Genomic DNA, 51,547 nt, shown 5'->3' with positions numbered 1-51,547 from the left:
TGAAACGGTTGATCTGAGGAACTTTGACCTTCAAACGTTTTTTGTAGAGCGTAAAATTTCCTATAAGACTTTTTTCTGGGATATTGCGTAAACAAGCCATTCCGAAGTAATTAAAATTCAAAAATAAAAAAAAAGTTTTCTCGTGTTATTTAAATAGAAAAATTACAAATGAATTGAGGCAAACCTTAATATTAATATTAAGGGCTCTAATAGGCGCTAAAATTTTAAATGTACTTTCAACTTTTCAACACCATTAAAAAAAAAAAATTTTTTTTTTTTTTTGAAACACCCTAGTGAGTATAGCTCTTTTGAGCCCAGGTATCGGCCTCTTCGGAAGTAGGCGAAAGCCTCACCATATATTCTTCTTCACAGATAAAGCAAACGTCAATGTTCTCTTCAGACACTCGCTGGCGAAGTAGGTTCTGCGCCAACGCATATCTATTCAGGTTTCCTTGAAGGATAAGCATCATTTCTGCCCTCTCGTTGCTTCGACAAGTGTGGTGTGGAATGCCTTACAAGCCCCGGAGCCTGGATTATAACATAAGCCATCTGGAGCTTTTTTGTCCGATGTACAGAGGAAGCACTTTGGCTGTTCAACACAGTCTACAGCTTTGTGGCTTTCTCCCCCGCATTTAAAACAGCACTTGCTACGGTCAGATCCCTTACAGGAGTATGTCACGTGCCCGTATCCAAGGCATCTGATACAGCGTGTTACTTTAACAACTGGGCGAACGCGGCAGTTAACCCATCTGATCATTATACGGGCCTTGTCAAGGATCTTGATCGCGCTAGCCTCGTCTATCTCGCAGAAAGCTGCCCGATTGCCTCGTGGTGAAGTTTTTGTCAGATTCACACGTTTTATTTCCAGGCTGTCAGTAAAGTCACGTTTGAGTGCTTAGCGAACGTCACTCTCGGTAGAGATTCCATCCAAGTCAAGGATCTCGATCGTTGTTTTTGGTGTGAGTGTTCTGACTGTACCGATATTAGCGGTTGCTATTTTTATCACAGCCGTAAAGGCAGCATTGTCTTCAGTCTTGCGACTCATTTCTAGAAGAACGCCCCCGCGCTTTGTTTGTTTGATAGACTTTATGTCTACTCCAGTCTCTGTCGGGTTAACTTTGGCCTTGATTTCCTTGAGAAAATCGGCGTACGTTCGCCTTTCAGCTGGTTGGACAAGGACAGCATTCGTTCTTGTCTTTTTCTCCATTGGTTTCTTGGAACCACTCTTACTGGGCTGGTTTTGGGCTTCAGTAGATTGCGCCGCTGGCTCCTGTTCTCTTTCCTTCCTTTTCTTTTGCCAAGTCACTTTGATCCAGGTATCATCCCGGGCTGTCTTTTTCTGTGTTGGCTTGTCAACTTCTGAGAAAGAGCTGGGCGTGGACAGTGGCCTCTTGTTGCCCTTTCTTTGCTGTGGTAGTTTCTTTGGAGTGACCAGAGGTGGCTGTGGTTTTGTTGTTAGTCTCGAAGTCGTCCGAGACGTTGACGCCGACGTCGTTGGTGATTTGTTGGCCAGACTGTATGCCGTACCAATAGAAGTAACCAATTTTCTGATCTCTTGATGGAGATTCTTCTTGTCTTTTATGAAGTCGGCTAACTCTTCAATCTTGCTACCGAGCCTCTCCATTGGTGACTGTTGGCCGGTGGCGGTCGGTGCAGAGGTAATCCTTCCTCAGTAGGTTTGAATAGTGACGAGAGCAAAAGGTCCTCCACTTTTTGGAGGAATTTTTATTAGCTGTCCATCTTCTTCCATTTGTGCTGTTTTCGTGATCCCTGTAGCATTTCCAGACAGCAGAGCCATGGGGTCCACCCCGATGTCGTAGCGATCGCTTGATAACGACGAGTTCACGCCCGTTTGCACGCCTTCCCTTGCCGGCTTTGAGCTCAAAAGTCTGATAGAAGTTTGATAAAACACTGGTTTTCAAATTTTTAAACTGCAATCACTATTGAATGAATGAACCGATTTTTACGCAGTTGGCAGCATTCGACATAGTTTTTTAAACCTTTTAATGAATTATTAAGTTTGATTGGATCAAACTAGGAATTCCGGAGGAATTCTGAAAAAACTTTTTTCGGTTTTCTTTCGTCAAAGATAACTCACGAACGAATCAACTGATTTTGATCAGACCGGCGACGATCGACGTAGTTTTTTTATGTTAAGAGCTGATTTGTTTTTGGAATCGATCGGTAGAGCTGTTTAAAAGTTATTCCAAAATAACCACTTTTTTGTAGTTTTTTTTAGATTTCTCAAAATCTACCAGTCCGAATCGATCAAAATTGTATTCAAAATCTAAGTTTATTCAAGCACTTTCGAATGGCACCGACCACGATAAAATCGGTCTAGCCATTTAAAAGTTATGAAAGGTTTACATACGCACACACACACACACACACACACACACACACACACACACACACACACCTTTCCGTGAACACCTCGACAGTGCATGCAAGAAAGCCAACAAGACAGTGTCTAGCCTAGCACGAATTATGACTAACACCATAGGACCAAGAACAAAAAAGAGAAGAGTTCTTCTAAAAGCAGTTCACTCGGTACTGCTGTATGGAGCGGAGATATGGGCAGACATACTAAAGCAGAAGACCTACCGGCGGAAGATAGCATTAGTACAGCGGCGAGGCGCTTTCAGGGTTGCCTGCGCCTACCGCACAGTTTCCGAAGCGGCTGTATTGGTCATTGCGGGAGCCGCGCCTATCGACCTATTAGCGTTCGAAAGAGCGAAACTCTATGACGCTCAAGATAGTGACGAAAACATGAAGGACGCAAGAACGCGGATAAAGGCGGAAACGCAGCAAGAGTGGCAGGACCGATGGACATCGGGAGAGACGGGCAGATGGGCAGCGCGCCTGATCCCAAACATCAACGTCTGGCTTTCTCGGAAGCATGGGGACACGGACTTCTTCCTGACCCAGCTATTGACGGGACATGGGCAGTTCAATGCCTATCTTTTCAAAATGGGTTTGCCCAGCACACCGACGTGCAAATACTGCCTAGACAAAATTGACAACGCTGAGCACACGTTTTTCGAGTGTGATCGGTGAAAGAACGACAGAATCAGGACCGAAGAAACAATAGGCACAACGGTCTCCCCTGAGAGCTTGGTAACCTGCATGATCAAAAAAGAAGAAATCTGGTCAGCTGTCGCAGCTTACGCGCAGCGCCTTTTAAAAGAAAAACCATCATCTTTCAATGATAGCGGTGTCTTTGGAAGATTTTTTTCGCTTCTCTATAAACACACACACACACACACACACACACACACACACACACACACACACACACACACACACACACACACACACACACACACACACATACACACATACATACATATAGACATACAGAAACCATCGTGGGAATAGTCTGGGAAGCTTCTTAGAACCTCGAAACGTCTAGATCCGATGAAAACTCGATTGTCGAAAAACGGGGTAAAACCAATAATTTCCCAATTTTTTTAAATTTTCAATTTTTTAGCGGAAAGTTAAACATTTTTTTGAAGGTGGTTCTTTTGGTATAACTTTCAAAGAGCTTCATTTATCCACTCTAAAAACTAATCTGCTCTCAACCTTTTAAAATCAATTCGATCGCCGCTAATCCGGTCAAAATTGGTTGGTTCGTTCGAGAGATATCGTGAACGAAAGAAAACCGAAAATAGTGTTTTTTTTGGAATCACTCCGAAATTCCTAGTTCAATCGATTTAAACTTAAAAATTTTTTATAAGGCATAAAAAACTGCGTCGAATGCCGCCAACTGCATGAAAATCGGTTGATTCATTCAAAAGTTATTGCGATTTGAAAATTCAAAAAATAGTGTTCTATGAAACTCCTATCAGACTTATGAGCTCGAAGAGCTCAAATGCATAGAAAATCTGTCTCTTTGAGCTTGGATAGGTTAAAATAACACATAAATTTTATTTTTGAGCTTGAAGAGCAAAACATCATAAGTGTACTGATAGAAAAAATGACTTAATTCAAGAAAAATTTTTTTTTCAAAATGTCATTCTTGTTTCGAGTAGTTCAATTCTCTTAACTTAAAAAATTGATTCTTGAATCGAGGAACTTGATTGTTTTCGAATACGACGAATTCTCACACTCTAAATATTTTTCGGCATATAGAGAAATACAAATATTTTTACTTCAAAGTTTTTTTCTGACTTAAACTTATAACATTATGAATAAAAAAAATTGTTCTTGAATCAATAATCAATAATTCTTGAAATTAAATAAAATTATTTTTTATTGAAGAAATTCGTTTTTGAATAAAGAATTCACTTGTGTCGATCGAAGATAATATAGTCTTGAACCAAGTAAAAATGTTATCGATCGGAGTGATTAGATCTCTCAATCTAAGAAACACGAATTCAAGACAATTTTTTGAAATGAGAAAACTAGTTCTCTTCAATATAATTTTCTTGGATCAAAAATATTTTTCTTTAATGAAGATGGTTTTTTTATCAGTGTGCAATTTTAAGTACCTAGGTATAGAATTAGCGGGAGTTGCAGGGATGGTCTTCAGGGACAACCGTTTTCCTAATTTTTTTTTATTTTGATTTTTACACTTTTTTTCGGAGTTTTTTAAAGGAGATCGAGGGGGATAAAGGTTTCACATCACATTCAGATTCATCCCGACTAGAAATTTTAATGTAAGAACTATTGGGTCCTCATTGGGTTGCCCAATAGGGACCGCACATAGGGATGTAACGCAAAGCCCTATGTGGCCCTCATTGGGAAATCCCTCTCGGGTCCCAATAGGGAAATCCCCATCAGAACCCCATCTAAATTTTGAAAGAAAAAATTAGGAAAACGGTTGACCCTGAAGGCCATCCCTGCAACTTCCCGCTAATTCCATACTTAGGCGCTTAAAATTGCACCAATGACGTTTTTGAGCTCTTTGAGCTCAAAAATACAATTTATGGGTTATTTTGAGCTCTCCGAGCTCAAAGAGATTGCTTTTCTATGCTTTAAAGCACTTCGAGCTCAAAAGTCTAATAGAGATTTGATAAGACACTATTTCTTGAATTTTTAAACCGCAATAACTTTTGAATGAATAAACCGATTTTTACGCGGTTAGAAGCATTCGACGCAGTTTTTCAAGCCTCACAAAGAATCTTAAATTTTGAATTGATCGCGCTAGGAATTTTGGAGTTATTCCGAAAAAACACTTTTTTCGGTTTTCTTTCGTTCACGATATCTCTCGAACGAATCAACCGATTTTGACCGAACTGGTGGCGATCGACGTGATTTTTTGAGGTTAAGAGCTGATTAGTTTTTGGAATTGAACCTTTAAGCCGTTTAAAAGTTATTCCAAAAAAACCACATTTGAAAAAAATTTTTTTTTCAGTTTTTTTAAGATTTCTCAAAATCTATTGATCTGAATCAGTCCAAATAGTTTTCAAAATCTAAGTTTGGTCAAGCCCTTTCGAATGGCACCAACCGCGATGAAATCGGTCAAGCCGTTCAAAAGTTATAAGCGGTTCACATACTTTCACACACACACACACACACACACACACACACACACACACACACACACACACACACACACACACACACACACACACACACACACACACACACACACACACACACACACACACACACACACACACACACACACACACACACACACACACACACACACACACACACACACACACACACACACACACACACACACACACATACACATACACATACACACAGACACCGTGACAACCTCGCGGAGATAGTCAGGGAAGCTTCCTGTGACCTTCAAACGTCGAGATCTGATGAAAACTCGATTTTTGCAAAACGGGGTGAAAACAATAACTTCCCGATTCTTGAAAATCTTCGATTTTCTTAGCGGGAAGTTAAAAATATTAAAATTTTCGAAAAAATTATAAATAATTCAGGATCAGATACTCATATCATATTAGAACTCATTAGTGAATTTAATTTCGGATTGAAATGGAATTATTGATTGAAAAAATCCTTGGCGTGAGTTGGGCTCGAACTTGCGTCTTTTAGGTCCTCAGTCGTTCACGTTACCGTTGGTCCAAGCAGGAGTACTATTAAAGTGGATTCTTATTTCGTATACATTAACTTAAGCGGTTTATTGAGACATTATTCATGTTATACTGAAAATTTAAGAAATTATTTTTTTTTATTTATTCACTTTACTGACTTAAAAATACAATTTTTGTAGAAATTAAATAGAAAATTGAAACATTAAAAAAAAAAATATTTACTGAAAAATGTAAAAAAATTAAAAGAATCAAAAATAAAATTCCTTAAAACTGTCCGATTAATTTGGAATCCTTCTTATATTAGCAAAAAAATTTTTTCTAGAAAATTAAAATTTTTTTGAAGTGCAATTTTTTCTTTAATTTTCGGTCATTATCTACAAGTAGGGTCAACCCCATATTGGGCCATAACTAGGTGAAAAATTACATTTTCGATTTTTTTTTTATTCTGCTTGTTTTTACGGCGCATTTATGATGAAAAAATGTCGTGAAAGAAAAAAATAAAGGTTTCGAAAGCTTTTTTGCCTTTGATATTTAGAAAAAATTTTAGCTTTCATGTTTTTGGATAAAATTTCCATTTTATTTTTTTTTAATGTTTTTGATTTTTTTTAAAGTACATAAAAAAAAACGAACAATTTAAAAAACGATTTTTCAATTTGATGAAAAAAAAAAAATTTAACACAGCTTTGCTTGGGTTGACCTCACTTGTAAGTAATTATCAAATTTTTCTATATGGATCAAAATTTAATTATCAATAGTGTATTACACTATTAGGGCAGAAATTTTGAGATTTCTGCACTGCGTGCCATGATGCCCGAGGCGTAGCCGAGGTCGAAAGTACGTAAAATATTTCATGTACTGTATCGAAAAAAAATTTATGCCTGCCCCCGACATTGGGGGAGGGGGGGGGGCAAGTATCAAATAAAAAAAAAATTAATTTAAAATCAAATAAAAAATAATTAAAAAACATTTTTTTTTTAATTTTTAGATGAAATAAAACTGAAATTTCTTGAATTCAACAAACATAATAAAGATTATTCTCGGTTAAAAATAGAAAAAACGAGCATATTATCTGAAAATTAACAATAATTAATAAAAATCACATTAAATTGTTGTTACTGCGTACATTTTTCTAAATAATTCATTAATTAAATAAAGTTGATCCATTTTTCACACGTCACTGTCAAACTGAATCTCAGTACAGTACAACCTGGTTATAAGTTACATCGGATGATTTACTCACTTTTACGACAGTTATATTTTTATCTATATCTCTATCTATATATGAAATATTTCATGTAAGTAGAAGAAAGAAAGAAATATAACCAAGTTGTATTGTACCATCAATCGTAAATGATCAGCGTAAACAAAACATAGTTAGTAACAAATGACTAATGTCAGTCGCGGTAGCGAAAGTATTTGCTCCCGCTGTTATAGAAGGCGAATGTGTAGCTTAATCAATGCACGAATCTTTAACTTTCTGCCGCGAAATAGGTGCAAAAGATGCGTACTTTCGACCGAGATATAAAGAAAAAATTTTTATTATTTTTACAACATAAATTCTTTTGCAAATGTGAATCTTCTCAAAAGTTGGATATTCTTCAAAAATTGAATTTTTACATATTGATAATAAAAATTTTTTTGAATTAAAATTTTTTTTGTAGTGAGAAGAAAAAATTTCACGTATGAATCTTCTTTTAACAACATAAAAGTGTATTTTAGTCGAACAACTTAGTATTTGGATTTAATCTGAAATTGATCCCAAATTAATGTGGGATGACTCTGCTAAAAAAAACTCCGGATTCACTCCATGCGCGAATTGCTTAATTACTTCACTCCAAAACTCCAAGTAATGGGATTAAATTTCAATTCGAATTAAAATTTTCTTCGAATTCATCCCAATTTGTTACAATTAATTTTTAATCTCGTAAAACTAAATTTTTCAAAATATAAAGTTATGTAAAATTTGAAAAAGCTCAACTAAATTTTATTGTTTTTATTTAACAATGTTGAATGAATTTTTTTCCTAATTCTTTTCTATACTTAACGGCTAATTTTAATTTGTATTTATAATTAATTTACAGCGAATATATGCTAATAATATAAGCTCACATAATGCATTTGCAAGTGATGAATTGAAAAACCGATCGTTTTCCATTTTCACCAAAGTATTCCCACTTTGGTCTCATATGAATCCCAACTAGAAAAAACTTCTAAAAATTTTGTTATTTCACATTGGGCATTCCCACTTTGGTCCCACATGAATCCCAACTAGAAAAAATGTGCAAAAAATTTTTTATTTTCATGTTGGGTATTCCCATTTAGATCCCACATAAATCCCAATTAGAAAAAAAGTTCTAAAAATTTTTTAATTTCACATTGGGCATTCCCACTTTGGTCCCACATGAATCCCAACTGGAAAAAAGTGCCAAAAATTTTTTATTTTCACGTTGGGTATTCCCATTTAGATCCCACATGAATCCCAATTAGAAAAAAAATTCTAAAAATTTTTTAATTTCACATTGGGCACTCTCACTTTGGTCCCACATGAATCCCAACTGGAAAAAAGTGCAAAAAATTTTTTATTTTCACGTTGGGTATTCCCATTTAGATCCTATATGAATCCCAACTACAGAAATTGACAATAATTTATTTCGTTTTCAATTGGGATTTCCTAATTGGGTTCTTCATTGGGTCCTCATTGAGGTTTCCCTATTGGGCATGCCCCATTGGAACCCAATGGGGCCCAGATGTATACCTTGGGTATTCCGAATATAATTTCTAGTCGGGATTCATCTTCAGTTTAAAGCTTACCTTATAAATAAGTTTAGAAAAATGCCTATCGCTTTAACCGAGATTCGAACAGTACGACCTTCGCACGCGAGACTATAACCTAACCGAAACACTATACGAACGTTGGAGAAATTTTTATGTTAAGAGTTTCATTAACCATACGTATTACTGACTATCTTGACAGTGTTAGTGTCATGCGCATTGACGAAAAAGATAGTATTCATGCTTTGCTAGAGCAATAACTTTACAAATGAAGAGAAGGGGAAGGTCCCACACTCGGAGAATTTAACAAGTGAAACAGTAAAAATTTTACTCTTAAAATATATATTTTACTAGTCCAAGCAAATCAATAATTATAGTTTCATTTTTAGCGTTGAGTTTAAAATTTACCATTTTACTTTGAAAATATTGATGCTGCTTGTATAGAAATTTAGTAACTGTATATTATATTTTTTACATATCATGCGATCATTTTTTGAGTACGAAATAATAAATATGAAAGTCAAATTTCTTAATTATTATACTTCTTGATTATACTTTAACATTTACGACATTCACATAGCGAATATTACTGTTTGAAATAGTATTTTCTCCCATGTAAAGAACAAATTGTAGCATTTAAATGATAAATAGGTATTATAAAGTGATTATTTAAATCACGATTTTATTGTTTGAAATGGTAATTTTTTTTTAGTTGATTATTACTTATTATAATTCGACTATTATTTTTTGCTGTTTACTTTTTTCCGTGCAACTGCAACATATCCTGCACGTACAAATAGGCACTTTTGACGTAGTTGAAATGTCTACAACTATAGGAAAAAGAAAGCATTTTTATCATAATCGACAAATGTAAATCGAAATCACCAGTTCGCTCGGCTTGAATGAAACTACGAAACAATGAGACCGTTTTGATTTATTGAATCTCCAATGTTGCCATTTTATCTCGATTTTTAATTAGATTTAATTGATAGTTCAGTTTTTGCTGCACCATAGAAGTTATAGAATGTGTTGCCAATTGTTCGAGAAGCATTTTTTTACATTCTTGCATCCTTAATTTTTCTCCCATTGGTTAATACGGAACGAGAGCAAAAATTTATTGTCTTTCATAAGAAGTGAAATTGTATTCATTTAGAACATGAATCTATACAGCAAATTCTGTATAGTAACACTGGTCTGCAGTGGCTTTGTTGCCCTAGATATAAGATTGATTTTGAATATATTTATGCTCACAATTCATGAAGCTACCAATGATTTTGTAAGATTTGCTTTCGTTTTATTTTTTAACCTTTGTTTCCATTTTACATGACAAAAATCGAAAAAAAAGAAACAAATTAACAGATGTATTTATAATGTCAGTTTCGTTTTGAAAAATTAGAATACTTCGAAGTAAATAGAGAGGAAAATGTCAAAAACATATGTTATGTTTCCATAAAATGTCGAGTAAGAGCTTTGCTTTTAAAATTTTTTAGAATACAGTTTCTTTCCAAATACTAGCAGTAATCTGCAATCATGACTATCCCATCGACCTTGAAACCTTCCCTTTATCACTTTTAGATCCTGGTGGAACTGCTTTTCCTGTTCTTCACTATAATTTCCTAAATAATCCGGAAAGTTATCCAGATGATTGCAGAGATAGTGTAACTTGATACCCATATTTGCTCCTAGAGTCTGAAAGTTTGTCAGCATATTTTGAACAATTTCTTCATAATTTGGTGCTCTATAGTTACCTAGGAAATTTTCGACTACCAACACAAAACTTTTCTAAGCTTTTCTTTCCGGAAAAGTCATAACTTTTATAAAATCTGTATCTTTCATCAATTGTCGTATTTGAGGACCATCAAATATTTCACCTTTCAACTTTTCCATACTAAGCTTCGGAAATTTTCTACAAATGTAATTAAAACAATTCCCTTCCTTGTCTAACGCTTTTACAAATTACTTTATCATTCCTAATTTAATATGAAACGATGGAAGTATGATTTTGTCTCTGTTCACAAATGGTTCCCTTATTACATTGGCTTTACCGACAGCTAAAAAATTTCTTACAGGCCAAACAACTTGTTCCTAATGAAGTTGCTTTGCTCTACTACTCCATGTACAAATGAAGTAAGGGTGTTTCGTGTATCCGCTTTGTTGACTAAGTAAAAAATTTAACATTTTTAAATCTACACAGATCGGCCATTGATGCTCCGAGTAATTAATTTTTTTCGAAAACTAATTTTACACTTTTATATTCTTCTTTGAGTTTTGTTGAATATGCAATTGGAATTAATGCAAATTTATTTCCATTGTGCAGTAAGAAGCATTTTAAACTTCTTTTGCAACTGTCAATAAAAAGGCGCCATTCAGTAGGTTTACATTCTTTTAAACCTATGTCCAGAAGCAGCTTCGCGATATCATTACAGAACACCAGTCTTTCATTTTCACTAAAAAATTGTAATAGCTCACTTTTTTGCGTTCTCTATGTTGTTATTGTTACTGTTGGAGCCAATAAATTTTTTTTTTTCAATCTTAAAGCTAACAGTTTTGGTCCTTGTTTTGATAAATTGAGATCATGTATTATATCACTGAGTTCATTTTGAGAAAATGACTTCGGTGTAGATGTTTCACCCTCCCATTCACTTCCACTGGTAAACTGTCCTGATTTCTATGAAGTTAGTAACATCTTTATTTCTGAGGGCATGCGAATTACTTTTGAAACGTAAATAGGCCGAGGGAGATTTTAACTATATAGAAGAGGACGTTTTGTGAATTGTAAGTCTGAATATCATCACGTTAGATACCGATTGAAATCTTTAGCATCTACTACGCAAAATTAACAATTATCGAAATGATTCTTAGACTCCATCTAGATCATAAGAATACTCAAGTCTAATCCCGAACTTTCTCCTTTTTTCCACAACCGTAAAGACGCAACATAGGACTTACAAACTTTATAAGGAACTTTCTTCGTGACGAACTTATGTGTTAAAAGACAAGACAATTATGTTAGAATGGACATTCAGTGATTGAAACAATTTATTAACACATGACAATTTATCCAGATTCATGTGTACGGACTTCAATATTGGCGAATAACTGAGATCTCAGCTGCAGTGCTGCCAGAATGCCCGATATTTTTACCACTTCCCGAGCGTCGCGTGCGCACTGCACACATAAGATACATAATCATCTTGTGTCGGTGTAGCTGGAGTAGTGAGAATTGTGTCCCTACTATGCGACGCCATGAGCCAACGCACACAGGAACAACTCTGTGTTCGTGTGATTTTCCAAGATTCCAAGAAGTCATAAATTCAAATCCCCGACTAAGTTGAAAAAAAATTTTTTTTTTGTAATAAACATTTATTTAAGTTAGTTAATGTATAAATAATGAATAATTTTTTGAAAATAACTAAAATATGAATCAATAAATGAAATTAATTATAAAAAATATAAAAACTCCAATGATTTTATTGCCAAATAATAATTTCAAGTATTGGTAAATACTCTCAAATTGACAATAATTATAATTAATAATAATTTTATTGTTAATGGCTATTGGTAACGGTTATTGTTAATGGTTACTAGTAGTCCCTAACACAATTCTTGTATTACATCTTGTTAACATACATTGAGTGCCACAATGGCCTTGTGGGTAATTCTTTTGCCTGGCGTATGCAAAGTCGCGAGTTCAAATCCAGGACTTAGATTTTTTTTTTTTTTTTTTGATTGAACAATTACTTTTTTTTTTTCTTTACTCACGTCTTAACGATAATAATTTTTTGAATGAGCTTGGATAGCTCAAAATGACACGAAAATTATATTTATGAGCTCGAAAAGCGCAAAAAGTAATAAGTGCAATTTTAAGCGCTTAAGTATGGAATTAGCGGGAAGTTGCCGGGATGGCCGTTAGGGTCAATCGTTTTCCAAATTTTTTTTTATCTTTACTCACGTCTTGATAACTTGATAATTACTAATAATAACTGTTATTAACAATATTCTCATTGATCAATGGCTAAATGTAAGGCTATTTAAAGGGAATAATTAAAATTAGTTTTATAATAATTAATTTATATCATTCAAAAAATTACACAAGTCCAGAAAAAAAAGTGATCTGCGCTGGGTGTGCGACATATACTTTCCGACGTATTTTTTACCGCTTAACACGAATCTGAAGTCAAAATTGGGGGTCAAACTGTAAAAAACGGAGAAAAATAAAAAAAAACCGATGAAATCCATTATCTAATAGTATTTTCCGTATGTTATAATCAAATTGCAGTTCCTGCTTTGTTTCTCTCAGTAGCATCCATCACTGATTCGCAAATATGTTTATTTGCCACTTATTGTGTCTTATTGAAGTCTTTTATCGAATAAATTTTGTCTTTGATACAATAGAAAACATCAGGACATTGAATAGGTACATTTACCGGCAAAAACCTGCTACCACGGAGTGTTTGGATTACGATGATAACTGCCCTTTAATGGGATGTGTAGAATGATTCGCTAGTCAACATTTCGTGGTATCGAAGCCAGCAAAGGCACGCTGTTTTGTAGGGAAGCAAAAGAATATGAGAATATAAGAATGATGCCGTAGTGTGTCCGAAGACGAGTTGACATTGTCCTCGTTAAAGTCGGAAAGCCTTCATACTTAGGCCTGGGGAGGTATAAGGGTTATCACCCCTAGGGTGACTGACTCACCTGCGATTGGACCAGGTATTCTAGTGCACGGGGTTTGTTTATTTTAATAGATTGTAATGCTTCTTCTACTCAAAATTTAGCTGAATCTTCTAGTACTCATGGCGATCATGAATGTTCTAAGAATCCTAATTTCTTTTGCTACGTTTGTGCAAAATACATTGGGATGAAAAATACAAATAAATTCACGAACAGGTTTGTGACTTTGTATGAAAAGTGTTTCAATATGGAAGTTGCTCACAATTTAAAAAATTGGATACCCAATGTTGTTTGAGGTTCATGCTATAACATGGTTAACTGATTTGAGAAGCACCAGGACAAGGGGAAACTTAAATTTAAAACTCCAGCTATATGAAAGAAGCCTCTTGGTGCAAATGAATGCTACTTTTGCACGACAAAAGTTGAGACTGCGGGCCGAATCCATGAGGACAAAATTTCGTATTCTCCTGCTTCAGGTGTCCAACAACCAGTTGCAAACTCTATAGAAGGTACAGAAGATGATAAGTCAAATGAAAACCTGACCAGTGAATTCGATACAATGGAAGTCGATGTCGATCCTGGAATGTAGCTCTAAACGACGAACAGTCTGCTACTGCAGTGAATCCGATTCCAGTGAACCTGATGAATAAGTTTCTTCGAGCAGTGAAGAAGAGTACAAGCCGATCGGTGAAGAGAAAAAGCCAGAAACACACGACCAAAAACATCTGAATGATTTAGTTAAAGAAGCTAAACTCTCAAAAGAAGCGGCTGAAATATTGGCTTCGAGTATAAAAAAGACCATTCGGCAGCCGAAATGGAAGTAGATTTCATCATAAATAGAAAAAAATATAACGAGGATTGTATACAAAACTAGGGCTTTTAACTTCTATGCAATTGACAAAAATATATATCGACAGAAAAATACTAAAACCAGTACAGTAGCAAATTTCATAATGGGCATAGTGGAAAAGGACATAATTTTGAGACTACACATATGATATAGTACTCAAATTGAAGCTTATTTAAAGAGCTTTTAGATGCAATTTACAAAGTTTCAATAAGTTATACCATTCAAAAGTTATTCGAGTAAGAATGTGAAGAAATATGAGTTTTTATGATTTTAAAAATTTTGAAATCCTGGCATTACTAAATTACTTGACCGATTAAGCTCATCTTCGAACTTGACTCCGGTATTTATCTGTAGAATAAGTATGTTGAGTTTGGTTGAGATCCTTTGTAAATTGGCGACGCTATCGTCGTGACAAGCCGCGTTATATCCGATATATATATATATATATATATATATATACTAGCTGACCCGGCAAACGTTGTTTTGCCATATAAATAATTTCCTAGTAATTTCTAGTGTAGACAAAAAATAGCTTACTTATTGTAAGTATGTATGTATGTTAGAATGTGTATATTGTATGTATGTAAGAATGTGGTATATGCGTGAAATAAGCATGGAGTGCTGTGAACGATGAGGGAATATAAAATTAACAAAAGGCAAACATTATTTTTAAGTTATTATAATTTATTCCTTAAAATTATATATCATTAATGTGATATCCCCTGTAGATGGATAACTAGGGATAAGGTTCTTATTTCTAGAAGTGATGACTAGTCGAATCTAAAATGATTGTAAGTTTATTTAGAACAATGTCTTACAAGAAAATGGCACGTCTTTGTCAAATGCTCGTATAGAACTAACTTTTACACACAGGTCAACTGACCCTCAGCACTCATCCCCTTTTCCCACTCTTCGTACTTACTCCGACATCTCTCAAAAATCATACCTACGTACCTTAGTACATACTCTCGTTCTCATTCTTTCTCTCTTGCACTCATACACTCCAGATATCGTATCTTACAGCTAGACTTAAATACTACCTGATGGCCTACGCTTTTGGCGTATATTCTTTTTATTTTTGATATTACACTCGGCCATCCTGCAAGGACATCTGCCCTCAGATGTCTTCTTCTACCTCGCTGCTGTTTGAATCTTCATCCTCGTCGTTGGCAGTCCAAAGCTTCATAAAATCGGCAGTCGTTGACGTTTGATTTGGGCCCTCATGCTCCCCAACCTTTTGAACCGTGTAGCGGTCATTCCGCAACGCCCGCACTACGCGATACGGACCCAAAAATTTACCTTTCAGTTTTAGACCCGCTCCAAACTGCGTCCTTTTTATGGCCACTAAATCGCCACTCTCATACTGCTTGGCATCCTTTCTTCCTTTGTTATAGTTTCTTCTGTTTCTTTCTTGGGCTTCGGTTATCGCCTTTACTGCCTCCTCACGTAACGCACATCGGTTTTCTTCAAATTGCGTCATCCACTCTGCTTCAATTAACTCCCTAATTTGAACATCTTCTTTGAGCCGCATATCTACTCCAACAAGCAACTGAAATGGCGTTTTCCCAGTGCTTCGGTTAACCGTAGAATTCAAAAACTTTTGCACTTTATCAACGTGCTTATACCAATCATCTGGATTTGGCGCTGTCAATTTTGTTAACAATGGTATGAGGGTTCGGTTAACTTTCTCTACCTGCCCGTTCCCCCTGGGAACTCCTGTCGTAATTAGTGAATGGTAAATGCCCTCCTTGGTACAATAGTCCTTGAACGCATTAGATGTAAACGCTGTTCCTCGGTCAGAGATGATTCGTTTTGGATTCCCAAACACAGCAGCTTGCTTCATCAATCTGTCTAATACCTCTGCTGCATCGGTAGATCTGGTAGGATAAAGCCACGTAAACTTTGTAAATGCATCTACAACTACAAAAATGTGCACGTATCTTTTCTTTGTAGCAGTCATCGGGCCCACATGGTCAATATGGTAGGTGTCCAACGGCGTGTCTCCTTTGTCCAAAGGGTTTAAATACCCTTCTTGTTTACCCAACTTCCGCTCAGCTAAAATGCAATCTAAACAATTTGCTATCACGTGCTCGACCTTTTCTCGTAGCCCCTTAAACCAGAAGTCTTGCTTGATAATTGCTTCGGTTTTTGTGACCCCAAAGTGGCCACGCTCGTGTGCCTGCCTGACTACCTGAGTCTGCATGGCCTTAGGTACTACAATTAACAAATCGTCTTTACAATTTTTGTACAAAATATTATTTCTAATAGCATACCCATCGGTCTGGCTACACGTTACGGCATCTATCAGCTTACGGACTTCGTTGTCCTTGTTTTGTGCACTTCTTAAACGTGCAATCAGCCCACCTTCACTCTCACTTACATACATAATACTCGGCAATGGATTTCGGCTTAAAGCATCGACATGCTGCATACTTTTACCTGGCCGATGCTGTACTTGATATTTAAAATCACCCAACAACAAAGCCCATCTGGCAACACGCAAACACATATCTTTCTTTTTCATCGTCATCGTAAACGCTTGACAATCAGTTACAATAGTAAATGGTATAGGCAACAAATACACTCTAAACTTAACTAATGCTTTTATAATAGCTAGTACTTCTAACTCATAACTAGTATACTTGGACTCTGCAGGAGTTGTTTTTCCACTGGCAAAATAAACCGGATGGGATTTCCTGTCATCTGGATTTAATTGCATCAATATTGCCCCGTACCCTTCCATAGACGCATCTGTGTGCAATTCAGTCTTGGCCCCTATTCTGTATAATTTTAACACAGGACCATTGGTAAGTGCTGTCTTCAAGGTCTCGTATGCTTCAGTCTCTTGGTCTCCAAAATGGAATCTTACGTCTTTCTTTAACAAATCTGTTAACGGCTTAGCAATCTTCGCGTAACCCCTAATAAACTTTCGGAAATACCCCGTAAGTCCCAAGAAACTTTGAACCTTTTTAACAGATGTTGGTTTGGGAAAATTAGCAACGGCCTTAGTTTTATGAGTAGACGGTTTTATGGTGTTTTCTGAAACAACATACCCCAAATACTCAATTTCTGTCAATAGAAAACGACATTTTTCCCAGTTTATAACCAACCCATACTGTTCGGCTATTTTTATTACCGTAAGTAAACGTTCCCATGCTTCTTTTAGATTTCTCGCAAGAATAACAATATCGTTCATATAAACTATAAGAATACCCTTATCTATAAGCTCTTTAAAAATCATAGTAATATATTTTTGAAATATAATAGGAGAAATCTTTAAACCGAATGGTAATTTTAAAAATTCATACTGCCCCGTTGGCGTGACAAAAGATGTATATTTACGACTATCCTCGTGCATTTTAACATGGAAAAACCCATTCTTTAGATCCAGCGTCGTAAAATACTTGAACCCTTGTAACGCGTCTAAAATGTCGTCAATTAATGGCAATGGAAAATGTGGACATTCAATAAGCTCATTTACTTCACGAAAATCAACACAGACTCTGATGGAGCCATCTTTCTTTCTTACTACGACTATAGGACTTGCATATTCTGAATTTGACGGTCTTATAATGCCCTCATTTGTCCATTGCTTCATTAAATCGTCGACCTCTTTTTTCTCACATGGTGCTAGCCTACGCGGTCGTCTTACTACCGGCTTATCACTCTTCAAAACGATTTTGGCGGTTATCCCAACGTCTCGCGTCTTTTCTGGTTTGTACTCCCTAATAATATCGCGGATAGCTTCACGGTAGTGTGGACCTTTTACGTGTGATAAATCTACTTCCTTAGTTTTATCTACTAGATTTATGCTAAAAATATCCGGGCTGTCCTTGTGTTCGTCAGTCAGTTCGTCAAGCCGAAAAAAGTTCACTTCCCCCCGCTTGACTCGCAATTCTACTTGATCCAAGAAATCAGTACCTAACAATAGGCTGTGTTTTGACAAAATCTTGTTTGATACTACATGCAAAGTTACAATGAAATTGGATCCATCGACATTCATTACTCTCGTAAATTCGCCCCAAGTTTCAATGCCAGTCGAACCAAACCCTTCAAATTCAAGTTTACAATTACCTAGTGGTGGTGATCCTAATCTCGCATACTCATCCGATCTTATAAAGGTGAGATCACTACCTGTATCCAGTAACGCTATAAACTTACAGTCCTCTATCGACACTTCTTTCATATATTTCTTCTTTTCCGGTCTTGAAATCACATATGATTGTTTTTTTTTCTGGGCACCGCGCCGCGATGTGCCCAAACTCATTGCAATTAAAACACTTCACACCTTTTTCCTTATCAGGACACTCCGCACTGACGTGATCTTCGCACCCACAATTATAACACCTCGTTTTGTCACTTTTCTCACCAGCTGCTCGTTTCTTCGGATAACCTTTTTTTTCGGCTTTTTCGTTTTGTCGTCCTTCTTCTCGATGAGCCTCGACTTCGGTTTCATATCTCTCTTCATCGCTTCGTACTGCTTGAAACGATCTTTTAATTCCTGCATCGTTTTGGCACCATACAATACACTTTTGTTCGTTACTTCGTCGGGGATGCCTTGAATAACATATCCAATTAATGATCTTGTATCCACTGTTCCTTGCCCTGCAATTTCACGCATAGCGTACATGAATTGCTGTAAAGTCTCATCAGCTTTCTTCTTTCTTTGCGCCAGCTCTAGGTGAATCTGCTGGTCGGTCACTTCGTCCTCAAATTCGTCCTTCAGGGCTTTTTTGAGCTTTGCCCACGTTTTCGCACACTTTTCTTGTCGCACAAAAGCCAGCGCTGAGCCCGTCAGCAACTTCTTTCCAAACGCGACCTTGTGAGCGTCAGTCCACCCACATACTTCTGACATTTCTTCAAAATCTTCAATCCAACGGCAAACATTTAATAAATCATCCCCGCTGAACTTCTCCAATGAGTTCTCAACGTCTACAAGCCTTAACAGAGTGCGGCTGGGTCTTTTCGGTCCACATCATCGAATAACAGGAGTTGCACGGTCGTTTTGATCGTCTTCTTCGTCGTTTCCCTCCGGGATGACCTCGGCGTCTTCCAGGTCCCCTTCGGCTTCTTCTTCTTCTTCATCTTCGGCGTCGTCATCGTCGTTAGCTTCTTCGTCGTCGTCTTCTCGCGCACCGTGTTCCCGTTCTAATCTCAACGCAGCCTTCAACCGCTGTAGAAGTTCACGCTTTCGACCTGTCAACCTGAGGCGTCGTCCTCTGAGCTCGTCTTTTAGCTCCGGTATGGTCATTCGTGCCACTTCTTCGTCGGTCAAACCCACTACACCATTGTCTCCCATTTCTATATCACTACACTGTCAAGAAAACTTTCAACTTTTAAAATTCACACTGTCACTACACTCTAGATCCTGGCACGAGCCCCCAAAATGTGATATCCCCTGTAGATGGATAACTGGACACTGTTATGCATTAATGTGTTAAGTGCTATAGAAATCCTATGTACTTAACACACTATTGCATAACAGAGTCCAACTAGGGATAAAATTCTTATTTCTAGAAGTGATGACTAGTCGAATCTAAGATGATTGTAAGTTTATTTAGAACAATGTCTTACAAGAAAATGGCACGTCTTTGTCAAATGCTCGTATAGAACTAACTTTTACACACAGGTCAACTGACCCTCAGCACTCATCCCCTTTTCCCACTCTTCGTACTTACTCCGACATCTCTCAAAAATCATACCTACGTACCTTAGTACATACTCTCGTTCTCATTCTTTCTCTCTTGCACTCATACACTCCAGATATCGTATCTTACAGCTAGACTTAAATACTACCTGATGGCCTACGCTTTTGGTGTATATTCTTTTTATTTTTGATATTACATTAATTAAACAATTACGACAGTAACACTATTAAACAATATCAATCTCTTAATGCTATAGCGTGAACAATATTTTTTGTTAGTCCATCTTTAGCTAACACAAACAAACTAGATGGTTTACCCACTCGAGAGCATGCCACGTATAATTGTCCGTGTGAAAAACATGGTGTTCTCAAATCTCATCCACAAACAGACATCGTTTGACCTTGGGATTTGTTGATAGTCATTGCAAATGCCAATCTAATCAGAAACTGAATACGTTTGAATTGAATTGGCACATCTGTAGGTATAAAAGGAATCCGTGGTATAAGTATATTTTCACCTCTGAACTTGCCATTAAAAATCCTGGCTTCGATCACGTTTTTCATTAATTTTTGCTCGATGTACCTGTTGTCGTTGTTGGTCATTTGTTCTTCGTCTATTGACTGTGAAACGGCGTGATTGTCGTTGTTCTAATCTTCTGACTTCATTGCGTTCAGCTCGTGTATCTTCTGGCTCTTCTTGATGCAATTGCGCCATTCTGACACGTGCATCAGTATTTTGTTGCTGGATTTGTTTTTCTGTTTTTTCGGATCTGCTATTTTGCAAGTTTCGAGCTTTACTTGTACTGCGGCTCAAATCAGCCCCTTTGCGTTTTCTTGGCATTGCTCACTGTACAAAACATACATAAATAGAATTAATGAAATTATTTAATGATGAAAAATGTTAAAAGTATAATTAGGGCCAGGATTTTTGCCGCAGTTTTGAAATGATTAGTTTTAATTTATGAAATTATAACAAAAATATAAGTTTTATGGAAAAATTTTTCAAACAAAAGTAAAAAATTAAATTTTATGAAAACATTGTCTCTTATTATTTTTTAATGCAACCAATATTTCCATTGACATTTCAAAATAAAGATTCATAATGATTGATTTTTTGGAAACTATGAAAATCTTAATTGTTCAATTACATTGTTTTAATAAAATTAAATTAAAATTACATTTTTATAAGATCAACAACATTTTCGATATAAATAAAAAAAAGTATACTTACAACACAAAATCCGTTGTTATTGGAAGCTCGTGTCACGTGTTGAGTACTTTTGAGGTTATAAAATCACTTGATTAGCTAATCGTGCAAAATACACTCAAAATTGATAATTTAATTATTATTGATAAAATAGGAATGATTAAAATTTCATATGAGAGTTACACTGAAATAGCAAAATAGTAATTGTCAACGTTACTACTACACTTGATGCATAAACAATAATGATGGCCGACAACTGTGTAGGGAGTGAGAAAGAAAGGAGACCGGCTTCGTTCTCATCCCTACTCCGTGCTGTTTACTGGATCAGAAGTGACACCTGTAGACATCTGGCGGGGATAACTAATTAAATGAAGATTGATCAGTTTTCGACCGGAGAGGAAAAATGATTAAATTACTAAAATGGCTATTAAAAAATAAGGGTTCATCGTAGAAGGGTGAAAATTGAGGATTGTATGTATTTTTGTATGTTGTATCATAAAAAAATAGAAATTAAAAATTTTGTCTAAAAAATAAAAAAAAAATTTAGGGGTGGACTACCCCTAACATTTAGGGGGATGAAAAATAGATGTTGGCCGATTCTTATAGATACCGGATAAGCACAAAAAATTTCATCAAAATCGGTCAAGCCGTTTCGGAGGAGTATGGCAACGAAAACTGTGACACGAGAATTTTATATATTAGATATATATATATATATATATATATATATATATATATATATATATATATTAGGCTGCTTTTTTTTTTTGCGACTATTTTTTTTTTCGCTTCCATCCCGAAATTTTGTTGGAAATACACCCAAAAAAATTCCCTGAAAGTTTGAGCCCTTAATATTAATATTAAGTACTCCTACACAGCGTGTGAAGATTTCCCATTTGAATTATACGAGAACTTTCATTTTTTTTTTTAAATTTCTATAGCTCAGTGGCATTTCATAGCATCGCTTTGACCATGGACGGGTTTTTTTCAGAATTAAATGCTCTACAAAAGTGTCCATTGTCGCGAAGTCGTAACACATACTGGCGGGGTAGTACGGACCGCCAAACCGAATTTTTTATAGAATTCTTGTTTTTTCACTCATTATCTCATAAACAACAAGACATACAGAAAAAATGTAAATGATAATTTTGTAGGAAATTCAATTTTCTACAAAAAAGGTCCTTAGCACCAAATCACTAAGATCGATATTTTCTGAGATATTAATCATTGAAGTTTACCTAGCATTGAATTTCCACAAAATGTTGAATCAAATCTTAAAAAATATTGATTTTTTTCTTTTTAGGAGGTACAGGGAGTTCATCCTCAAAATCAGAATATGTTCGTTTCAACCCACTAGAATTTGATGATAGACTACAAAAACTTGCTGGCATCGAATGTTGCGATAATTTCATGCCTAAAACAATTTTTTCAGAATTAAATAAATAAACCCAATCGATTCAAATATTTTTCAAATTTTATATTCAGCTTCTGTTATCCAGAAGCAAAGATATTCTTTGAATTGAGTTTCCGTCAATTTTCCCCAATAAAAATAAGACAAAATGATATATATGTGTTTTAAATTTATTGGTTACAGAGACTTTAATTTTTAATAGCGTGGGAATTTTCGACTGCAAAAAAAATCGAAAACAAATTTTTTATTCAAGTCAAAATTTTTGTCAAAATTGAATAAATTTTGATTTATCTCACTTATTCAGATTTACTTGATAGAAATTTTACCAAAAATGATAGACTAATAATTAGAAAAAGTTATGAATCTAGAAACAAATTTTAAAATATTGAAAATTATATAGAATTCAATTTTCAGAAAATGAGGTTAAGAAAATTAGAATTTTAATGCGAATTAAATTTTACAAGTAAGTAGAAAAAATATGAGTCTAAATTATAAGAAATTGTTTTCGATTATTAAAAAATGATTGATTGTTGAGCTTGATAATTTATAGTTGTATGTGAGAAGAAACTAACCAATTTCGTCTGTATTATTCTCATTATCTTCATTTGTTATCTCCTGTTCAGTGTCAGATTTATTCTGAAAAGTTTCCACCGGCAAGAAATTAGTAACGGGCGAGTGAAGATTGGTTTTCCCCTTTTGACACTCATTCAGAAATTGTTGCTGCTCTTTTGGCAAATTCTTAACCATTGTGGAATTCGAAATATCGAACAATTTATCTAGTTTTTGGTTAAACTTTTCAACATTCTGTTTTTGTGCTTTCGATTTTTTCCCTCTTGTGATGTGTCTTCACTTTTATATATTCGGCATAAAATTTTTCCAACTTCGTAAGACTGTGCTGAGGACGTATAGTTGGAATCTTGAAACTAGCCCGAATAGTATTAGTATCGTTAATAACACTAGTAGCACTATTTCGAATAGTTAATTTTAAAGACTGATGTTTATACATAAAAAATTTAGTAAGTCACGATACGAAGGTAGCTTATTATTATTTATTTGGCTTCTTTCAAATCCAATTAAATAATTCCAAGTTTTATTACCAATTTTTTCACTCATTTTAATGATGGTTAAAGTCGACCTAACCTCAAATTTAACAAAGTATACATACAACGGCGTCACACTGATCAATGCCCACTAAGCTTTGTTCTTACTCGCGGGATTAGTACGCGAAAACAAAGAAAGCGCTGCAATTAAAGGGGAAATTTGTTGAACGCATTCAAGGTCAAGTGAAAGCTCAGTAGTACTACCAGAGCAAGAAAAATAAACCGCAATTAATCAGTATCACAATACACAGCAACAAAGAAACATCCTATATTATTCGTAATGATCATACACAATATATTTTTATCTAGAATTTCATTGAAATTGAATTATTAAATGATAAATTCAAATATTATGGGTGATTTAAATGAGAAATTTATTTAAAAATAAAAACTTCAGAAAAATACAATTAAAAATTTTTACGTTAAATTTGTAACTTAATCAATGAGTAATTACTAATTATAATTATGATACGAATAAAAAAATCAATATTTTTTAAGACTTGATTCAACATTTTGTGGAAATTCAATGCTACGTAAACTTTAATGTCTAATATCTCAGAAAATATCGATCTTAGTGATTTGGTGCTAAAGACCTTTTTTGTAGAGAATTGAATTTCCTACAAAATTATCATTAATATTTTTTCTGTATGTCTTGTTGTTTATGAGATAATGAGTGAAAAAACAAGAATTCTATAAAAAATTCGGTTTGGTGGTCCGTACTACCCCGCCAGTATGAGTTACGACTTCGCGACAATGGACACTTTTGTAGAGCATTCAATTCTAAAAACCCGTCCATGGTCAAAGTGATGCTATGAAATGCCACTGAGCTATAGAAATTAAAAAAAAAAAATGAAAGTTCTCGTATATTTCAAATGGGAAATCTTCACACGCTGTGTAGGAGTACTTAATATTAATATTAAGGGCTCAAACTTTCAGGGAATTTTTTTGGGTGTATTTCCAACAAAATTTCGGGATGGAAACGAAAAAAAAAAAATAGTCGCAAAAAAAAAAGCACCCTAATATATATATATATATATATATATATATATATATATATATATATATATATATATATATATATATATATATATATATATATATAGTACTAGAAACGTCAAGTTCAATAGCTTGAAGCATGTTGATGAATGCATTAAAAGTATTAAAAAAAACAAAGTAAAAGTTAGTACTTTGATGCCTGGCGTTCAGGTCCAGGATGCGGATGCTACTATATATCTTCATCGTAGGCATCCGTCATCTCTGTATCAGCTCCAGCTCGAGGTCCGTAACAAGTACCCGACAATTCATCCTAAAAACATTTGGATTTCGAATACTTCAGTAAATGTCAGGTATGCAGATGCTGAATTACCTGTTAAGTTGAGACCTACAGTGGGAATAGGCCCACTACAGGATTTAATTCAATAACAAATGCTCCCTCACCATCTTCAATGTCCATCGTCTCATCGCAGAGTCCTTCAACTCGATTAAGTAATTTAAAAGTTTGTCATGTAAACGCTCAATCGCTCAGAAATGAGTGTCATTTTGAAATTTTTAAAGAATATTTTAGAGATCATAATTATGACATAATTGCTGTTTCGGAAACGTGGTTGAATCGGTTAATACCCGATAACATGGTGTCTGTCCTACATCACACTCTTTATCGCCATGATCGCCATCTTCGTAGTGGAGGTGGGGTAGCTCTTTATGTGCGAAATAATATTAAAGCTAAATATGTTGCATCTTCAGCAAACTCAGAAGACAAACATCCGGAGTACTTATTCGTTGAAATATTGAGTTCATCAAAGCAAAAGATACTAGTTGGTGTGGTCTATGAACTACTCAACATAGGACATTTAGATGATTTAGAGGAGGAGATGGAAAACATAATGGTGCCATTTAATAACATTATTATTGTTGGAGATTTAAATTCAGACTTAAGTAAAAAGAATTTTTATGGTGATCAACTGCGGAAGTTTTGTGATTGTTTAGACTTGCATATTGTTGAGTATGCTCCTACTCATCACTTACAAAACTCGGATTCTTGGATTGATGTTTGATTGTGGATGATCTGTCCAAGGTGTTGGCGTCAGAACAATCTTCAGAGCCATTTATTTCTGATCATGACTTAATTTCTGTGACTTATAATTACAAAGTTGAATTAAAAATGTGTGAAGATATTGATTATAAAGCTCTGAAGGAGCTGGGCTCAGTTGATGAAATGAACACTTGTTTACATGCACATCTTCAACGTATTATAAATGCTATTGCGCCTAAAAAATTGGTTGTTCCGCGTCGACCACCGGCTCCATGGTTCACAAATGATATTAGAAGTCTCCAATGTCGGAGAAATAAGCTTTATCGCATCTACAGAAGGACGGGTTATGCTTATAAAGAGTACTCTAACGTCAGGCGATTGGTTAAAAGACGTATTACTGAAGCAAAGAAAAAATACTTTGACAATCAATTAATTAATGCAAAAAACTCGAGGGAACTTTGGAATGATCTAAGAAGATTAGGCATTGTTAAACAGAAGAAATCACAAACTATTATAAAAGTTGACTTGAATGAATTAAATGAATTCTTTGCACGTGCATCGGGTAACGTCATCGATTCAGATGTTGACACGTCAGACATATTGTTGGTTGATAATAATGGCGATGAATTCACTTTCACAAAATTGAACACAGTAACAGTTAGAAAATCAATTATGAGATTGACGTCAAATTCATGTAGCTCGGATGGCTTTTCTATCAATTCATATAAATGTGTGCTGCCTTTTTTTCAGCAAGCAATTACAAACCTCTTCAACGTGTCATTAACTACAGGAGTCTTTCCGGAGAATTGGAAGCTATCACATGTGATTCCTATTCCAAAAAGGCTTATCCAGTAAACTGTGAAGATTATAGGCCTATATCGCTGTTGCCAAACTTGTCAAAAGCCTTGGAACGGTGTTCTCATGACCAAGTTGTTAAATATAACAATGACAATAATTACTTCAATGAATATCAGACAGCATTTCGTGGAGGTTTGGGTACGCAGACTGCCATTGTAAAGTTCTGTGACGATATAAGACAAGCGGTGAATGAGTCACAGGTTTTAATTGCGATCTCGTTTGACCTTAGCAAGGCCTTGGATTCTGTTAATCACAAAAGATTATTATGTAAATTGTCATCTATGAACATGTCGAATTCAGCCGTTGATTGGATTGGATCTTATTTAGCAAACAGAAAGCAGTCCGTACGCTCTAGCGAAGGTAACTCGTCGTGGGAAGAAATTGTAAGTGGTGTACCTCAGGGAAGTGTGCTTGGTCCGTTGTTATTCTCACTATACATCACAGATTTAGCTAAACGTTTAGAATGCCAGTACTTATTTTATGCTGATGACTTACTGATATACCTTTCTTGCCATCTTTCTCAAATCAGTGTTTGTGTGAATAAGCTTAACGGTGAAATAATAAAAATCACAGATTGGTGCAGAACTAATCATCTAAAAATGAATCCTTCGAAGACGAAAGCAATTATTTGTGGAAGTAGAGCAAAAATTAGTAGTGATGAGTGCAGACTAGCCGACACAATCTTTGTGGAGGGGTGTGCTATTCCTTATAGTAGCACTGTAAAATACCTTGGGGTGACTATAGATAGTACTCTCTCATGGAAGAATCAAGTAACAAATTTGTGCAATCGCGCTATGAGTATTCTAGCACAACTAAAAATAAACAATGAAATATTTAGTGAAAGTTTACGTATTAAGCTAGTATTTACTTTAATAATTCCTCTCTTTGATTATTGTTGTGCGGCGTATACGAATATGTAAAACAAATTATTACTAAAGATGCAGCGTAAATTGAATTCATGTGTTAGATTTATCTATAAAGTACCAAAATATGAACATGTTACTCCATATTTCAAAAAGTTAGGTTGGCTAAAGCTTGCAGCGAGAAGAGACTATTTCATTGCTTGTCTGTTTTATAAGGAAATTCGACTAAATTATCGGCAGCTATTCGGCTCAAAACTAGACTTTTTGCCTGTAGCACTGCGTAGAGGTGATGTCCGACAAGACTATCTTCGCATACCGCAGGCTAATTATGTCATCTATGATAATTCATTCTTAATTCATGGCATACGTATCTGGAATGCACTGCCAGCTGAGACTGTGGCTGTAGATAATTTGGTTGAATTTAAAAATGCTTGCTTCAATCACTTTTTTGAACATGACAATTAACAATTGCAATCTTTATTTTTTATCTTATTTAAATATTTTTTCTTGTAGAATTATTATGACTTGAAATTAAGTTATTTGTTTGTATTAAATAATCTATTTGGATTTTATAACATTTTAAATTAAATCTAATTGTAAACCTTTAATTAGTTAAGTAATCTTGTAACCTATGTAAACCAATGCAATTTAAATATTGATGGCTTTGAGGGAGCTTAGGTTCCAGAGCCAAATAAATTTTTTATCTATCTATCTATCTATCTATCTATCTATCTATCTATCTATATATATATATATATATATATATATATATATATATATATATATATATATATATATATATATATATATATATATATATATATATATATATACATATATATATACATTAGGGTGTGCCAAAATGTAACTCCCGTGGAGAACCTTTAAAATTGGAATTTTGAGTTCCGCTTTTGACAGGGGCTGTGTTTGGGCATTTCATATGATATTTTGGGGGGAGACGATGTATTTGATTTTCATAGAATTTTTTAACAGAAACTTAGTTTGGGCGTTTCTGGTGAAAATTCAAAATTTCTCCCCCGCAAAATATCTTAGGAAATACATTTTGGCACACCCTAATATACATATGTATATAAACTTTTGAACCATATGCATTTTATGACTCAGCTCGACGAGTATAGTCAGAATATAGCAAAATTTTTTAAAAGTTCCGTCATGAGGACCAATGCAATAGTTAGATTTCTATTAAATCTACTAAAAAGGAGAAATCTTCTGACAAAAGATACTAAAGTTTCATTTTATCGGAATCGAGAGAGGCTTTCCGTAAATATTTTGAAAAAGAGAAAGATTTGCTTTATTGCACTGATGTGAAAGGACTTGTAGATGAATTAAAGCTAAATAGATATAAGCCTGAAGATTGGCAGTTATTCATTGAATCGTCTCAACGCATTCTTAAGGCAGTTCTTCTTCACAACACCAACAAATTTGCGCCTTTACCTTTAGCTCACTCAACTGTACTTATAGAAGAGTACACAAATCTAGAAACTGTCCCGGAAAAAATTAAGTATGAAGAACATAAATGGCAAGTATGTGGTGATTTGAAGATTTTGTCCATGATCCTGGGACAACAATTTGCATTCACGAAGTATCCATGCTATTTATGTATGTTTGACAGTAGAAATCGCAAAAATTACTACGTCAGAAAAGTTTGGCCTCCGAGATCTTCATTTAGGGTTGGATCACATAAATTATGTGACATAATATAAAAACTTGAGAGGTGTCAAGGGACACCCGGATGGAACGAAGTTCCTTTCGATTAATTAGTGAAGGAATTGTAATAAAATTTTATTTTATTTAGAAAGAAGAAACGAAAATAATCCTGATAGCTATTAAATCATAAAAGTTAACGTTAAAATGCAATCCAACTTATGCACAATCTAGTGCCGGAAATTCACTTTAACTTTTCTCAATATCTTGTAGTACAAGTCTTGATATGAACTTTTAGTGAAGTTGGACAAGACACTTATTGATATGGCAGATTATCAGAATTTGATTCTTTTTTACATCGATAGGTAATTTATCGGTAAAAAAACGAAGCACAGTAAAAATTTTTTACCACCCTGCACGGAAAAAGTATATATTCTGGAATATATTCTGAAATATATTCCAGAATATATCCGAGAATATATTCCAAATATAACCCGTTTTGCCCAAGGAATATATTCCGGAATATATGGGCATGCACTCACTTGTATTCCGTTTTACTCCAAATTTTTCTTTGGTCTATATATAGTCTGGTCTGTCGTCAGATCTATGGTCTGATCCATCGTATATATACTGAATATATTCAGGTATATATACTTTTGAAATATATTCCTTGGGTAAAACGGGCTATATCCGGAATATATTTAGAATATATTCTCGGACATATTCTAGAATATATTTCAGAATATATACTAGAATATATACTTTTTCCGTGGGGGACGTACATAACAAAAAAAACAATATTTTATAGTTCGACCGGGGAGTCGAACCCGGGTAGATTGGTTACGAGGCTAGCTCTCTACCAGATGAGCTATGCGAGATGCTTGACGCGAATTTAACTTTAGTCACTTATTTTTGACATATTATTTCTATAATGTACTAGCTGACCCGGTGAGCTTCGTATCACCTACAATATATTTTGTTACACCTTTCGATCAGCGATTATCAATCTTTAAAATCTAATCTACTTCGATAAAAAATAAATACTGGCTGTATGATGTACAGTTAGAATTTTGTCAAGTTATTAAATAAAACTCGCTTCTTATTATTGCCTGAAAATCAAGATCCCAAAAAATCCACACTGAATTCATGAAATTTTTTTTGTCCATGTATACAGAAGATTGATGATTAACAATTTTAGATCTGTTGATTTCCTTAGCTGAACTTACGGGTTTTCCAAAAATTTTATTCTTTTGAAAACATCCCTGAACTATAGCGAACATAACAAAAAGAAAATTTTTGAAATCGGTCTAGTCGTTTTTGAGTTTTAGCGAGGCTAACGCACAGCTATTCATTTTTATATATATAGATAAATATAATGTCACGGGGCTCCTTTATTACCCGTTGAAGGTCCTCGCCCCAGCAACGGTTAGTTATCAACAGATCACGGGCGCTGTGGTCAAGGATGCTCGCGCAGTTAGAAATAAATTCACATAAGTTCCGGGGCCTAGAGAGTAAGCGTTCCGAGGGTGGGGATAATTCCACACGGAGGTAGAGTGAAGTTGCCGCACCGAAAGAAGACATTGTGAAGCCGAAGCCCAACAAAGTTGCCTCGTAATTCGACAGTAGAAGGTAATTATCTTTGTTCCTTCGAACCTTTCGTGGAACGAAGCGATTATTCATCATTAATAATTTATATCTATTTTGCTAGGCATTTAGCCGGCTTAATTAAATTAAACAATTACTCTAACTGTACTGTGATTACAGATTATTAAATATCGCCAAATAATTCCCGAGAAGTAGCGCAAATAAAAATTGGCTAGCCAGCGAGCAGTGGAGATTGTTATAGCAGACGCACCGGGACCCAAGTAAGTGCTAAAAAAACTACAAGAGTCGCCAGGAAATTATAACAATCCCAGGTACTGATAATTAACCTCTGTATAAATTTTTGCGTTGCTCGAGGAAATTCTAGGCACCAGTCAGGTTCCTTCTTCCAATCACTCGATTTATTAATTAATGATTGAATTTATTTAATATCTAAATTTATAAAATCGAGGTTAAGAATAATTTAATTAAAATTAAGATAAATTCTCTAAAATAAAATAATTTAAAATTAAAATTAAAGGCGGTTAAAATTATAAAATAATTTAAGTTAAAATTAAAATAAAATTTATAAAATTAAAATAAAGTTTATAAAATTAAAATAAGTTCAAAATCAAATTAATGGTTGAAATCAAAAGTAAAATCTGCTTAATAAATTTTAAAATAAATTATAATTAAATTAAAATCAACGCGAAATATTATTTAAGCCAAAATTAAATTAATAAATAAAATTTATCTCCATAGATTAAAATAATTCTAAAAGAAAAAGTGAAAATTACAATTAAAATTAATATTCGAAATTTAAAATAATTTATAAATTAGTAAATTAAATTTAGAGAATTATAAAAATTAGAATTATAATTAAATTAAAATTGTTCAAGACTTCGATAAATAAATTTTTCCAAGTTCAGTAAATAATTATTGAGAAAAACTACAGTAAAATTTTGACCTTGGAAAATTTAGCCAAGCTAATATTCCTATGTTAAATCTACTCTGGAATTCAAGATGGACGCTAAGCCGAGTAATCAGGCAGATTAAATTCGATTTAAATAAATCTAAAATTTTTGGTTTCAAGAAAGTTTCTGTGATAAATTAATAACAATAATAATATGAAATCAAAATTTAAATTTAATTATTTATTGAAGTTAAGGTTAGGAACCGGGATTCGAATTTGATTCCCAGGAAGGTATATTGTGAAACGCGAGTATTAAGGAATATTGTTAATTAAAATTAAGTGAGTTATTTTAATATTGTTATTAGAAATAGTGTGATAATTGGGTAAATTGTTTTATTAAAAAGTGTGTGTGTGTGGAAATATTTTACATTATATACTCCTCGTTCACGGGCTGTTGAGGAGGTTAGTATTAGCGGGTTGTCGACTAGTTTCATGGTATCCTCCTCTGTCCTAGTCGACTTCAGGTTCCTTAGTCCCGTAGTGAGGGTCCGGGTGACAGCGAAAGGGCTAAGGACGGTTTTTGAACCTTGGGCAGGGGTCCAGGCGACCACCCAAGGTCAGATCTAGAGTCTTAGAGCGTGAAGTTCCGGTGGACAGCGCGATTTAGTTAGAAACTGCGGTATAGATGCTCCATAAGAGGGTACCGTCAGGAATAAGGAACTATGATAGAAACTGCAGTATAGATGCTCCATATGAGGGTACTGTCAGGATTAAGACTTTTTTTTTAGAAACTACAGTATAGACGCTCTATAAGAGGGTACTGTTAGGATTAAGACTTTTTATATTTTATAAGAGTATGTGTGTATGAGATAATATTCAAGGCTATTGTAAAAATAGTTAAATAAATTTGGAGTTAAATTGAAAATTAAATGTTGTTATTTTTGTCAGCCTAATTATGATCTTCCCGACCCTTAAACATCTCTCATTGCTTGGACCGGTTCTGGAAACCGTGAAAAAAATTCCAGTGGCGCCCTTAAATTAAAATAAAAAAAGGGGGCGACATAGTAGCAGGAACCTACCGTTACAATAAAAAATATGAACATAAACACGAACAAAACAAAAGTAATGACAAACATTCTTCTTGAGTTTCTTCTTGAGATTTGTTGTTATGTCCTACAAACTAAATATAGGTAACCAGTATAACTCTGCAGTATACTTGTACATATTTTCCTACATATTGAACAATTTTGGTACACTCTTGGAATTGAACAATTTTGGTACACAAAATTAACAATTTTTTATTTTTTTAGCTGAACTTTCGGGTTTTCCAAAAAATTTTTTTTTAAATCATCCCTGAACTATAGCGAACAAAACAAAAAAAAATTTTTTCAATCAGTCCACCTGTTTTTGAGCTTTAGCGAGATTAACGCACAGCAATTTATTTATATATTTTTTTATTATTTGATGATGATTAATGATAATGATTTTTTTAGCTGAACTGTCAAGTTTTCCAAAAAAAATTTTTTACTGAATCATCTCTGAACCGTAGCGAACAAAACAAAAAAAATTTTGAAAATCGGTCCAGCCGTTTTTGAGTTTTAGTAAGATGAACGGCAATTCATTTGTTTTTTTTTTTTTAGCTGAACTTTCGGGTTTTTGAAAAATTTTTATTTTTCTAAGCCATCCCTGAACTATAGCGAACAAAACAAAAAAAAAATTTTGAAAATCGATCTAGCCGTTTATTAATTTTTGTAAATTTCTACATGTCAATTTTTTTTTCTAATTATTTTTTACCATAATTTACTTGTTAAAAAAAATTCTTAAAATTATCAAATGTCAGCTAGATTAATTTTCATTTTTAGCTTTAAAAATGTAAAAAAATGTTTTAATAATTTCTTAATAAAAATAAATTTCTGAAATTATATGATGTTTAATTTTCTTAAATATAAAAATACTCTGAAACCTTTTATGAAATTATTTACAAAGCATTAAAATTTTTATTTATCGTCCTATTATTTTTCATTAATTTTTTATAAGAAGTGATTGACAATTAACTTGCAAAAAACTTTTTTAAATCATGGTTTTCTAATCAACTTGAAGGTCCAATTAAATATAACTTGAAGTAACATTAATTTTTCTATAAATTTTACAGTTAAAATTACAGTAATTTTTCATTAAAAAATCTTCCAACGTTAAGTTACTATACAATTTCAACACAAATTGTATATAAGTTTTACTGTACAAGTCTTGGAGTAAACTTAACGTTAACTTTGACTAAACTTCTTATACTACAAGTATTTTTATAGTAAGTGTGGCTATCAGGGAACTGGCTTGCTTTCTATAAGAAAGAGAGAGACAGACAGAGAAACATGCGCACGCCACACGGCTTACAATAGCTTACTATAGCAAAAAGTGTCGTTAAAACTTTTCGTATGAATTTTTTCCGTCTAGCCCCCTTTCGCAACGCGCGATATGGAACTTCGTTCTAATAAGGAAACCGCTTGTTGATCTAACCAAAATTCTCATTCCTTCTCTTCATAATATTAAACTTGGGTTAATAAAACAGTTTGTGAAAGCTGTAACGGAAGGTTCCTACTACTTGGTCGCCTCTTGTTTTAATTTTAAAATTTAAGAGCGCCAAGGGAATTTTTATCACGGTTTCCAGAACCGGTCCAAGCAAGAGAGATATCAAAGGGTCGAGAGAAATTATAATTAGGTTGACAAAAATGATAACAGTTATTTTTGAATTTAGTCCCAAATTTATTCGACTAACTTTTACAGTAATCAAATATTAACTCACACACACTCTTATACAATATCAAAAGTCTTAATCCTGACAGTACCTTCATATGGAGCGTCTATACCGCAGTTTCTAATAAAAGGTCTTAATCCTAACAGTACTCTCTTATGGAGCGTCTATACTGTAGTTTCTATCAAAATTTACTTAATCCTGACAGCAGCCTCATATGGAGCGTCTATGCTGCAGTTTCTAACTACCTAGCGCTGTCCACCGGACCCTCACGCTCTATGACTCTAGATCTAACCTTGGGTGGTCGCCCTGACCCCTGCCCAAGGTTCAAACCGTCCTTAGCCTTTTCGCTGTCACCCAGACCTTCACTACGGGACGAAGTAACCTGATGTCGACTAGGACAGAGGAGGATACCATGAACCTAGTCGACAACCTGCTAATACTAACCTTAGGGAAGGGCATAAAATATCGATATATTAAACTATCGATATTTTTTCAAAAAATAATCGATAAATATCGTCGATTTTTTTTATCTTGAAATATCGATGATCGATATTTATTTTCGAGTATCAAATTCGATATTTTTTCAAGATCTTCATAATATTTTGTTATCTATTCCACTTACTGTTATAATATTTTACTCGTTCTAAGTATAAATTAATAAATTAATTACATATACAAGTAAGTATACGTTTAAGAGTAGACTAGAGCGCGTGAGCTTTACTATAAGTGCTGCCTCTATATGTCAGAGAGCCAACCACAGTTGGTATAAGGTTGTGTGTGTAGTGTACATAAGTGACAGTTACAGTTTATTGGCGGCAAGTTACTTTACGCAGCGTGGTTCATTGTGTGTTTTTATTTTTTAATTGTTATTGTTTAGTTTGAAAATGTCTGCGGTGTGAAATTTTTTCGCAAAAAAAGGAAACAATCAACTTGTTTCTTGTAATTTATGCGATAAAGAATATACAACGTGTGGAAATACTACAAATTTATTCACTCATTTAAAAACAAAACATTATAATGCTTATATGCAAATGTTAAAGCATCAGACCCTTTCAACAACGAAAAAATCTGGGAAAAGAACTGAAGTTACTGCATCAATAGATAATGATGATCCTGATGTTGATGTATGTCTCATAAATTCTATAAAAAATTGCATTCATCCAACGTATGATTAAAAACGAGAAGATTATGATTTAATATTTCGTTTGTTGATTTTTTTAAATATTTTTTTATTTTCAGGTTACGTTGTCAAGAAATAAAAGTTCAAGTCAGAACCAAAATATCACAGACGATTCTTCGAATTCTGCAGAAACTAAGTCCCACAACTATGAACCTAAAAGAAGAAAACAATCCACCCTTGAAAGTTGCTCAGAGAGAAGTTTAAGTTTTGAAGGTAATTTAAAGTCATAGTTCACAATTATTATTGATATTTCGTAATCAATTTATGAAACTGAAGTTAGCAGACACTTGACAATTTTTTGATTTTTCTTGAAAAATAAACTAGACATAGAGAATTATTTATAAAAATCTTATTTATAATTTTTAGAGCTTCTAAAGATTAAGTTTTCAAATAAAATTTTCTTGCTATAATTTGTTTGTTAAAAAAATTCTAAAAATTATCAGATGTCTCTCAATTTCAGTATCATATTAATTTGCGAAAATATTGATTAATTAGACTTGATTCATACTATATTATCAAATGATTATAGTATTACTAAAAATTATGTATATATTCTAGAAGGCAGACAGAAACATAATGAAATTACTCAGGCATTAATTTATATGATATGTAAGGACAATTTCCCACGATCATGTGTGGAAAAAAGTGGTTTGCAAAAATTCATTCGTACTGTTAGCCCTCTCTATAAGCTTCCATCCAGAAAAGCGGTATTTAATGACATTTTCTTATATATTTTAATTAAATTCACAGTTTGATAATTGCTTTGTTTTTCATTTCAGATATCTGGTTTGATTGAAAATAGATATAATACTACAAAGGCGATCCTTATGAAAGTTTTAGACGAGGCAAATTTCTTATATTTTACCAGTGACATACTCACAATCACTAATTCAACAAGAAGTTTTTTTGGTAGTGACAGTTCACTTTATCATTACCATCAAAGAAAAGAATTTTTCTGCTATCCAGAGTATAAACCTATGCGCGCAAAAACTATCACAGGTATAACTGATGGACTTTTAAACATCAATAATTAAAAAAACTCCACTTCTTAATCATTTTGATCGGTAATGAGTAATATTATTCAATATAACGGATAAACATATATCTTTTTCAGAGTCATACAGCCCAGTAAATCACAAAAACATGGAATGCTATCTGCGACGAGTTTTCTATTGATAGAAGTAAAATTATATCGATCACTACAGATGGTGGCGCGAATATGGTTGCAGCAGTGCCATTGTTTTTAGGAAAAGATCATAGGATTCCCTGTTTAGCTCATTGTTTAAACCTTATTGTTGATGGGGTACTAAAGGAAATTCCAGCATTTTCAGCACTTTGTGATCACGTTAAAAGTATTATTACATTTTTTAAACAATCTGTAAATGTTTCAGACCAATTACGAGCAGAGCTACAAGCTTCAGGCAAAAAAGAAGGCGAAGTTTTGACATTGATCCAAGCAGTCAGCACTAGATGGAACTCGTGCTTAGATATGCTGGAACGGTGTTAAATTGTCAGGAATCGTAGCTAAAATTTTAGCCACTAAAAGCCAAACTAACAAGAATACGCCTGATATGGTAGCAACTTCGCAGCTTAAAGTAATTCGAGACCTGACTACTATTCTAGGTCTTTTTAAAGAATCTACTGAAGAGATCAGTGGAGAATATTATGTTACGTCAAGCTTGGCAATTCCTGTTTCTAATTTACTTCGTCAAGTTACTGATTAATCAACGCCATCGACTACTCTAGGAGAAATTGTTAGAGGCCTTACTTAAAAAAGTCGAAGAAAAACTAGTTCCCCTTGAGAAAAATACTTTTCTTTCGGTGGCGAGTATATTAGACCCACGATTTAAACGTCTTCATTTCACGTCTCCACTCGCTGTCTCCAGTGCTATTTCAAGACTCAGCAATGACATTCGCTCAGAGCATAGGCGAAGAGGACAACGATCTCCAGATCCAAGACCAGCTCAAGCATCACCAGAAGCTAACTCGTCATCTATTTGGTGTAGCTATGAAAAATTAATAACGCTTAGTTCAAATAGAGCAGAAATTCTAAGCTCTGGCAGCATTCCCAATGAACTAAAACAATATTTGGACCAACCAAATAGCTTTAAAATATTTGATTTGTCAGGCTTCCTCTATAGCATCTGGAAGACTTGCTTTGGCCGTTAATTTAGCTGTTCCAGTTAATAAAAGCAGGTTAACTGGAGAGCATGTTAAAGAGCGAGTACTTTTAATGTCTATACCAGATGATTACTGGTTTGAATAAAATTCAGATTACTAACCGCTGTTTAAATTTTCATTTTCTGACATTGCTAAAAACTTCATTTTATTAATAATATTTAAATATATAAATATTTTCTTAGTAAATAAATTAAATTGAAAAAACTAAATGTGTGTTGATATTTTTTATCGTTCCAGTAATTCGACTATTTTTTGAGTAATCGCACCTCGAAGTAAAAATATCGATAAATCGAAATATCGATATTTTTGTTCTGCATAAATCGATATTGTTTAAAAATATCGATGCGATATTTATAGATATATTTTTTTCATTTCCCGAGAAAAAATATTCATATATAATTATATATAAATTGGTTATATATGATTATATATGAAAAATGGCCAAATATAATCATATCTAATCATATATAATTATGTATAATTATATATAATTATATATAATTATATATAACAATATTTAATTATATATTTATTACATCTAATTATTTATTGGGTTAATTTTATGGATAGAGTATTTAATATGGTCCTACGCACTTCTCTGTAACCAATTAAAATGCAAAAAAAAAATCTAGCTATAATTTTACGGTTATAACACCAGCGGTCACCTATCCCACAATTAACCCTGCTCAATGCTGCTTAACTTTGGTGATCTCCGTGCGTCTTGAAGTTTCTGTCTGCTGTGCTGCTGTCTTAGATGACAATGATTCTATGATCTACATAATTTATCATATGGGTTTATCATAAATATAATATAAAAATTGATTTTATAATATATTTGGGTAGTCATAATTCATAATTTATTTATTTTACCGAATCTCATGATAATATAACACTTATTTAAATAATAAAATAAATAATGATTTTACTATTAAGTAGTAGCAGAGCAGACCAAAACATCTCATAGGAAATGTTACAAATTTTGTATTTCAGAATTATTTAAACGTAATTATAAACATAATTTTACACTTTTTGTGATTACCAAAGAAAAATTTTTTTTCAAAGAAAAAAATTTTATATGTGTTAATTATATATAAGCATATAAGAGTCTGGCAATGGCCTGGTCGGCTCGGTGCTCGCTTTTCGAAAGAGTGGGACCCGGGTTCGATCCCAGCACGCACCAATATTTTTCAGTGATTATAATTAAAAATATGTGTGTTACGTTACGTTGCCAGCCTCTGGAAGGGGCAGAGATAGCCGGGTGGCACACGTCTGACTTGGGCGATCACACATTTTAGCAACAACTTGAATGGGTGACCACTTTAGTCAGCGTTGGCTAGCGCGAGGGATCTCTGCACACTAGGAGAGGGGCCTAATGCTCCAGTGGTCGATAAAGAAGAGTTTCTTATCAATCAGTGTAGACTTAGCCCAGCTTCTACTGTACTATTATAGGTTTTCTCTGTGGTTTCCCCATGATTCTGTTCCAACAGCCTGAGAAGGTGAGGTTCAGGGTGAATACGGTACAGAAAGCACAAGTCGGTCCACAGCCGCAAAAATTAAAAGTAGAAATGAAGTGTCAAGTGGGACTTGCTGAGGTCCAATATGAGAAATAGAAAAAGCGTAGAGCTAGGAGAAAAAAGAGGAATTAGCCTTGTAAAAACCGAGAGGTGTACAAGTAAAGCATAATAATAATAATATATAAGCATATATAATCATATATACTTATATATAATTATATATGAGACTATATATAATCTTGGATGGCTGTATATTGCTCCATATATAGTCATATATAATTATATATGATCATATATAACCTTATAAACAATTCCATATATAATCATGTATGATTATATATACTTATATATAATTGTATATGGAACTATATATAATCCTGCATGGCTGTATATTGCTCCATATATAGTCATATATAATCTTATATACAATTCCATATATAATCATGTATGATTATATATAATTGTATATAAGTATATATGTGATTCCATATATAATCATTTATAGTTATATATGATTACTAGTTGATACCCACTGCTTCTGCTGGGCATACAATAAAATTTTATGTTGTAACCTAGATGAAAAATATAAACAAAATGATTAATTTCAAAAAAGATAATTAATATAAATTTTGAATTAGAGAAAAAGTGATTGTTTATGATAACCGGTGTTAGCGAGTATTAAATATATGAGAAAAGTATTTTATTATTAATAATCAATCAATCAATGGGTCAGTTAGTCAGTAAATCTGTCATTAGACAGATTTCCGCATCACCCATGACGTACCGTGTAGTGAGATGCGTTCCCATTATAATAATGTTATCCTAAACATTTAGTCTAGACCGGATAGGTCAAATGGTAGAGTAGCCGACATGTCACCGGAAGGTTCTGGGTTCGAATCCCTGTCCGAGCTATCTGAATTTTTTTCTCGCATATTCTGTAAACTCTATTAAGAAGGTCCTTCCTATTTCTTTTCTCAATCTCTTCCTCCTCCAATTATTCTGTTACGTGAATGTTGGAACGATTCACGTAATAATTATCCGTAACTCCTATTCTTTTCCGCTTCATAGTATTATTTAATTTTAAAATGTCAATAATTTTAATTTTAAAAAAAATGTTAATAATAAAAATACTTTTCTCATATATTTAATACTGCTAACACCGGTCATCACAAACAATCACTTTTCTCTAATTCAAAATTTATATTCATTATCTTTTGAAATTAACCATTTTGTTTATATTTTTTCATCTAGGTTACACCATAAAAATTTATTGTATTCCTATCGAAGCGGGCGGGTATCAGCTAGTTATTAATAAATTCATAACAAATTATGGTATTAAAAAAATATATTTATTATTACTCATTTTATTAGAAATTATCTTAAATCGACCGTTTTTATAATAATTTAACGATATCGTTGTAAAATTTTAGAGAAGACGCATCAGACACAATTTACCATTTTAATTTTTAATCATTAAAATCAGTATAATCATTTAACAATATCAACTTGATAATATTTATGTTTAATTTATCTGTGTTATGATATAATCGAGTTCATCCTTCATGATTATTCCAATACATATAAGTTATTTCAGTTATTAATGATTTAGCTATTCTTTCTTAAAAAACGTATGATTATGCAATTCTACTGTCCTAACAGTCAATCGATAAAATTTAAAATCAATCATTTTGACAGTTATTATAGCAACGGTAACCATGATAACGGTAACCATGGTAACGGCAACCATGGTAACGGTAACCATGGCAACGGTAACCACGGCAACGGTAAATCATAGCAACGGTAACCATGGCAACTATAACCATGACAATGGAAACCATGGCAAAGGTTGACTAGCGTGGGTCGATGTAACAGGGTAGCGTTCGATAATCTACGGGTGCCCCTGATGGTTTCCTAGCTTAGAGGGTCAAAAATGATATTTCGCTCCCAAAAAGAGAGAGATATAGGGAAGGGGAAAGATTATAGGGCACGGGAGGGGAGGAGAAGAATGAGAGGGAGGGGAGGGCATATGTGATGGTAGACGAAAAATTCATTTTGGCTAGGAATTGCGTAAAATCCGTTCTTAGTGAGCGTCTACATCACGAATGGAGTAACTATGCTAAATTTCAAGTCAATCGGGCGAATAGTTTCCTGAGATCTCGTGATGAGTGAGTGGTATTTCGCTTATATATATATAGATATACAATTATATATGATTATAAAGAAACATTTTTTCTCGGGTTGCCCATCCCTAACTAACCTCTTCGACAGCCCGTAAACGAGGAGTATATAATGTAAAATATTTCCACAAACACTCACTTTTTAATAAAACAATTTACCCAATTATCGCACTTATTTCTAATTAACAATTTTTAAAATAACTCACTTAATTTTAATTAATAATATTCCTTAATACTCGCGTTTTACAATAACCTTCCTGGGAATCAAACTCAAATCCCGGTTCCTAACCTTGACGTCGATAAATAATTAAATTTAAATTTTCAATCTTATTATTGTTATTATTAATTTATCACAGTAACTTTCTTGAAACCAAAAGTTTTAGATTTATTTCAATTGAATTTAATCTGCCTGAAAATTCGGCTTAGCGTCCATCTTGAATTCCAGAGTGGATTTGAGATAGGAATATTAGCTTGGCTAAATCTTCCAAGGTCAAAATTTTATTATATTTTTCTCAATAATTATTTACTGTAATATCGAAAAATTTATTTATCGGTCTTAAACAATTTTTAATTTAAGAATAATTTTTGCTTTTATAATTTTATAATTTTAATTTACTAATTTACAATTTACTTTAAATTTCGAAGATTAATTTTAATTATAATTTTTACTTTTAACTTTTAGAATTTTTTTCGAGGTTGATTTTAATTACCAATTCTAATTTTAACTTTTAGAATTATTTTAAGTTTTGAGATTAATTTTAGTTATTAATTTTAATTTTTATTTTAATAATATTATACGTTAATTTTAATTTAATTGCAAATCGTCTTAAAATTTAATTGACAGATTTCATTTTTACTTTTAATCTTAACTTAATTTTTAATTATAACTAATAATTTTTATTTCATAAATTTGATCTCAATTTTGACTTAGATTTCTTAATATTTTAATTTGTAAATTTAATTATAACATTTAACCTCCTTTGATTTTAATTTTAAATTATTTTAAATTTTGGAAATTTATCTTAATCTTGAATTTTAATTAAATTATTCTTAACCTCGATTTTATAAATTTAGTTATAAAATAAATTCAATTAATTAATTAATCTAGTGATTGGAAAACGGAACCTGGCTGGTGCCTAGAGTTTCGTTCAGCAACGTAAAATATTTTACAGAGGTTAATTTTCAGTACCTGGGATTGTTGTAGATTCCTGGCGACTTAGGTAGTTTTCTCAACACGTATTTGGGTCCTGGTGTAACAGCTACAACAATCTACTTTCTGACTACTCAAATTACTTATGCACTCCTTCTTGGTAACTTTGGCGTTCTTAATAATCTTGTGTTAGTAAAATTCGTGGCAGCTTGGTCAGGCTCCGTCTTTAAAATGTCTTTTCTCGGTGTGACCACTTCACTCTTGCCCGGCGTGGGATCATCCCCACCCTCGAAGTACTTTCACTCTAGGCCCCAGAACTTATTTTATCAAATTTTCACTGCTCGAGCATCTTAGACCACAGCGCCCTGTGATCCGTCGATAATTAACCGTAGTCAGGGCAAAGGCCTTCAAATGATAACACAGAAGCCCCGTGACAAAGATCTTGATAAAGAAGGATAGTGCTTTATATACCTGCGTCAAGTGTTTAATCACAAATCAGATGCGAAATTGAGAGAAGGCGTCTTTGATGGACCGGAAATCCGGACGTTATTTAAAGATGAAACATTTATTTCAGTGATGAATGAACAAGAAAAGGCATCATGGCTAAGTATCAAAGAAGTGTGTACTAAGTTCTTAGGTAACACCAAAGATGCTGATAACGAAAATATTGTGGCCAATATGATCGCAAACTTTCAACGTTCAGGTTGCCTAATGAATTTGAAACTTCACTTTCTTGATTCGTATCTCAACTACTTTCCGGAGACCAACGAAGACTTTAGTGAAGAGCAAGGAGAGAGATTTCATCAAGATCTCAAAGGATTTGAATGGCGATTTGAGGTGCAGTGGGGAGTAAATATGTTTGCAGATTACTGCTGGATGCTACAAAGAGAAACTCAACAAAGAGAAGTTATGAAGTTATTTTTAAGCTTTGGAGCTTTGGAGTTATTTTTAAAAAATATGAAAATTCAAATTTTTTTTTAATTTCTTCGGAATGGCTTGATGAATTCACTTAAATCTAATCAGATCTACGTTTTGATAGACCCTTTCGAATGACGTCTCGTAGAACTCAATCGGTTGATTTGTTTTTGAGAAACCGTACGACAAAAATTTATTGACACACACACGGCCGGGCACCTTGGCGGGAATAATCAGAATAGCTTCCTGGAACTTTAACACGTAGACATCTGATGAAAACTCGACTTTTGAAAATCGGACCGAAATCAATAATTTCCCATTATTAAAAGTTTTCAATTTTCTAAGCGGGAAGTTAAAAATATATATTAATATGAAATATCGTGAATACAGTTGCCGGTTCTCACGCAAACATACGTAGGTGTAGTTATTTTATTTTGTTGGTAACTTTTTTTTAAAAAAACTAAAATGTTGAGTAGCTAACTTCAGGGTGTCGGTTTTTCGTGACGGTAGGCGCGCGCATCGTAAAAATTTACCCTCATCATTTTTGCCTAACGCGCCAAAAGAAGTATAACTTCAAAAATTTTTAACTTCCCGCTAAGAAAATCGGAGATTTTCAAAAATCGGGAAGTTATTGTTTTCACCCCGTTTTGCAAAAATCGAGTTTTCATCAGATCTCGACGTTTGAAGGTCACAGGAAGCTTCTCTGACTATGCCCGCGAGGTTGTAACGGTGTCTGTATGTATCTGTGTGAGTGTGTGTGTGTGTGTGTGTTTTTTTTTTTTTTTAAGGGGGGGAATCCTTTTTACGGATTCTAGGCATAGCTGTTTGGCCTGGATATGTGGCGACTCGACGCAGCGTCATACTAAAACTCGACGCTGACGCCCCTACCCACTAAACCCTAAACCCCTTTCTCTTCTATCCTCTGATCCCCCATGGTACCGCCGTAAGGCATTTCTTCGCGGGGGGAGGAATTAGCTGCCGCTCTTCCTTCTGGTGGCTAAGATGTTATTTCTTTCTTCTAGATTCTGTCTTTCGCTCTTTTCCTCTCAATGGATCGCAACTCTGTAAGCACTTTTGTAGCAAAAGTGCTTGTGGCGTTCCAGGCAGCTTCTGACGACAACATTGCTTCTACTATTGATTCTGGTTGGGTTCTCTTTTTCAGAATCTTCTCTAACTCATCGCGCTGTTGGTTGAAACGTAGACACACAAAGAAAACATGCTCCGCATCTTCATTGACCCCTGGATAGGACGGGCACTCTGGGGTATCATCGTGCTTAAAGCGGTGAAGATACTTCCGGTAACATCCGTGTCCTGATAATATCTGCGTTAAATAATAGTTGATCTCACCGTGACTCCGGTTGAACCACACATCAATTCGAGGTATGAGACGGTACGTCCACCGAGCTTTCTCTGCAGAATTCCACTCCTGTTGCCATCTTGCGATGCTTTGTTGCCGTTCTTCCCTTCTAAGTTCTTCAGGGCTCAGTGTGGTTGACCTTTTTCGTTGATATAGGTTCCGTCTTTCCTCAGCTAGGACTCTGAGAGGCAGAGTACCGGAAATAACACACACTACTTCTTCTGATATTGTGCGGAAGGCGCTAGTTACTCGTAGGGCACTCAGTCGATATACTGGTCCAGCCTTTCTCCATGATTCTTGCGTCTTTAGTGCGTCGGCCCAAATGGATATTCCGTAAGTGAGCACCGATGTGACTACTGATGACAATAATAGCCTCCTGCTCTGCTTTAGGCCTCCGACGTTCGGCATCAGTTGTACGAGACTAGCCCTCACTACTGACGCCGTGGCACTGACATGTTCCACTTGCTGCTTGAAGTTGAGTCGGGCATCAAGCATCACTCCCAAATATCGGATATAAGGTTGTGATGTGATTTCTTGTTCGCCGACTTTCAGCTTAATGGTCTCTACCACTTTTCTGCTGGTAATAAGCACTGCCTTAGTCTTGTGTTGCACCAGTTGCAGGTTCACTGCGTCCATCCACCGGTTAACGCGCTCAAAAGTGAGATCGAACATATGGTTTATCTCGTCCAGGTGTTTGGCAACGATCACTACGGCTACGTCATCTGCATATGCTACGAGTTTGACGTTTCTTGGCAGACTTAGTCTTAATAGACCGTCATACATAATATTCCACAGGAGCGGGCCTAGAACTGAACCTTGTGGTACACCTCCAGTAATATCATACTCCCTCGGACCGTTCTTCGTGTCATACTTTAGGACCCTGTTTTCAAAGTAGCTTGCTACGATCTTAAGCAGGTATTCTGCTACATTCTTCTCTTGAAGGGCCTGCATGATGCATTCCCAATTGGCGGAGTTGAAGGCGTTTCTGATGTCTAGAGTCACCACCAGGCAATACTTCTTCATTCCACCCTTCCATCTGGATCCTGCGATTGCTTCCTTGGCCGTATTAACAACCAGTTTGATTGCGTCCAGGGTTGATCGTCCTTTCCGAAATCCATACTAATTGTCTGCCAGGAGTGGGTCGACTACTGCTTCAATTCTCTGGTGAATTATGCGTTCAAATATCTCACCCGCTGTATCTAGCATGCAAAGTGGGCGGTAAGATGCAGCACTAATCCTTGCTGTTTCCACTTTCGAGGAAAAATCCCTTCTTTGAGGCAGGTGGTGTAAACATCCAGGAATAATGTCGGTGCTGCCTTTATAGCTGTTTTTAAGGCAATATTAGGGATTCCGTCTAATCCTGGTGCTTTATTATTCCCTACGCGTTTGCAAGCCTCCATCAGTTCTTCTTCCCTGACAGGTGGAATGTCCTCCAGTTCGCCTTGAGCTAACTAGTAATGAAGCTCGCGTTGCTGCGGAAACAGCGCAGTAACGATCCTCTGCAGAAATTGTGGGCATGTGGGTGCCGGCATTTGTTTGACTTTTAGGTGAGTCATGACCACCTTGTACGGTCTACCCCACAGGTCTTTGTCCACCTCGTTGATGAGCTCTTTCCAGCATTGCCTCTTACTATCCTTGATGGCTTTGTTCAATGATCGACGGGCTTTTTTGTACTCTGTGACCAGCTCCGCAGAATTAAGTCGTCGATGGCCACGCTGGGATATTCTTCTTTTCTTTAGACACTCTTTCCGAAGAACGCTAATGTGGTCGTTCCACCAGTGTCCTGCCGGGCGTTGGCTTATGCTGCGTTTCCGGACCATACTTGCGTTACAGGCCCGGACAACTCTTTTCATCAGGTCCTTGTCATTTCTCCTGCGGATCCAGTAGTAATCAGTTCACTATCCAGGGCTATTACCAATGTGCTTGTTTCAAAAGACTTCACTTTCCATCCAATGGTATTGAGTGACTTGATTGGTCTTCTTGTATTCCGGTCATGTGATATTTCCCAGAGAATTGCCTTGTGGTCGCTGGCTGTGTAGATATCCATCACCTTCCAGTCGTATTCCCCACTGATGAGGCTGCTGCTGACGAAAGTGAGATCTACAATAGAGCTTGCTTCTCCTTTCGTATAGGTTGGCGTATCACCACTGTTGAGCTGGACTACATCTAGTGTAGTAAAAGCTTCTAGTAGGGCTTTTCCTCGCGCATTGGTCTGCTTGCTGCCCCAGTCTACTGTCCAGGAGTTGAAGTCACTGGCAATCGCAACTGGAAAATGCTGCTTGGCGTCCTCGGTCAGTTTGTCCAAGAATTCAGTGAATTCAGCAATGGATAGGCTAGGTGGTGCATAACAGCTGTAGAAACGGATGCCGTTAACTGTTGCTGCTACAAAGCCGGCATTATCATTGTTAACTATCCTCTGGAAGGGATGCTTACCACAGGACCAGATGACAGCCTTGGCGGTGCTGTCAGATTCCCAAGGCTGGGTATTCAGGTGTCTGTATGGCTCTGCTATCATTACTAAGTCTAGTTCACTTAAAACTCTAGTTCTCTTGCTGTTTTCATAAGCAGATCATGTGCAGCTTCGCAATGGTTTAGGTTTAGCTGCAATATCTTAATGTCTGTTTGTTTGTTATCTTCTGGAGTGTCTCTTTAAATACTGGGCACCTGGATGCGCCGGCATGATGGGCCGCGTTCTCCGCATTTTGGTCCGCGCATAATACACATTTCGCTGGGTTTTTGCATTCAGCAATCTTGTGTCCCTCTTGTCCGCACCTTATACATAGCTTAGACCGAACCACATTGCTTTTGCACTGGGATCCATGGTGTCCAAAGTACCAGCACTTGAAACATTGGATTGCTCTCCTCGTAGCTCTGATTCGGCAGTTGGCCCAGCCGATCCGGACTTTACCGCTTTCTGTCAATATCTTCCGCGCTGCAGCTGCTGCTAGTGTCACAACAGCTGTCTGAGTACCTCTGCAGGCCTTACGAATCTTAATTGTCCCTAGTAGTATCTCGCAGGTTTCTCCGATTACCGTTCGTAAGGCGGCCTGAATATTCTCCTTGGTTGTGGTATCGTCAAGATCTCGGATTTCGACGTCTTCCTGTGGTCCTTTGCAGATTACCTTCACGTCTTCTTCGAGGATGCCCGCGATGGTCTTCTGTAAGGCTTGGCCTCGGTCAATGCTCTTCCTCGAAAGCGTAATCAACAAGCTCCCGGTCTTAGTTCTTTGGATTTCATCCACTGTAGTACGGACTTGTTCGTCAGGGATGTCCTGCTTTATTCGCTTCAGAATCTCAGCATACTTTGCCGTCTCTGCTGGGCAGATCAGTGCGTCCGGCCTGATCCGTTTGCGCGGTTTTTTCCGCTTAGGCTTTGGCCTGGGCTCCTTCGGCGGTTGCTTCTGGATGTGTGTGTGTGTGTGTGTGTGTGTGTGTGTGTGTGTGTGTGTGTGTGTGTGTGTGTGTGTGTGAAAGTATGTAAACCGCTTATAACTTTTGAACGGCTTGACCGATTTCATCGCGGTTGGTGCCATTCGAAAGGGCTTGACCAAACTTAGATTTTGAAACCTATTTGGACCAATTCAGATCAATAGATTTCGAGAAATCTTCAAAAAACTGAAAAAAAAGTTTTTTTTCAAATGTTGTTTTTTTGGAATAACTTTTAAACGGCTTGATGGTTCAACTTCAAAAACTAATCAACTCTTAACCTCGAAAAACTACGTCGATCGCCACCAGTCCGGTCAAAATCGGTTGATACGTTCAAGAGATATCGTGAACGATAGAAAATCGACAAAAGTGTTTTTTCGGAATAACTCCGATATTCTTTGTACGATCAATTCAAAATTTGAGATTTTTTATAAGGCTTGAAAAACTGCGTCGAATGCTGCTAACCGCGTGAAAATCGGTTTATTCATTCAAAACTAATTGCGGTTTAAAAATTCATAAAATAGTGTCTTATCAAATCTCTATCAGACTTTTGAGCTCGAAGAGCTTAAAAGCATAGGAATGCAATTTCTTTGAGCTCGAAGAGCTCAAAATAACTCATAAATTGTATTTTTGAGCTCGAAGAGCTCAAAAACGTCATTGGCGCAATTTTAAGCGCCAATTTTAAGCGCCAATTTTAAGTATGGAATTAGCGGGAAGTTACAGGGATGGCCTTCAAGGTCAACCGTTTTCCTAATTTTTTTCAACCCAGTTGGGGATTTGAATTCATGACTTCTTGGAATCTTGGAAAATCACACGAACACAGAGTTGTTTCTGTGTGCGTTGGCTCATGGCGTCGCATAGTAGGGACACAATTCCCACTACTCTAGCTACACCAACACAAGATGCTTATGTGTGCAGTGCGTGCACGACGCTAGGGAAGTGGTAAAAATATCAGGCATTCTGGCAGCACTGGATTCCAGGCTCGATCCTAGCACAAGCCGGAGATTCTGTCGTTAAATACCAACCCTTAGATTACTGTCAGACCTACGAATGACCTTTTAAAATCATACACAGTCCCAGATTTTCATCATACAGATACCCAAAATTTTTAATTGTTTAAAAAAAAAATTTTTTTACGAATGAAATTATACAAAATTTCATCAAAGTTTGTCAGTCCATTTTCCGCATGAAATTTTATGAGAAATATTTTTTCCGAGTTTTTTTGAAATGTTGACAAATTTGTATTTTCAAGTCGTTTTTAGGAAAAGAGCTTAAAATTTAAAGCTTGGCATCTTTAGATCCATACAAAAATATGTTAAAAATTTAGCTAAATGAACAATATGATCTTTAATATCCGCTGATCTGGTATCAAATAACCTAATTAGCAATCAAAGTGCCGAACTATTCTGAATAATCGGATCATATTATTTTTGTTTTGAACAGATGGGAACTAAGTCTCGTCAAAAGAAGGTATTTGATCATTACTTACTTTATTTATTGTTTTTTTACCATCTTTCTATCAATAAAAAATATTCTAATTTACTACTTCTCATTACTTTAGACATCGCTTTCACGAGGTTATTCAACTTCTTCTACCGTGATGATGTTTGATGATGATCCTGGAATTATGTCTGAGGTTGAAACGTCTAGTACTGGCTTTCGAAGAGGTGGAAAACAAAGGAGTAGTTTACCCGTTGTTCGAACACCTAGTAAAACACTTGAGCGACCATTAGGTAAGAAATGTTATCGAATTAAAAAAAATAATAATTTCTTAATTTAATAAGAAGAAATTGATTATTACTTTTAACTACTTAGGATTAGTTTTCCTACAATTTAGAAAAGAAACTAAAAGAGCTTTGTTGCCGAATGAAATAACAAGTATAGATACTGTGAAAGCTCTTTTCGTTCGAAGTTTTCCAAAGCAACTTTCGATGGAATATCTTGACAATCCAGATGTAAAAGTGTATATTCACGACAGTACTAAAGACATGTTTTATGAACTTGAAGATCATCGGTAAGTTCGATTGCATAAACGAAAACTAATTTCTATTAGAAATTCATTTTTCTTTCTGTTATTATAATTAGATCACATTTGAGAGACATCAAAGATCGCAGTGTTCTCAGAGTAATCGAAAAATCGGACAGGATCATAGGTCTGACTCCTGGTTTTGGATCTATAATCAGTGATGCTCCTAGTATTTCTCCTTATTGGGAAGATCAAAGTTACTTCAGTGAACCTGAGTTTGACAGTGATTTTCAACATCAGCACATTCACAAAAGCAAAGTATGTTATACAAGATATACTGTCGTTCTTTTTTTTATGAAAGATTTAATAAATATCGATGTTGAATCTGTTTAGTCAATAATTAATCGACAACCAACAGTTTCACAGTAAAAATTATCCTCAAGTTCACTTTTATTAAACATTTAACGAAATAAAAATATATGTTTTACAAATAAATGCTGAATAAGAAAAAAAACAAAGTTCCAGAAGAACTTTTCTTTTTTTAGTTCGTTGGTCCATTGTAGTTGTCATGATTTTCGATAAACTTGACACTATTTTGCTGGCTCTTTTGCATGCACTTTCAAGTGAATCACGAACAGCTTTTCATTGATTATCACTCCCCGATAGCGTAGTACCCTTTTTGATGTCAATTTTGTTTTGCTCTCATCCGTGTCAAATGATATCAAAAAACCTCTTTTAGTCGGTCAGCACGATCATCTCCAGTTTTTGTTAGTTCAGTTTTAGCTGAAGTTCATCGAGCGAGATGTCGATGGCGTCAATGGTCAACGAGACTAAGAGTTCGGTCTCCTCAACGCTGTCCACTATTACTGTGGTCACAACATCATCAATGGAACCTGTTAGCTTGATTTATTTCTGAAAATGTATCTTCAGTAGTTCACAATACTTTGCGTTCCTTCGGTCGGGGCTCGTTACTGAACCCTATGGTACGCTGGCTGTCATCGGGTATTTTCGAAAGCATTCTGTGGTTTTTACGATAAGCGTGGTTGCATCGAGATTTTCGTTAACTATGACTGTGTTTTTCTTATTTATCTAAAATCGGTGCTCAAGTGCTTCAAAGATGTCGTCCCATGTCACTAGGTGAAGAGAGTTGCCTTTTCTTCGAGTTTTTCATCTACTATAATATTGTATTGGTGGACTAAGGAGTAAACAGTGTCATGATTTGTGAAGTCAACTGAAGAGACTTTTGTGTAGTTGAGACTGTCCTTCTTACGGTCTACTTTGGAGCAGCATCATAGCCTTTGATTGCCAGGTTATAGGATGTTGCAATGGACTTGAC

At 34.9% G+C, this 51,547-nt stretch overlaps 4 protein-coding genes and 2 long non-coding RNA genes across 6 annotated transcripts; 3 read left to right on the top strand and 3 right to left on the bottom strand.

Annotated features, from left to right (window-relative positions):
* Positions 1-15,254: 15,254 nt before the first annotated feature.
* LOC123261805 lies at positions 15,255-15,875 on the bottom strand. Its single transcript, XM_044723618.1, has one exon. It carries the CDS (start codon positions 15,845-15,847, stop codon positions 15,434-15,436), a length of 414 nt encoding a protein of 137 aa, XP_044579553.1. The 5' UTR covers positions 15,848-15,875; the 3' UTR covers positions 15,255-15,433.
* Positions 15,876-20,617: 4,742 nt separating this feature from the next.
* On the bottom strand, positions 20,618-21,238 carry LOC123261657. Its single transcript, XR_006508721.1, has 2 exons — positions 21,195-21,238; positions 20,618-20,810 (listed from the first exon to the last, which is right to left on the bottom strand). It is a non-coding gene; the product is annotated as an uncharacterized LOC123261657 (long non-coding RNA).
* A 723-nt stretch (positions 21,239-21,961) lies between these two features.
* On the bottom strand, positions 21,962-23,586 carry LOC123260718. The gene is made up of 2 exons (XM_044721990.1): positions 23,154-23,586; positions 21,962-22,584 (listed from the first exon to the last, which is right to left on the bottom strand). The coding sequence occupies exons 1-2, from the start codon at positions 23,326-23,328 to the stop codon at positions 22,445-22,447; spliced, it is 315 nt and encodes a 104-aa protein (XP_044577925.1). The 5' UTR covers positions 23,329-23,586; the 3' UTR covers positions 21,962-22,444.
* Positions 23,587-25,842: 2,256 nt separating this feature from the next.
* On the top strand, positions 25,843-27,160 carry LOC123260587. Its single transcript, XM_044721766.1, has 3 exons — positions 25,843-26,407; positions 26,464-27,040; positions 27,145-27,160. The coding sequence occupies exons 1-3, from the start codon at positions 25,843-25,845 to the stop codon at positions 27,158-27,160; spliced, it is 1,158 nt and encodes a 385-aa protein (XP_044577701.1).
* A 7,961-nt stretch (positions 27,161-35,121) lies between these two features.
* LOC123260933 lies at positions 35,122-37,825 on the top strand. Its single transcript, XR_006508573.1, has 5 exons — positions 35,122-35,738; positions 36,084-36,232; positions 36,305-36,524; positions 36,640-36,828; positions 36,917-37,825. It is a non-coding gene; the product is annotated as an uncharacterized LOC123260933 (long non-coding RNA).
* An 11,779-nt stretch (positions 37,826-49,604) lies between these two features.
* Positions 49,605-50,633, top strand: LOC123260708 (coiled-coil domain-containing protein CG32809-like). The gene is made up of 4 exons (XM_044721976.1): positions 49,605-49,715; positions 49,807-49,978; positions 50,061-50,259; positions 50,331-50,633. The coding sequence occupies exons 1-4, from the start codon at positions 49,689-49,691 to the stop codon at positions 50,602-50,604; spliced, it is 672 nt and encodes a 223-aa protein (XP_044577911.1). The 5' UTR covers positions 49,605-49,688; the 3' UTR covers positions 50,605-50,633.
* Positions 50,634-51,547: the final 914 nt, after the last annotated feature.

The sequence above is a fragment of the Cotesia glomerata genome, linkage group LG3 (assembly GCF_020080835.1).
Source record: "Cotesia glomerata isolate CgM1 linkage group LG3, MPM_Cglom_v2.3, whole genome shotgun sequence".
NCBI classification, from domain to species: domain Eukaryota; kingdom Metazoa; phylum Arthropoda; class Insecta; order Hymenoptera; family Braconidae; genus Cotesia; species Cotesia glomerata.
The sequence above is the reverse complement of the archived record's forward strand: the minus strand, read 5'-3'. Positions and strand labels throughout refer to the sequence as shown.

Bases quoted from the DNA above. Each gene is read 5' to 3' on its own strand.
- LOC123261805 (XM_044723618.1), bottom strand. From the start codon at position 15,847: ATGCGGCTCAAAGAAGATGTTCAAATTAGGGAGTTAATTGAAGCAGAG.
- LOC123260708 (XM_044721976.1), top strand. From the start codon at position 49,689: ATGGGAACTAAGTCTCGTCAAAAGAAG. The intron at 49,716-49,806 runs GTATTTGATCAT...TCATTACTTTAG, and splicing joins CTAAGTCTCGTCAAAAGAAG to ACATCGCTTTCACGAGGTTA. The intron at 50,260-50,330 runs GTAAGTTCGATT...TATTATAATTAG, and splicing joins TATGAACTTGAAGATCATCG to ATCACATTTGAGAGACATCA.
- LOC123260587 (XM_044721766.1), top strand. From the start codon at position 25,843: ATGTGTGAAGATATTGATTATAAAGCTCTGAAGGAGCTGGGCTCAGTT. The intron at 26,408-26,463 runs GTAGCTCGGATG...CCTTTTTTTCAG, and splicing joins GAGATTGACGTCAAATTCAT to CAAGCAATTACAAACCTCTT.
- LOC123260718 (XM_044721990.1), bottom strand. From the start codon at position 23,328: ATGGTTAAGAATTTGCCAAAAGAGCAGCAACAATTTCTGAATGAGTGT. The intron at 22,585-23,153 runs GTTAGTTTCTTC...AAATTGTTTTAG, and splicing joins GAATAATACAGACGAAATTG to GCATGAAATTATCGCAACAT.